Below are 60,948 nucleotides of genomic sequence, written 5' to 3'. Positions count from 1 at the left end.
GCAGAATTTGCCATGCAGCAGAGAAGCTGCCCTGCCCTTTTGCTTTCCACTGTGTGATTTGTGATACAGGTAGATGTTTTGTAACCTCTATAATGATCCCGTATGTTACCTGTGCATTTGACTGGCTGGCTCCAGTCCTTCAAACATAGAAACTTGCATTTAGTCTGTCAAATTCCTGGAGATTAATCTTGCATATAAAAGTTGGCTGGATCAGAAAATAGTTTTCCAGTTCTTTCAAATTCATTTATGGCAACCCATTGCTTTTCGTTGTTTTTCTTTCACTTTTTAAAACCAGAACATTTAGTTCCAGGATCACATACAGTCATTATCTTTAAATACCCTGTACACGTAAATGCTGACAAGATCCTAGGTCAGCAAGCATCTCTCTTTGTGAAAACCACGGAGCATGCAGACATGTGCAGCAGACAGAGTCAATAGGACCTAATAGCAGACTTGAGTTTTTCTTAGGGGGAATCAGTGGTTCTTAATTCGTTTTTCACCTTCTCAAATCAAACCTGCATGAAATAGCAATAAGAAAAAAGCCCCAAGCAAACAGCAGTGCATATCTGTGACTGAGAGAACATGAATAATAATGCAACAGAAAATGTTCTCGTCAGCATTTAAACTTAATTGCTTTGAAAGAAATCTATGACAAAAGAAAAGTCTCCAGTTTTTCAGCCCTTCCCTGAACAGAACTGCTTGTGCATACAGTACTTTGGAGGTTTTGTTACATTTGATTTACACTGTGTTGTAGCATAGCACTGCCAAATAGAGTAATGATCAGTACTTTGAAAACTGAATCAAGAATGGCTTTGTTTCACATAAGTGCTTTGGTTATTGTTAGATTTGAGTCCAGATCTCTTCTCGTTTACACTGGTTTACATTTGGATTGGTGCTGCCAGCATGTGTTGTTTCACTTTGTTGCTACCTTCTAGGGTAAGTTTGCTGTTAGGGGCTACCAGAGCTGTCAGCTCCCCATCAGCACTTCCCTGAGTGACATGTGCTTCTTGTTACGTGATGAGAGAGATTTTGGTTTAGCTGGAAAGGACTAGTCCTTCTCATTGTGGAGGAAAGAGCAAATGCAAATCCCCAAACCCTAAATGCTCACTAATCAGAAATCAAAGCAGTAAATCTCCACAACAGTTATTTTATACTAAATTCATAATTTTTACACAATCCCATGCATTTTCACAGAACCAAGTCATGATTTTTGGACACATTTATAGGTGCAAATACTAGTAAACAAAATACTAGTGTTTTGGGAGTGGCTCCAGGGCTATATTGAGGAACAGCTGGTCTTGGGTTTTGGTGTGTTGCCTAGATTATGTTGTTAAACCTGGGATGAATGAAACTAGATAAAGTGTTTAATGCAGCAGTTCCCAAACTCTGCACGTTTCTGTGTCTCTCTCCCCTCTTTGCCTTTATTTGTGGATCCAGAGGTTGGCTCCATGTTAGAACAAGGGTGAATTGCTTAATTGTTATTCATATAAGTGAGATGAGATTGTCATCTTTATTTAGGTGTTAAAAGGATGCCTCCTAGAACATGATGTAACTACACCTACAGATTGCTCACAGTTTGGTTTATTTGATGTGTACAGATGCTCTGCTCTTACAAATATTTCAAATTATGAATACAAAAGCCTTCTCCAAGGGCTTAAAAATTACTGATATTTTATCTGTCAAAAATCACATTCTGATTAAAATTCAGTGTTATAAACATACTTTTGCTCTTTGTCAGTCAATGCAAAATAATGTAATTGTCACAGGTGGGTGTCTTTTTTGAATGAGCTAACACACACTACTACTGTATTGGTAACTGTATGAACAACTTTTGTTTACTGTATGCCTAATGTGACAGAAGTTTCAATTAATCAAAATTATTAGCATCCTCTGGTATTAAATGCAAATTTAGACAAAGAGGTGCTGTTTTGATGGACATAGAGTTTTTCTCTTTTTTTAACCTGGCTGGTGTTTGCGTAAGCAGAATTCCATATTTTCCATAAAATGGCATATACAAGTTATGAAAATCCTACCCAGTGCAAATTATATGTATCCTCTCTAAATACTGGCAAATTTTAGCCTAAGTTTTCAAAAGATAAGGTGTTAATTAGGTAGATGTGTATAAATATGTGGATTTGGTAAAGACATTTTTCATCATGAGGATGTATGTTCTGTTTCTACATCTGCAGGCACAGTGCATACAAAGATGAGGCAGTGACTGTGCTATTTGGCTTCATTACTAATATAAGGCAAAAGCAATTACTTTGTGTGCAAAACTGTAATGGAAATCTATATCAACAACAGAGGATGAATTTACATTTGAAACAAGTGTATGAAAATGAAAAGAATAAAGCAGGGATACCATCTTCTGTGATACTGAGCAAATAAGAGCTTTGTCTGCAGAAGGGCCTCTCTTGGAATAGAAGTGTGGGACTTCTTATAACAGACCAGTATAATATGCAAAGAATCATCTCCTGAGACTTTTGCCTTTTCTCATATATAATTTTGAGGCAAGGAGAATTCTCTCTCAGGGATCTAGATCAGGTTGTCTTACACTGAGTAATGGTTTACTTACTGCTTGAGTACTTACTAGTTTAGGTTTATCAGATGCTGTATGTGTTAAGTACATATCAGTGGGATTAAGCATATGCCTGAAGTGAAACACGTTTGGTTTTTTTCCAAGAGGATGCAGTGCTGCACTGGCATTTCAGTGACATCTCAGTATAGAGATCCTTTCTCCAGCATTTTGCCATTTATTTTATCTTTGCATTTTTGTGATCCCTTCTTTGTTTGTGCAAGCTGGTTTAGCAGCTTCTTGCAAATTAATTTATGTAGTGAGAGACAGGGGAAAGAGATTACTCGGTCTGTCTAGCATATTAAAAGAAGAGAGTAAGATGCTTTTCTCCTCCAGAATAGAACTTTGAGAGACTGTTATCAGCAATAGTAAAATGAAGGTCGAGTGACCTTAAGAGGTAGGAAGAGCTGTTACATATCTCCTGTATTTTTATAAGGCCTCTAATAGAAGGATCTAATGCAGTTTATAGATAATCAACATTTCAGGCACAGAAAGGATTCCAAACTGTTCCTGAATATACAATGTAAGCATCTGCCCATTTGTTATTTTCAAGGGCACCTGCCTTGGATTGTAGCAGCAAATGCACCAACACTAAGCTAAACATCTTTTTCAAATGAAGGGAGGAGAGTTAAGGAAAGTGTGGCCACAAATTTGCAATGTTATTAGTTAAAAGCCACTGAGATCCTCTATTTGTATGTGGAAAGGGAAAAGACAGGGTAGTTACCTAACTGATTCTGCAGAAATAAGACATGGAAGGTCAGAATTTGCATACCAATATAGATTTCCGGGATGGTTTTCCTTCTTTTCCCTTCTGCCTTTCATGGGGAGGATTCTGATGTGTCAAATGTAGCAATTTCTTGAAAGCTGATAATTCGCATTCCCAGGCCTGAACATGCTGCAGATGTTTGAACTGTATTTCACTGCCACAGAATGCAGCTGTTTAAGGAGACATAAAATATTCCTTCTAAATCAGCCTTGAGGTTGATACAGTGATCCTCACTCAGACAGGGATCCCTGAGCTCAGAGAATGCTTGGCTAAAATGACCCAAAACTGAATCATCCTTATGGCTCTGAAAGAAAAATCTGGCAGGCAGTGGGTAGTAGCTGAGCTCAGGATCAGAATCTTCAAAAGCTCTGTGCAGATCTGTGTGCTAAAATCTAGGCTTTTTAGGAACAGACATGACACTGATGTGAACATCCTAGTATTGAATTATCACCTATTTCTTCTCCATGAAATTGCCTTTTAAAGTTTTACCTTTGAACTCTGTTTTTACCTTGTGAATCAGCTAAGAATCATATGCCCTGGACTGTTAACTTTTAAAAACAAAGGGGATTTCATGACTATGCTCAATAAACATATTCAGACAGAATTATTACGAAATTAATTACTTTTTATCCTGACAGAGACTGGGGGGATTTTTTGTAAAGCTGACGTATCCACTAACAGATTATTCACCTTTCTTTGGCACTTGTTGGCCCTCTACTTAGTCATCGCTTGCATTTCTCCCTGGCTGACCAGTGGATTCCTTGTTCATTTCTATCCAGGTGTTTTAGGAGATGCTACAGTTTCACGAGTGTCATTGATTTTGTCTCATTCCATGTCTGATTTGGCACAATGATGGAATTCTATTTGTGACTTCCATGACAGCAGGAATAGATAGACCCATGAAAATCTTCTTGCCCTAGGAAGAAAAAAACCCTTGCTCTTGGCAAATACTCATTTTTTTCTTTAAACTGAGGAGTTTCACTGATATTTTTTTAAGTCAGCTTCCATGGACAATTATAAACGGAAGCATTCTACTGGTTTTTGGTTTTAGATAGAGGGAGTCATCAGTTTGATTTAAGGGAAACACTCAAGTCAAATCATAGAATCATAGAATCATAGAATAGTTAGGGTTGGAAAGGACCTTAAGATCATCTAGTTCCAACCCCCATGCCATGGGCAGGGACACCTCCCACTTAACCATGCCACCCAAGGCTCTGTCCAACCTGGCCTTTAACACCGCCAAGGATGGAGCATTCACAACCTCCCTGGGCAAACCCATTCCAGTGCCTCACCACCCTCACAGTAAAGAATTTCTTCCTTACATCCAATCTAAACTTCCCCTGTTTAAGTTTGAACCCGTTACCCCTTGTCCTGTCACTACAGTCCCTGATGAAGAGTCCCTCCCCAGCATCCTTGTAGGCCCCCTTCAGATACTGGAAGGCTGCTATGAGGTCTCCACGCAGCCTTCTCTTCTCCAGGCTGAACAGCCCCAACTTTCTCAGCCTATCTTCATACGGGAGGTGCTCCAGTCCCCTGATCATCCTCATGGCCCTCCTCTGGACTTGTTCCAACAGTTCCATGTCCTTTTTATGTTGAGGACACCAGAACTGCACACAATACTCCAAGTGAGGTCTCACGAGAGCAGAGTAGAGGGGCAGGATCACCTCCTTCGACCTGCTGGTCACGCTTCTTTTGATGCAGCCCAGGATACAATTGGCTTTCTGGGCTGTGAGCGCACACTGAAGCCGGCTCATGTTCATTTTCTCATCAACCAACACCCCCAAGTCCTTCTCCGCAGGGCTGCTCTGAATCTCTTCTCTGCCCAAGCTGTAGCTGTGCCTGGGATTGCTCCGACCCAGGTGTAGGACCTTGCACTTGGCATGGTTAAACTTCATAAGGCTGGCATCAGCCCACCTCACAAGCATGTCAAGGTCCCTCTGGATGGCATCCCTTCCCTCCGCCATATCAACCGAACCACACAGCTTGGTGTCATCGGCAAACTTGCTGAGGGTGCACTCAATCCCACTGTCCATGTCACCTACAAAGATGTTGAACAAGACCGGTCCCAACACCGATCCCTGAGGGACGCCACTTGTTACCAATCTCCAGCCAGGCATCGAGCCATTGACCACAACTCTTTGCGTGCGGCCATCCAGCCAGTTCTTTATCCACCGAGTGGTCCACCCATCAAATTGATGTCTCTCCAATTTAGAGACAAGGATGTTGTGTGGGAGAGTGTTGAAGGCTTTGCACAAGTCCAGGTAGATGCCATCAACTGCTCTGCCCCTGTCCATCAGTTTCGTAGCCCCACCATAGAAGGCCACCAGATTGGTCAGTCAGGATTTCCCTTTAGTGAAGCCATGCTGGCTGTCACCAAGCACCTTGTTGTTTTTCATGTGCCTTAGCATGCCTTCCAGGAGAATCTGCTCCAAGATTTTGCCAGGCACAGAGGTGAGACTGACTGGTCTGTAATTTCCTGGGTCATCCATTTTCCCCTTCTTGAAAATGGGGGTTATATTTCCCTTTTTCTGGTCGTCGGGAACTTCACCTGACTGCCATAATTTTTCAAATATGATGGCCAGTGGCTTAGCAACTTCATTCGCCAGCTCCTTCAGGACCCACGGATGGATTTTGTCAGGTCCCATGGACTTGTGTACGTTTAGGTTTTTAAGATGGTCTCGAACCAGATCCTCTACAGTGGGCCTAGGGTCTTCATTCTTACAGTCCCTGTGTCCACCAGGCCGTCAGAGCCTTTACCAGTGAAGACTGAGGCAAGGAAGTCATTAAGAACCTCAGCCTTCTCCAAATCCAGGGTAGCCAGTTCTCCCGATATCTTCTGGAGGGGGCCTACGTTGTCCCTAGTCTGTCTTTTATTTGCTATGTACCTATAGAATACCTTCCTGTTATCCTTAACATCCCTAGCCAAGTTTAATTCTAACTGGGCCTTAGCTTTCCTCACCTGGTCCCTAGCTTCCCAGACAGCATCCCTGTATTCTTCCCAGGCTGCCTGTCCCTGCTTCCACCTTCTATAAGTCTCTTTTTTCCTTTGAATTTTCCTGAGCAGCTCCTTATCCATCCAAGGAGGTCTCCTGGCCTCCTGCTGCACTTCCTTCTAGTTGGGATGCAACACTCCTGAGCTTGGAGCAGGTGATCCTTAAATATCAACCAACAGTCTTGGGCCCCCCTGCCCTTTAGGGCTATATCCCATGGAACCTTACTAAGCAGGTTCCTGAAGAGGCCAAAGTCTGCTCTGTTGAAGTCCAGGGCAGTGAGCTTGCTGCACGCTCTTCTCACTGTCCCAAGGATCTCGAATTCGACCATCTCATGATCGCTGCATCCAAGGCTACCCTGGAGCATCACATTTCCAACCAGCCCTTCCCTGTTGGTGAGCATGAGGTCAAGCATGCTTGTCAAACATCTCCTTGTTGGCTCCTCTGTTACTTGCAGAAGGAAGTTGTCTTCCACACAATCGAGGAACCTCCTGAATTGCTTGTGCTGGGCTGTACCATCGCTCCAGCAAATGTCAGGGTGGTTGAAGTCCTCCATGAGAACAAGGGCCTGCGAGCGTGAGGCTGTTCCTATCTGTCTGTAGAGCGCTTCATCCACAGATTCCTCTTGATCAGGTGGTCTGTAACAGATCCCCACAGTAATGTCTCCCATTGCTGTTCTCCCTTTAACCCTGACCCACAAACTCTCTGTCAACTGCTCACCCGTCCCCAGACAGAGTTCCATACTCTCCAGCCTATCCCTAACATAAACAGCGACTCCCCCTCCCTGACTCCCAGGCCTGTCTTTTCTACAGAGCCTGTAACCTTCCATTCCAACACTCCAGTCGTAGGAGCCATCCCACCATGTTTCTGTGATGCCTACTATATCATACTCCCGTAGACCTGCACACATCTCTAATTCCTCTTGTTTGTTCCCCATGCTACGGGCGTTTGTATAGAGGCATCTGAGAAGATCCCCAAATGAAGCTGGCTCATTGGCTGGAGCAGCTGGAATATCTCTACATTCCTCCAAGCATTTATTGTAGGTGCTGGCAACTGACTGGGTGTGTTGGGATGGAACGAGGCCCCCGCCCCCAACACATCTAGTTTAAAGCATCCTTGACCAGCCTGGCAAGCCTCCTACCAAAACCACTCTTCCCCTTCTTTGTCAGACCAGCTCCACCAGCCCCCAGTAGACCTGGCCTACTAACTTGGGTCCAATGTTCAAGATACCCAAACCCCTGACTATGTGACACCACCCTTTTAACCATTTATTAACCTGGCCAATTCTCCTAGCTTTTTTAAGGTCCTTCTCTGTATCCTGGAGAATTGACAAAAAGACAATCTGACCTCCAGAGCCCCAACCACCTCTCCCAGGGCTCTGTAGTCCTTCTTTATGTTCTCCAGGCTACTGCTATCTGTATCACCAGCACCCACATGGATCACTAGAAGTGGGTAATAGTCCGTGGGACTTACTAGACCTGCAAGGAGAAGGAGAAATTGGTTTTCCTCTTAAGTTCTTGCAGTTTGATTCTTTTCTTCACTGTGTTGATGTGATAGATAATGTTGCATGGATGATTTAAGGCTTGCTGGTAGCTGGCCCATCTGTGGGCTTCTCACTACAGTCATGGGCTCAATGTGAGGCGAGAACAGCTCAGGGCTCAGAGGACTGTGGGGCTGGTGCTGAAAAGCTCCCATGGCAAGTGTTAGGCTCCCAGGCAGCCAGGAAAAAGAAGAGAGTGGGATGGTGTGGAAAGGTTTTTATTGTTCACATTTGCTCACTGCTAACACACACTGCATGGATTACAGTAAGTCTACGATGGGTAAAGAAGTTCGGCTCCCTCCGTACAGGGTCCCTGCACAGCTGCTTTTGTAAGCTTGGTATTACTAGCAGAACTTAGTCTGTAGAATGGGGTTTTTAAGTCCTTTCACATCAAATCTCTTTCAAAGTATTTTAACTACCTGTTGGTACAGCTGCCAGGAAATGACAGCTCACCATCACTGACCCTAACCAAAGATTAAGATAGGGGATGTGGCATATTGATTCTTTGATTCTATGGTGTTTATTCTACTGTGAAAAACAAAAATCATAAACGACATAAAACGGGTGATTGATTCTTTAGTGTTTATCCTGATACAAGGAACAAACCATCAACAGCTGGAAGTTGGCAGGAGCCAGGCTCAAGGCAAACAAAAGGAAGTTCTTCAAATCACACGTGGCTGGGAAGTGGAACACAGGAATGTTTGGGTCCAGGGTCTTACGTGGGTTCAGGGGTGGGTGGGACAGGTTCATAGAAATGTCTGAAGGGTTACTAAGTATATAGCAACCATGTCTGTTTTGGGCAGACTGTGATCTGCAAAGGCTGGAAGATGGGAGAGGTTTGGGGGAGATATACCACATAGGTGTCCTGTGTTCTTTCAGAGCTGTCAGAGACAGGATCCTGAGCAAGCTGAATCTTTGCTTTGACCTGATACAGCTTTTTTTTATTATTATTTATGTTCTTGTTAGGTGCATCCTTTTTTTGAATGGTAATCCTATCCCACTGCTTCCTACTTTGACTTCTCTCTCACCCATCACCCATTTCTTGTCTCTCTGACTGCCAGCAAAGATGAAAATTCATTATATGTCCAGGTGGTACCCTGTACAATTGGAATCAGCCTGGTGTGATCATCAGATGTTATCACAATATGAGTGTTATATTAAGAAATGCAGTAGAAACATATTGGGGAGGTTGTGAGATACAAGCTTTTAGAAGTAAGTCTTTCGTAAGAAAAAAGTCACGAGTGAATAAAGTTTCTGTATCGTTGCTTAGATAAAAAAGGATTTGGGAAAGTATACATTCCTGTACAAATAAGGGCTGTTCTCTAATATCCATAAGTTAACTATGGGATTTAAAAATCCTTCTCCATAGATCTGCATATCAGCTTGACAAGCAGATTGTTTGGATTTCAAACACTCAGACTGGCAAAAATGTCCAAAAAGAGAAAATCACTGGAATTTCAAATTTGGGTAATCCTGTTAGCTAACCTGTTTTCCTAACTGAGTAAATTTTAGGTTGACTTAGGGTAATAATAGCAAAGTCCCTTCTCACTACACCTGAAATAATTGCAGAAGCTCACATCCATGCATCTCCCAATCTTCCTCAGAGGAGATGGAGTACACAGGGTGCATGATGGCAGACACTGAGAGTTTACTGATGCAGGGAACTCACCGCTCCTTTCCTTTAATGTAAAGTATTCATTTAATTAACTTGCTTATGCAACTGTACTTTGCGAATGGTTATTTTCAGTAATAAAGTGAAATGATCACAGGTACAGCAGAAACTGAAGTGTGTCTTCTTATTTGAAAGAAGACGCACCTAAAATGCACCTGCCAAGAGGGAAAGTTCAGTTGGGGCTGCCTCATTACGAGCTGGTATATTGAGGAATATATACAGAAAGGTATACAGAGGAATATATCACATTCTTTTTGTCTTAAGTCCCCTGGAACTGCTACTAGCTTCAGCTTTGGTTGCGTGCTCAGAGGGGCTGGAGCACCTCTCCTGTGAAGAAAGGCTGAGAGAGCTGGGCTTGTTCAGCCTGGAGAAGAGAAGGCTCTGGGGAGATCTGAGAACAGCGTTCTAGTACCTAAAGGGGGCCTTAAAGGAAAGCTGGAGGGGGTCTTTTTACAAGGGCATGTAGTGACAGGACAAGGGGGAATGGGTTCAAACTGAAAGAGGGTAGATTTAGATTAGATATTAGGAAGGAATTCTTGCCTGTGAGAGTGGTGAGACACTGGCACAGGTTGCCCAGAGATGTGGATGCCCCATCAATGGAAGTGTTCAGGGAGAGATTGGATGGGTCTTTGAACAACCTGGTCTAGTGAAACGTGTCACTGCCTATGCAGGGAGGTTGAACTAGATTATCTCTAAGGTCCCTTCCAACCCAAACCATTCTATGATTCTATGATTCAGTGCAGCTTTTAGTTTATACACATAGGGTGCTCAGCTTGTGTACAATACAGTGAACTTTTAAGAGGAGTGTGAGTGTTTAGAAGAAAGCTACAGCATCTTTCTGACATCCTTAATAGTACTGCAGGTTTCTGAACCAGTCGCATATCTTCTCCTTGTGGCCAGAGCAGTGACTCTGTGTGAGGCATCTTCAGGGGATATTTTTGCTTCCCCAGCTGCCTCTTCTAATATGTGAAGAGATGGCTTGGTTTCTGTGCTCACCACAACTGCTTCCTCTAAGATAGATTATATATTAAAACCATGTTCATAGATTATTCCGCAGTGTGCCAAGTCTACAGTCAGCGTGGGTTGCTGGGATTTTTTGTTTGGTTTTGTATTAGAAAACCATATGGGATTTTAAGCAGCAGTGTGTCTTTCAGCCCTGCTCTCAGTGCACTCTTTTAACCTTCTTAACTCTGCCATTAACATTTCCCTTTGGGCTGATGCTTGGCACTTGAAAGCTCAGCCTGAGGATGTATTTTCTATATGCAATTTTCAGAAAATTGGCCATCAGAAAGAGGTGGCTGTAAACCTTTGTGAGATGTTTTTTCTGAAGCAAAACGCACACAACGGTGCCACCTGTCTGCTTGGAGGCTGCTGGTGGTGAAGGAGTTGTGTGGCCGTGCAGATATGCCCATTAGCCCTGCCTAATTGTTATATTGTGAACTGATTGTTCAGGTTCAGGTAGTTTGTCAGGGAGGTGTAGACAAAGACCTGATGACTTCCTACAAATGTCATGGCCAGCCAGAGGAGAGAGATCCTAAAAATGCCCACCCTTTTCTAAGCTGTGCTCAATGGTAGCTGGACGTCAGTGGGCTCATGCAGATGTGCCTCCCTAGGGCAAAGATCCATAGAGGACTGGACATTACTGACTCTGCCGTTTATGGAGCTGCTTGTTTTTAATATGTAAATTGTTTTTAATATGCTTGGGGAAGTCTGTAAAAGAACTGTGGTATCTTTGTTTCCCTCCTCTGAATAGACTGAACAGTCAGGCGGTAGCATTTTTTATCTGGCCTCCTTGTCATAAAGACAATTATCAGTCATATGTATACGTGATGCTTGTACTGGTGTTCATGTGGCACCCCAAAAACTTCTTTCTGAGCCCTTAAACAGATTTATTGTAGCAGCAAAATAGAATCATAGAATAGTTTGGGCTAGAAGGGACCTCTAAAGGTCATCTAGTCCGCCCCCCCTGCACTAAGCAGGGACATATCTATCTATCTACGCTAATGTATTTGTGTTTCCATCTGGCTGTTTGGGGTTTCCACTCCACGGTCATTTGAGAGGACTGAGCAAGAGTCAGTCATCAAAGTTTGGAAGTATTTTACTTCTCTGTGTGGAAGAAAAGTTTGGGTTAGCAGAAAATAAGTCAAACTCAGTTGGAGGAATGATACAAATTTTGAATTAGAAAAAAAATCACTTTGTAAACTCATCTTGCACATTTCTTAGTGCTGTTGATACTAATTTGGAATAGTGAATCTGTAGCTCTTACCACACCAGTGGGTCAGCAGTTTCACCATCATGTTTCTATAAGAAGAGAAATACTGAAAGCGACCAATAAATATTTGCTTAAGATAGTGAACTGGATGTTACTGATAGCAGCAGCCGTAGGCTTGCAGCCTGGACCTGGGGTTCCACGGGTTTCCCCCGCGGGGAACGACGGGTGTCCCGAAGCAGCCCTGAGAGGCAAGGAGCGCCTCTACTGCCAGTGGACGCTCCGAGCATCCCTGTCGGGATCGATCCTTCGGGATCCGGCAGGGTTATCCCTGTGTCGAGCCTCATCTCCGGCTTAGCAGCTCCAGCCTCGGGAAAGCGGAGGAGGCGGGGGTCGACTTTCCTCGGGGACGGACGCGGGGTGCAGTGCGGGGCCGGGCGGCGGCGCTCGGGGCCGCCGGTTCCTCCGGCGATGGGTGGGGAGAAGACGAGGAGGAGGAGGAAGAGGAGGAGGGGTCCCCGCGGCTTTATCTCCCACCCGGCTCCGCCCGCCGTCGGCTGCCTCCCGTCGCCGCTCCGTGCCGTACCGCTCCGCACAGCCGGGCGCAGCGCCGGGCAGGGCAGCGCCCATGGGCTGCGGCAACTCCACGGCCGGCGGCGCGGGCGGGCGAGGTAGGGCGGCGGCGGTACGGTGCGGTGCGGGCGGTGCGGTGCGGGGCCGGGCTGGGCTGGGCTGGGTGAGCGGCGGCGCGAGGACCCCAGCGGGCATCCCTACAACCACCGATCGCCGGTGGGGCTGCATCTCCCTCCGCCGGTTTGGGAATTCCCGTCCGAGCCGCAAGGGTCGCTGCCCGAGACTCACTCTTTTCTTCCCCGAGCATCTTTCTTTCCCGAGGCTGATACACTTGCCCAAAGGATAGAGGGTGATGTGGCCCGCCGGGCGGCACTGAGGCTTCCTGGCACTGAGGTGCCCGGGTTGTCTTTAGGATCACTGTTATGATCGCTGCCTCCAACAGTAGCTGGTCTGGGCATAGCCAGCCCAGGCCGGGAACTGGACATAAGGATCCTGCTGGGGATGTACGTTCCATCCTCTTTGCTTCCGTATAAGGCCACAAATGCCACTTCTGAAATGAATTTGTTCCACTTCTTCTCCTCTACTTGCTGGAGAAGTTGGAGGATATTCCATGGTTGAGGCTTCCTGCATGCTGATGTGTGCCACTGGCTTGTGTGTCCATCTGGCTCCCTTATTTGTTCATTGTTAGTTTCAAAAGAGATAAGATCTGGGAAGATGGTGCTGTTGTGCTCTCCCTCTCCCCAGCCCTTGCAAAAATGGAAAATACATGGAAATAGATAAGTGGACTTTCACCATGTACTTGTAAATATGAGCATTTCTCAATCATTTTTCATCCTAACTGCACTCGGCAAACACTGCCACCTGTTTCAGTACCTGTATTCAGTCTTTCAGATGCACTTGTTAGCTTCAGAACCTCTTAGAAATTGCCAGCAAAATAGTGGCTGGACCAGTTAGAATTGTTTGGTTTCCGTCTCTCACTGTTTTGACTTACTTTATCCAGAGCTTCAGCGGTGCCTCGGGTGCTAGTCCTGCTTTGAAGAACTGGGCATATCTTTGAGTGTGAATAATCATGTGTGTGAATAATCAGAGGCCTCTCTCATCCGTAAAGAATGCACTGTATGAATTTGCTTGTACTTCCAGCACTCTTATTAGAGCTATCCTGTTTGCACACTGTAATTCTCTCCTGTTGGTTGATTTCTGTCTCGCTGCGACTGGAAGTTGTTTCAGTATATGACCAATGTTTATGACCAGCTTCATGCTGCTGGGATGCTGCTTGTTCTCATCCTATTTCTATTTGCTGGGTAAAAGCACCAGAGCTAGCATCAGAGAAGTTCAGAGGAAAATTCTGAGTTCATTATTAGTCCCTTTGTGGTAGCTTCTTGGTTAATGTAGGTCTGGCCACCCTGTGGAACTTGTAACAGGCTACAAATGTGTAAATGTCAGATAGGCTTAACTCTGACAGCAGTTATTATGTAGTGAATTATTTTGAACTAAAGGTGTTTGTTTAAATGTGTCAATGGTTGCATTAAAACCAGTTATCTTCAACAGGTTTTGCCTTGCAGGTTCACAAAATGTTTTCACTGAAGGTACGACCCCTTTGGTAGTTCAGCTTTCATGTACATTTACTCATAAAATATTTCAGTGTGCGTTTTGTGGCAACCTTTCGCATACTCTTTAGAAATAGCCCACAGATCTCCAATGGCTTAGTGCAGGTGAAAAACAGCTTCATGAAAAACATGTAATTAGTATTATTGTACTGATAGACCTTTCCAAAGCAAATACAGCTTTGAAAGGTCCGGTTTTCTTCTCACTTTCACTGCTGTCAGACAGGAATAACTCTATGCAGTCTATCATCTTAGCATAACAAACAACTGGTAATAAAAGTAAGAAGTCAGATATCTACTATTTATTTTTTCCATTTAGCATTCCTTAAAAAGTGTGTCTGATAAAAATAAAGTTGTTTTATGCAAGGGAAGAAGAGGTACCATTTTTAATAAGAATCCTAGAGCTTTTAAGGAAAGTGCAACTTAGCATTTTACCAAAATGCATGAATATTGTGTAAATACAAATTAAGTGTGTGGTTCGCACAGTATGACTAGATCTTTAGTGCTAAAGTTATGACTGTTCTACAGTCAGTAATGTCAAAGCTAAAGGTACGTAACATATAATTAACCTGTAACACTCTGTCATATTGTATGACTAATGATAATATTGTACCATACTTCACAGAAAACATTAAACGTGTTACGCTAGTCCCCATTTTCTTACTCTGGTGAAATTTCTATTGTAGCCTAACTTGTTTTTTGCTAAGCAGACGTATATGCAATGATAGTTCAGCTAATGATATTATCTTCTGTTGCATGGCTAGAATGACATCAGAGGAGCTATCAGCCCTATGGTCTGCGAGATCTAAACTAATAGGCATGATCTAGAATAACATTTCTGTCTGTGGCGCAGTACTCCAGAACACCAATATAAATCACAGTGTTTCAGTCTTCCTTCCAGAACATCAGATAATGCCAAAAACCTCCTCAATTGAGAAATGGCAGCTTGTTATCCAGGTAAACTTGCTGCCCCATCCCTTGAAGTGTTCAAGGCTAGGTTGGATGGGGCTTGGAGCAACCTGGTCTAGTGTGAGGAGTCCTTGCCCATGGCAGGGGGGTTGGGACTAGATGATCTCAAGTTCCTTCCCAACCCAAACCATTCCATGATTCCATGTATATGCATCCTTCTTAAGTCACCTATTTTAAGTGTTAGATGTGGATTATACTTTAAAAATTTCCCATTACCCATAAAGAGTTTCATCAAGAAATTGCTATTTTCCTCATTTTTTTTAACCTTGCTTTACATATCCCTCTTTCTTTATTTCCTGGTGTTTTAGAAGCTCCAAAATAGCTCTTCTTTTTTTGTCTTTTAAAAATATGCCCTTAAAAATTAATTTACTTTTGTTTTTTACTTTTTTTTTTTCCTGAGTTAAGGTATTGCCCTCCATTCTAGTTCTGCTTCACTATCAAGTTTTAACTGCCTTGTCCTTTCTATATGAATTGTAGTAGCAATGACAGCACCTTAAATTATGGTACCCAGTGAAGGCTGGCAGTGTAGTTGAATATACAGAGGAGCTGTTAGTCTGTGGAAAGCTTCAAATACAGCCGCATTATGATGAAGGAGAACTTTCGCACAAAGTTTAAACAGATTCGTTAAGTTTGGTGGAATGCCCAGGAAACCATCCTGCCATTCTATTTAGAATCCAACTAATTTTTAATATTAATGGTTGGTCAGGTCAAATCTATGTACGGGACTGCCACCTCATGAGTTGAAGAAGTAATCAATTTGAAGTAAATCAATGTCATTCTGTCCTTCACTGATGGTAGTACTTGGTTCCATATTGCTGTCTTTTGGAGCAAATCAGAAAGGAGCCTACAATAGAAAACTCACTCTTAATCATAACTGTTGCATGCATGTATGTGTAATTTTGAGCGGTTTATTTGCTTTTCGTAATTGGAAGTAAGTGCAAGAAAATATTGTAGGAAATTGTCCATTAAAAGTTAATGGGAAAATATTTCATAGTCTGCTGTAAGGTCAGATACTGGCATTTTTTGTATCCATGTTATTATGCATGTAGATGATTGCCTCTCATCCATTTTATGTTTTTCTGAAGTTTTTGTCTTCCATGTTAACTCATGTTGTGTTTCTCAGCACAGAGGAATATCATCTGTGGCCAACAATTTCCTTCAACCATCTTTTGTATTTGTCCTGCATTTACTGAAATCCTACAGGGTCGCCAGTAACAAGCTACTGTTGTTTTGAAAGTGCAAATCCCCCTCTCACCGAGTAGAAGATGCTTTGGGATACATTCTCATCCTTCTTCATTTGTAACTGTTTAAATGCCATGGGGATTTTTGAGGGATCACAGCTCCACTCCTTTAGACAGAATGTTTTTCTGTATTTACTTGAGCTCAAAGCGATGTATGGCTGAACAGGCCTTCTTTATTCTGCAGGCTGTACTATTCCTTCTCCTCCTGCAGCTCTAAAATGCTCATGGTCCTACTATATAGATGGTGTGAGCAGAGAGGTTACTGGGGACAATTCACCACTGCCCATTTTTTGTGGATGTTGGTTTTTGGCTACCCCTCAGTCTGTTGCTGAGGTTAGGTAGGTTTTGGAAAACCAAATCAACATAAGCCTATCAAGACAAGGTTTGCAGGGTCAAGTGCGGCCTTTTTTTAGGCCAAGCTGATATAGTGGGAAAAAATGGACAAGCTTTCAAATACGTGAGGCTTTTCGCAAGTCATCTATCTAAAACATCATGGCTATGAAAGCACTAAGCCGTGGTGCTATGGAACGGCTATGCGCTGTTTGTGAGTCAGTAGTAAATAAGATTCCTTGGCTGAACTTCTGGCAGGACAAACTTGAGTGGCTGTAAAATAATGTGTCGCTCACTAAACATGGAAGAGTTAGAGAAATACGTCAGTGAAGTAACAGGGGTGAGAGTGAGTGGATTGGACTTTAAAAACAAACATGTCTGTACAAACTGAGATGTTGCTGGGTTCCTTGTGAAATAAAATCTATGTATAAGGAGTGTTCAGGCTCCCTAATAAAGAAAACCTTATGAGTTTTTACACAGAGATACTTATGGGCCACCTAACTGAAGTGGTATTCATTTGCAAGCCCAGAACTCTTCCGGGAAGAAAACTGCTTTGTGAACTGAAAATACTTTCAGGTACATATTCAGGTACTGTCGTGGTACCAAGTGAATTTTGACCAAAATATTGTTTCAGTTTTGCTAGTCAAAATCAGAAATAACATCACTGAAATCAATGGAATCCCACTGCTGGAAGTGAGGACAACCTGGTCCTTTTTGCTTAGAAAAGCAATAGATAACAAACTATTTGTTTATTCTATATTTTAACTATTATTAATAGTAAAAGTAATCTCTTAAAAGGTGAATTTGTTTTCATCATACTTAGTTCTCAATTTTTTTGTTTGAGGTGCATTTCAAAATGCTGCAGTGATTTTTCAGCAGTGGTACCCTCTTTATTATTCAAAGGAAACAAGTGCTGCCAGGTCTGAATGCTAGTGGCACATCTCTGTTCTCAAATGCAGGTTCATAGCTCTACACAAAGCCCAAGTTGATGGGTCTGAGCGACAGCTGCTGTCCGCAAAGTGCAAATGTACATGTACCGTAATGCATTGAAAACAGGTATGGTATTGCACATGGGCACAGCATTGATTAGAACTTGAGCATCACCACTAGGAAATATAGCAGTACTGTAGGCACATAGTTCTCGCTTGGCTGAAGTTTCATTTTGTGTTAACACTTCTTACTTTCAGTTTTACAAATGAGGATCCAAAGTGCTGAGACCTCAGCTCAGACTCGGAAAAGGCCTCACAAAGGACCATGAATCTTTTTGAAGAAACTGAGTTTGTTTGCAGTGAGCTTAGGTTGAGAAAAATGAGAAAGTTGTTGTTCTGTTATTCAGCACAGGAACAGTTTCTTCTGGGGAAAAAAATAAGAAATCCTACTAGCTACAGCCATGGATCTAGTCTTGTCTGAGGTGTTGCTGCTGCCTAGGCTCTGTCTAGATGCGCAGGGTGATGCCCTGAAGGTACATAGCTGAGCTGACTCTGGATGAAGTAGCCCTGCTAGCAGAAAACATCTCCCTACACCATCTGAGATTGAGCTTGCATGCAGCACTGCAATACCAACCTTCCACCACAATTAATTCGGAGGGTTTATATGTAGTACTATGTAGACGTGCCTGTAAAGCAAAAGTGTTGTTGAAAGCTGTCTGACAGAATAAAGTTTTAAAGCAAGAACCTGAGCTTACTGTGCATAGAGGTGCTCCCTCCAGCTTAACTGAGGGTTTCTGCTCATACATATAGCTGTACTGAGATTTTGCTGACTCTTGAAGCAATACTAGCAAAAGAAATGTCTTCTACAAGTCTACTCTGCACTGTTGCTGGGGAAAGGAGGGACAGTCAAGTCATAGGAATTGGGAGTGATATTATGTGCAAGAGTTAGCTGTAAAGGGAAAAGTTTTCTGCCAACCAAGCCGTCCATTCAGTGCTTGAAGGCCTTGCAGGGCTGTTTCTTCCTCTCTGCATTTAAAATAATGATGGAGAAGGCATATTCTTGCACATCAGAGAGAGACGAAAGATATTTGATATTTATGGATATTTCTTAACAGCAAAAATAAAGTTTTCAGGAAATGAAGTGCCATAACTGAAAAACCCCAACATTCTTCCAAACCCCTAAAATCTTTTGGAATGACAACTGTAGTTTCTTCAGAGTGAGCTTGGATAACTTCTTCCACCTAAGTACTGAGAGGAAGAGAAAAAGAAGTGAACGGTTCTCTAATGTCTACCTTGTGTAATTAATATCAGGGGTAATTTGCTGGTTACTCAGCTGAATGATATACTAGCAATAGCAACATGGCATTAATAACTTGGGAGGAACAGGAAAGAGTTTGTACTTCAGTGAATATTCCTCTCCCAGCAAGAAGCATCTGAGTCACCAAAAACCAAAAATCAATCGTAGATCAGGCAGCCCAGTGGTAGCTGTTGTCTTTTTGCTTTTTGGTTAAATTGCAAGATGAATTAAGGGTTGGTTGATCCCTTTAGAGGTTTGGGGCTTTGGATGGGTCGTGTCCCAGTGTTTATATTAGTTCTGTCTAGTTGTTTTATGAAACTTTGTTTATCTGGCAGGAAGAATGGAGCAGCAGTTTACACATGTAGTGCCAAGTCTACAGCTGAATCAACCCGCAAAATAAGCAGGCATTCAGGAATAACTGCTTGGTTAGTTGTGGTGACTGTGTAGCAGACAAAACCATCAGATGACTGAGTGTATAAAATTCAGAAAGATGAATTTTATCTTATGTTGCTGTCATCCTGAGTGACTGAGCACTGGTCCACAGCAGCATCATTTTCACCCACTGAGAACCTGGCCCAAACCTAAGCCTGATACACTTAAGGGATGATATACCTAGTCATCAAGGATAAACTAGACAATCATGAGAAACCTGTTTTCTGACAACAGAAAATTCCTGTTGCTATTTCTGCATCGTTTAGGACAGAAAGGCAGAAAAATGCTTACTGCACTATTGGTTGATTTAGAGGATTATTGTCTATTGTCTTGTAAACACGCACTTTTTTCTCTTCATTCTAGGTGCCACGGGGACCACTAAAGATGTGTAAGTACTTACTCTGCTCTTTCAAATATGTAACCCTGGACTTAACTTCAGTCCTACAAGCCTTATACTAGATTTAGTCATACATGATTCATCTGGCTCCTAACATATAATCGGCACCACCAGATGTTTATTGTCTTTAGTGACAGCTTCCATCTCCACAAAACAACTTCATGTCTTGTTTATTTTTTTACAGATTCCTTCCCTTATTATTTCTCCAGCAGAAATGTCTTTTTTCTGCTTCTGTTGAGAGAATTGTCTCCCAGAGGGGGTCATGTTGCTTCAGACTACTCTTCCCTGTCACACACCAGTATACCTTTTCCCAAAGGCTGTGTAATTGTATGAAGTGACCACATAAATTTCCACCAAGGCCTGTGAGAGGTTTAAAGAGTCATTGAGGCAAATTTCCCTTCTTTGCAGGAGACCCATTAACCCATCCAGACTTCCTTTTCAAAGCACTCATCTTTTCTAGATATTCTCTGACTTGAAGATAGTATCTATTGGCTCCTCTTTCTCTCCCTTATCTTTGACACTGGGTAGCAGAGGGCAGCCCTACCCATCCTGTTTTTGTCTAAATGTGGAAGGTCTTAACCTCTGTTGTCCTGTTGCCTCTTGCCAGCTTCTGGTTTTCAGAAAAGCAGCAGCAAAAGATCAGCCTTTCTCAGCCCATTTTTCATTTGCTGATGCAGAAATATGCAGGAACAGCTTTATTCAGCCATAAATTTGTTTTCCTATCAAAAGAAACATTAAAGAGGTCCTCCTGAGGTCTTGCTTCTTCTATTTCATGTAATTGGTATTTGCCACCAGAGTTTAAGACTGGGGGATCTGGGAGAGATTTTCATGTTATGCAATAGGAACGTTCTTGTGTTTACTTCATTTAGAATAACTGCTCTAATTAGACAGAGGAATCCTGGTGTAGAAATGAGGGCTGTCAAGTCATAAACAAGTGGGGAGAAGAGCTTAACAACAGGCTTGTCCTGGCTATTACAGAGCACAGCTGAGAACTAGCGACAGGTCTCACTTGGCAGATAAACACTGTTGTCACAGATACTCTGGAGGTCTGTGTTACTCGTGTAGTCTGTTTTCTGGGTTTGCGGTGTCAGTCGATAAATAAATGACAGAAGGCAAGCTGATGGGGAACCTTGCCTTTATACAGCCTGCAGCATCCATGCCCTCAGCACTTCTGTGTATACAAACCCACTGCTTTTAATTTATATTAGGGCTTCTTTTGTTGCTCAATTTAGATAACCTAAGTGCCTGGCATAGAACAAGATGTCTCTCTTTGATCTTCAGTAGTTACTGCAAGAACTGTTAAACTCTGAATTTAGTAGGCATGTTTCTGAGCTTAAAGCTATGAGCACGTGTAGGACTACTTATATGTGTGTAAGCATTTGTAGAGGCAGGGTTTAGGAGTTGAGAACTTCTTACTTATTAGTGTTAGATCATCTGTCTTGTTTCAAAAAAGTATTGGGATAACTTAGAAAAAACTAATTACTAAAGCAGACTTAAACAAAGTGAAAAGGTCAATCCTGGAACTCTTACTCATTCAGATAGGTATAGTGGAGCCAGCCAAACAACCTGTGTGAGTAATAGCATGGTTGAGCCTTCTTGTCAGACATTAGAAGCATAAATCTGTTAATGTGGAACAGCACTGATGACCTGAAAAGTTCTAAATCAATCATCCTACTATTTAACAGCAGATTTTTATGACAGAGGTAAAATACCAGAAAAAACTGTGTTTGTTTCATGGAAATGAACAAAGCAAACTTATAGTAACTAACAATATGGATCCATACAAGCTTTTATTTTATACCACTTCACTTTTACCAGCTAAAGGTTAAAAAATTCTCTTCAGAAAACCCACATTCTTTTTAGCTGTCAGATTTCAGTCATATCAATTCTGGTCCAGAATAGCGTTTAGGTGTGTCCTTACTTACAGCATACTGTTTGATACAGAATCTGGTTATTCTAACTCGAGATTTCTCATTTCTTGACTGTGACTCATTGCCAAGGCACCATTGTCTCCTGGAGTGAGCAGCTCTGTAGAGGGAGGGAGTGCCGGATCCTGCTCTGAGCCCTCCCAGGTGACTGCAGGGAAGCTGCTTTGCCCTCTGGGCCTGGAGTGTTTCCTATCAGTTAGATAGGGATGATGATATGATCTTCCTATGCAAAGTGCTCTGAGACAGAGGGCCGTGTGGTCATAAGAAGGCTGTGTGGTCATAAGAAGGCTGTATGATCTGGAAAAGTGATGTCTCCCTCTGTACTCCAATCCTCACATCAGTGGTGAATCTGTTGGCCACCCTCTGCCCCACTAATATAGAGAAGTACGTCACTGCTAACTGGAAAAACTTAGATGTAAGAGGGCTAAAGCATATGCTAGAAAAAAATGCAATGCCTGTGATATTGAGAATGTGGCTAAGTTCAGAGGAAGACTAGTAACAGTAGGAAAGAAAGGACAAAGCAGTTCAAGCCTGTTTCAAAATATTGTGAAGAAATCTATCAAATACGAATGACAAGCCGTTGTTCCTGAGAAATGCTGAGAAATTGAGGCAAAGTAGTCTGTCACTTGTGCAAAGTTTAGTGAACCATTTCTGATGGGACTGCTGAGCATGGCTAGAAAGAGTCTCTATAATGCTTGGCACGAACAGGGTCATAAAAGTCAAGGTAAGAAAAATGTGGGTGGAATGAATTAATGTGAATGCCTGTCATTTGATATTTAAAATATGTGAAAAATGGCAGCTTCTTTTACCATCAAATGGACATAGGACATTCTGGCGAGAGGGGTCAAGGACAGCAGAAAGAGCTTTTTCAGATACATGGCAGATAAAACTAACACCAGAGGCAATGCAGGCCCACTGGTGAACGGGATGGGTGCCCTGGTGACAGAAGATACAGAGATGGCAGAGTTATTGAATGCCTTCTTTGTCTCTGTCTACTCTGCCGGAGGCAGTCCTGAAGAGCCCTGTACTCCTGAGACCTCAGATGAAGTCAGGTCAATGGAGCAGTTGGCCTTAGTCGATGAGGAATGGGTTAGAGACCAGTTGAGCAATCTGGACATCCATAAATCCATGGGTCCAGATGGGATGCACCCACGGGTGCTGAGGGAACTGGCGGAAGTCATTGCTAGACCACTCTCCATCATCTTGGAAAAAAGACTTGATGATGATCAAGTGGGAAACGGGAGAGGTGCCTGAGAACTGGAAGAAAGCAAATGTCACTCCAGTCTTCAAAAAGGGCAAGAAGGAGGACCCGGGTAACTATAGACTGGTCAGCCTCACCTCCATCCCTGGGAAAGTGATGGAGCACCTTATCCTTGATGCCATCTTAAGGCATGTCAAGGATAAGAGGGTTATGAGGGGCAGTTAACATGGCTTTTCCAAGGGGAAGTCATGCTTGACCAACCTCATAGCCTTTTATGAGGAAATAACATTGTGGATGGATGATGGCAGAGCGGTGGATGTGGTCTACCTTGACTTCAGCAAAGCATTTGACACAGTCTCCCACAGCATCCTCATAGCTAAATTGAGGAAGTGTGGCCTGGATGATCAGGTAGTGAGGTGGACTGCGAACTGGCTGAAGGAGAGAAGCCAGAGAGTTGTAGTCTATGGGGCGGAGTCTAGTTGGAGGCCTGTATCTAGTGGAGTGCCTCAAGGGTCAGTATTGGGACCAGTATTATTTAATATATTCATCAGTGATTTAGATGAGGGCATTGAGTGTACTGTCAGCAAGTTTGCTGATGACACTAAGCTGGGAGGAGTGGTTGACACACCAGAAGGCTGTGCTGCCATCCAGCGGGACCTGGACAGGCTGGAGAGTTGGGCAGGGAGAAACTTGATGAAATATAACAAGGGAAAGTGTAGAGTCCTGCATCTGGGCAGGAACAACCCCAGGTTCCAGTACAGGTTGGGGAATAACCTATTAGAGAGCAGCGTAGGGGAGAGGGACCTGGGGTCCTAGTGGACGGCAGGATGACCATGAGCCAACACTGTGCCCTTGTGGCCAAGAAGGCCAATGGCATCCTGGGGTGTATTAGAAGGGGGGTGGTCAGTAGGTCGAGAGAGGTCCTCCTTCCCCTCTACTCTGCCCTGGTGAGACCGCATCTGGAATATTGTGTCCAGTTCTGGGCCCCTCAGTTCAAGAAGGACAGGGACCTGCTGGAGAGAGTCCAGCACAGGGCAGCTAAGATGGTGAAGGGAGTGAAGCATCTCCCTTATGAGGAAAGGCTGAGGGAACTGGGTCTCTATAGTTTGGAGAAGAGGAGACTGAGGGGTGACCTTATTAGTGTATATAAATATATAAAGGGGGAGTGTCACGAGGATGGAGCCAGGCTCTTCTCAGTGGCAAACAATGATAGGACAAGGGGTAATGGGTATAAACTGGAACACAAGAGGTTCCACTTAAACTTGAGAAGAAACTTCTTCTCAGTGAGGGTGACAGAACACTGGAACAGGCTGCCCAGGGGGGTTGTGGAGTCTCCTTCTCTGGAGACATTCAAAACCCGCCTGGACACATTCCTGTGTAACCTCATCTAGGTGTTCCTGCTCCGGCAGGGGGATTGGACTAGATGATCTTTTGAGGTCCCTTCCAATCTCTAGCATACTGTGATACTGTGATAGGACTGATGGATGTAAGAACTGACAGCTGAACCAAGTATGTTTTCCAGACTTAGGAGGGTGATAGGAAGCCTCTAGGGATGGACAAATCCTTACCAAAGAAACATTTATTCTACCCGAAACCAGAATGTTGTTATGTGGATTTGCTGTTAAATCTGGCTACAGATCTCCACACTACCTGCTGAAAATGTGCTCTCAGTTCCTCTGCAGTAGATGTCAACAACATCTGAGGGAAGATGCAGCAACACAGCAGCAGATTAGTACAAAACACATCGAAGTGCTAAGTTCCTTTTGCTGTCTATTCCTGGTGTAGAAAAACTTATCCTGGCTTCTTCTTCCTGGAGGACTGTGTAAATGGAGGTATTTAAAGATATTTTTCATGCTAGATTCTTCCTTTATCCCTGTCATGAGAAGAAGCTAGAGACACATTGGAGTTAGAGAGAAAGGATGTGCTGGACTCCCCTATCTCCATACCCCCTCTGTGAGTCTGGAAGATGTGGCAATGGGAGTACTGCCAAAACCAAAAGAACTTCTTTCCATTCTTGTTTCCATGCAATTGAGTGTTGCTGTTGTAGCTCTGCTCCCTGGAGTCATCCGTGTTCACCCAGCACCTGCACATTTCACCATGTGAAATTAGTAGCACCTTCCAAAATGGGGCCTTAAGCTACTGTGTGTAAAGAGAAGAGGTGTGTGAATATGCAAAGTGCATAAATATATCCCATGCTGCATAGAAAGGAGTCCCCAGAAAGGGGTGGAATGTGTGTACCAGCCACTACATGCTTCTGTGTGCCTCCTGTTTCTGCTTACCTCCCCTTTTTTAGCCAAAGTACAACAGATTGCACCCAGTCATCACCCAGCCCAAAAGCTGTGCCTTGTACAATCCCAGATTATATTTGCTGTTGCACATATAAGGGAAAAGGTATTGCAAAACTGGGCTTTGATTTGTAGCTATTCAGAGGAAAGGAAGAAAGCAGAATGTTTAAAAAAACCCTCTAGTCTGCTTAATCATAGACGTAGATAATTTGTTTTGGTGAGAGAATGACAGTAATAGTCCAGTGATGCCCCATTACAAAACATTTCTAGAACAGAAGAAAATAGCCCTGTTGCCTAGTAGAGTCTTTTTTAACAAAACATTGACATTAATTTCTTGTTGGACAATATTGATTATTATTCTTACAACTCCTTTTTAGAAGCTTTGTGCTGTGTATGCAGTTGCCAGTGCTTTTAAAGGATTCTTTTATCTGGATAATGGTTAATCTGGGTTATAGAAAATGTTTCCAGTTGTATGAGAAAATCAATCCTGTGACACATTCAGTTGATTCAGCAGAAATTATTGTTTGTGATCTTTTGGCACCCAAAATCCTATCCTTAAGGTGTGGTCATTTTTTTCTGCTAAAAATACAGGCTTTTTTCTACCCACTGAAACACACAGGTTTTCCACTTTCTTCAGCTGGAATTGGCCCACGTTAGAACAGAGCAGCTTCACAGTCCTCAAGGAAAGCTGCTTCTACATTTTTCTGGCTGCACGCATGAGGATTGAAAGGAGGCTTAGGCTACCTGGGGTCAGAAGAGGTGGGAAATGCCTTCTGGAATGGCACCAGCTCCTCCAGGGAGGACCAGAGATTGAGGAGTTTATACTCAGTCTCTCTTGAGTGGCAACACTTAGGCAAAAGCAGCAGACCAGGAGGTGCCCCACTCAGTGCTATGCCATGCTTGAATACCATTTAGCAGAACAGCAGCATACTCAAATTTACCCTAATCCTCCACTATCACAAGGACCTGAATACCCCTGTTCACTATGATGACATAGAAAGGATAGTTGGTAATGTTTGCCACTTAGAAAGTTGGTAAGTGTAAGAAAGATAAATTTCTAGCATGTAGCAGTATTTTAAGGCATTTGCTACCCTCCCGGGAGAGTGCTGACTGCTGCTTAAAGGGTATTTTCTTGCATTTGAGGCTGCATCTTGCTATGAGGTCTCTGCACTTCAGGCCAAAATCCCATTGACTTTGGGGATCAGTAATAACATACAGCCCTTATGATTAAACATGAGGCACATCTACCTTTTAGAATAAATTAATTATGGTAAGAAATGTCATATATTATTGTTTAAGATCATAGTTCAGAAATGCCTTTCAAGGCTACAGTATGGATTTAGCTTTAATGCTGTGTGAAGTCTATCTCTCGGTTTTATTGCCTGGGGAGCAGATCAGAAATTCATGAATCAGCTCCTGATGGGGAACATCTTTGCATTGCCCCCATAGTCCATGCAGTTGGTTCTTCAGTGGGAATATTCAGGTGAGGATATCTATGTGAACAGCCTGTGCATTAGCATTTCCACAGCAGAGACCTCCTCTGTCATGGTGCCTCCTTTGCTGTTTGCAGCCATCCCCGGGCACCCGTCTCTCATGGCTCTCTTTGCAGCTGCAGTGTGGGACCCTTGCTTGGGCAGCTGTAGGGAAGGAATAAAGGATGTCTGTGGATTTAACAGCAATCAAATTATCTTGCCTCTGTTAATATTGCTAGGTTTGTAGGCTGCAGACCAAGCTAAAGTTCGTCTGCTGCCCCAATCCATACCCAGCCAAAGCGGAGCTCAAAGTCCAAATATTTAATCAAAGGTGGGTGAGAGATTTATGTGAAGACTGATGTTGGGGAACAGAGACTGCACCACAGGCACCATATGTTCTGGGAGTAAGAATAAATTTTCTATCTTTTCCATACTACATTTGCCTTCACATTGACACTGATTATTTTCCCCCCTGCTCTGGTTCAGCCACACTGGACAGTAGTAGGGGGGAGTCAAACCTCAGTGATTGCCCATTTGTAAAGGATTAGTAACAGTTATTTGGTTTGCAAATGACTCTGGCTTCAGGAATTGCAGTACCTCATTCTATGGAAAGGCTCTGTAGTATCTTCTGGCATGGCTGCTGTGAAGGTTTATTTTTCTTCATCCTTAATCCCATGCCAGCATGGATGCCCAGTCCCTTCCAGTCCTCTTTTGGTGGAAGAGCAGCTCAGATTCATTCCTGCCATGTGCAGAATCTTTGTGTTCCTGTCATGTGTGAGGCAGTGTGGGGACTCACTTAGGAAAAGCGTCAATTCAGCTGTTTCAGCTCCCAAATCTCCTTTCAGGCATCACTGGCAGGGGCCATGAAAAGTAAGCTGCATCTGGTTTCAATTCTTTTCTTTCTTCTGCACATTAGATTAGAAAATTGTCACTCTTTTTGCGCCTGTTGTGAGCACTTTATTGAATGGTGGATGGCCTGAACTCAACTGGGATCAGTGATAATCCGCTTGTTCCCTTGTTCCTGAATGTACCCACATGGTCGTGGAGTACCTGAGAGAAACAATCTGCTAACGTGCTTTATATCTTTTGATGTTACAGAGCAGAAGAATCTGTATCAGATGATGACAAAAGGAGGTAGGTGCTGTATCGAGGCTGGCTTTATTTACAATTGGCTGCAGTGAGTTCTTTCTCCTTCTTTGCTTCCTCCTAATTCTCACCAATACCACCAAAGCAGAGAAAAAGAAGAGAGAGGAAGTGATCTCACACAGAGCCCAGTATTGATGAGTGCCACCACCCTGTTAGTGAGTTGGGGACGGTGGAACTTTCCAGCAAGAAGAGCACATTATCTCACAGTTGTAGGTGATGTGCTCAGTGAGGGCCAGTGATTTCTGCCTTCACACCAGCCCTGCCACAGAGGATGGCATTAGCACTTGGGGGAGATCTCCGCTGGGCTGGAAATTGAAGGAAGTATGGAAGTATATAATCAAACAAACCAGAAACAAACAAACAACTCTGAGCCACAGGGGCTGGAGGAGGTGTAAATAACGTGGCACCTAATGGAGCAGAGCAGTGTAGTGGAAGTCTCTGCAAGTAGCTCCAGGCGTGGCAGAGGCTCTTAAGGACCCAGTTTTTCACCTGCCTGCTTTTCATACAGGCCTTGGAGCCAGAAAGCATGCTCTGCAAGGCCATGAAGGACTTTAAACACGGGGATGCAAGTCCTATTTATTAATGAGGAGAGGTCAAAGCTGCTTAACTGGTGTGCATTGTTTGAAGTGAGGTGCTTCAGTGGTTGTGGCGTCAAACATTGCTATCAGATTGGCTCTCATCAGTTAGATATATTCAGTGCCTAGAAGAAGCTGGGCAGATGGGGTTTGTTGTCACAAGATAGTTTTAATGGGATTTAATGAAAACTATGAAGAAATTGAGTGAAAAATAGCTCCTTTCACAGACTTCGGTCCTCCCTTAAGAGTAACATCTAGCCTCAAGGTTGTTTTGCCTGGCACCATATTAGCAAGCACATGGACCTTAGTGGCACTTTCCCCATAGTGATGGGAAAGGAGGGCTCCTCTGTGGATACTCATACGTCTTTGTAATGCTGCTGTGGGATGCTGACATTGTACAATTAAGCTCTGATGTCTCTATGTTTCCTTAAATCAGGAACTATGGTGGCGTGTATGTTGGCCTGCCATCGGATGCGGCTGCCATGGTTTCCAGTCAGACAAAAGCTGCATCGAAAGGTATTGGAAGGATGGGTATTGCATTTCTCCTGCTTTTTCAGTTTAATTTTAATCGAATAGGATGCATTTCCTTTAAAAATCAATTATTATTTCAGACAGACTGGCTAGCCTTGGAGCCTCTTTAGGCAGTGGGGCTATTTATAACCGTTAAAGTGATTGTGCCCGTTTATTTAAAATCTAACACACTTTTGCAGAAGCATCTGAGAACAGATGCTGACAATGTGGTACATTGTCTTCTGAACAACTTCTCCATGCTCTGAGTGCTTTGTGAATTCAAAGAAAACAAAATCCTGTTAGGACTAAGAGGCTGTGCTAGATGCACTTGCAGAGCCATCGTGCTATTTTTAGTTTTGAAGGTGTTTACTTGCATTGTGGTGAATTCCAGTAATAACAGTTAGTAAGTGCTTGCTTTCAGTTTTATTTCTGTTCTTATAAGAAACCCAGTGGAAACTGTTTATTTTCCATGTGATATTTTCAAACAGTGAGAAAAATCATTAGGATTATAGGTACTTAATACACAAGTCATAAACATGTAATTATGAAGTCATGTAATATTGTTTAGATTTAATACAGCAAAATGCTGTTGTCAGATACATACAGCACAGAGATGAGTGCTTCCAAAATTTGCTGCAAAACAAAAAAATGAAGAGCAATAATAGTATTCACCAAAATAACAGTGGCTGCTTTTGGAACAGTAGTACCTTTGTTGCATGGGTTTCTTTGAAATGGTGCTCTAAATTAGTGATACGTTACAATGTTTTAACCACCTTTATCTTTTGTATTTTAATTAAGATTAGAAGGAAATAAACACATCAAGATGCAGACAGCTGGAGGTACAGTATATCTTCATTAATGTTATGTGCTTGGCATGCATTTGTTGAATGGAAATAAGGTGGCAGTGCTCCCTGTGCTGCTCTTAGATGGTTTGGAATCATCCAGTTGCTTCTCCAGCTGCAGTGTAGCTCTTCTAAGGGCTGGACCAGGGGCCAGTTCTCAGTTGTACAGACATAAACTGGAAAGTAGGTAAAGTTGCCTTGTTGTTGAGAAGTAAGAAGCAAGGGAACTCTGTATTACTCTGTTTGGGAATGATTAAAAATCAAATGTCCTTGTATTCACCTTCAACCACACCACAGCTAATCCTGCAGCAGCACTTAGACCTCCCATGAGAGATGAGGTGCATCAGCAGTGCGTAGACCAGCATCTGTAGACAGAAAGCTTTTCCCAGGAATGAGTAGCTTACAGTTAAAGAACGTCTCCATTTTGTGGAGGACCTTAAGGACCAAAGGGAGGCATCCAGTAAGTAATGTACTGGAGCTTTCCTCTTGCTATGGGAGAATCTGTGGGGCTTTGTTCTCCTGTCTTTCACTGGTCAGAATAAGGCAATGAAAATTTATAGGCTCTATTCCTGACTTAAGAGCGTCAACTAATTGACTAAAAAAAAAAGTCCTTTACAAGTTTGTGTCTGAAGAAAAATGAAACAATCTAAGCTTCCATTCAGAGTTTGAGCTAAATAAACACTGACAAATTTCTGAAGGGAACTGTTCCGATGCCCAGCTAGTGGGGAGAGGGAAATTATGAAACTGCCAACAATTTCCATAGAAAGCAGAATGCTTTCCTAATTTGTTGGTGACATGGACAGTGGAATTGAGTGTGTCCTCAGCAAGTTTGCCAATGACACCAAGCTGTGTGGTTCAGTTGATAACGCTGGAGGGAAGGGATGCCATCCAGAGGGACCTCGACACGCTTGTGAGGTGGGCTGATGCCAACCTTATGAAGTTTAACCATGCCAAGTGCAAGGTCCTACACCTGGGTCGGAGCAATCCCAGGCACAGCTACAGCTTGGGCAGAGAAGAGATTCAGAGCAGCCCTGCAGAGAAGGACTTGGGGGTGTTGGTCGATGAAAAAATGAACATGAGCCGGCTTCAGTGTGCGCTCACAGCCCAGAAAGCCAACCGCATCCTGGGCTGCATCAAAAGGAGCGTGACCAGCAGGTCGAAGGAGGTGATCCTGCCCCTCTACTTTGCTCTCATGAGACCTCACTTGGAGTATTGTGTGCAGTTCTGGTGTCCTCAACATAAAAAGGGCGTGGAACTGTTGGAACAAGTCCAGAGGAGGGCCACAAGGATGATCAGGGGAGTGGAGCACCTCCCGTATGAAGATAGGCTGAGAAAGTTGGGTCTGTTCAGCTTGGAGAAGAGAAGGCTGTGTGGAGACCTCATAGCAGCCTTCCAGTATCTGAAGGGGGCCTACAAGGATGCTGGGGAGGGACTCTTCACTAGGAACTGTAGTGATAGGACAAGGGGTAATAGGTTAAAACTGAAACAGGGGAAGTTTAGATTGGATGTAAGGAAGAAATTCTTTACTGAGAGGGTGGTGAGGCACTGGAAAGTGTTGCCCAGGGAAGCTGTGAATGCTCCATCCCTGGCAGTGTTCAAGGCCAGGTTGGACAGGGCCTTGGGTGGCATGGTTTAGTGTGAGGTGTCCCTGCAGCAGGGTTGGAACTAGATGATCTTAAGGTCCTTTCCAACCCTAACTATTCTATGATTCTAATTTAGGTGAAGAGCCAGAAACAGTTCTGGCCGGTCCCAGTGCTGGAAACAGGCCTACTAGAGCAGAACACACATATATTGATTATCTTTAATAACGTGAATGGTTAAAGCTCTATGGACTTTGCTAGGAGCACTCTTCTACAGGGAGACCGTCAGCTGTTCATCACCCCTAATTTCAGTAACCTGGCTGAAATATCTGAGCTAGGAACACCATCACCCTTTACCTGGGCAAGAGTGAAGCACCTTCTTGAAGCTGCAGCTTTCCATCTGTGGTTGATGAACAGAGCCCAGGTTAATTAGGTCCTTGTCTAGGTGCTTTAGCTGAATGCCTGAGGTTGGGTAGAATCAGTTTCTTGATAGTTTTTGCTATTCAGCGTAGTTGACAGTGCACTTTGCCTTCACTGGTGCAAGAGTTTGGCTACTGGCTCAGGCTAAAAAAGACTTACACAGATGAACACCTTTAGATCTGCAAAGGGTCCTCCGAGCTCCACAAGTTTATGTGCATGTGTGTCTGCAAGTCATAGGCTACAAATATCTCAGCTTCTAATGACAACCAAGTTCTCTGTTTTGTGTAGTGTTACTGTATTGCTTTACCAATGCGGTTTTAGCAGACTATCTAAATTTGTCCCTTTCTTTTGTTTTGAACAGCCTTCTACTAAGACAAGTTGCCAGTGCTTTAGGGAGAGCTGTCTTTGTGGTGAAGATTTTTATATTTACGTAGCCTTCTGGAGAGCAAGAGAGACCACAGCACCAAAAAATCTAAACTCTTGCAAGTTCCAACTACGGGTAAAGCTTAAAGTACAGCGTTGAATCAGTTTCCTATGATGGTTGCATTATGGAAACATCCTGCTCTTCTCCAGTGAAAAATGAAATTAGTGAACTCATGGTGGATGTTTCTGCACAAGAGCTAACTTTGATGATCTGCAACTTACTTCTCTGTGGCCATATTGCAGATTGCATCAGCTGTCAGCTACGCTTCGTATATTTTCTCCAACAATTTTTGATAGATTTTGTATAGAAAACCATTACTACTGTCCACTTATAAGAACCTACCATAAGAGCTAAATTAATTGTTAATTTACTTCAGAGTAATATATTTGACAAGTTTGCATCTTTTTGGTAATATTGCAAATTTTAATATTTTTGCTGTGAAAACTTAAGAATAGGAGAAAATAGTCATAGGACCATCAGGTTCTTTATAATTACTACTGTCACTTTTATACAGTGAGACAAATACTAGTGGTTAATTTTCACATCTTAAGAAGATATTCCTCAAGGAAATTTATTTAAATAAGAACAATGTACTTCATCATAATATATACATGTCTGGGTTGGTTTTTTTTTTCACTTTATCTCTTTTTTAAAGCATTACATGGAAAAAAAATACTAATGAACTGAGCTATTATGTTATGTCTTTTGTTCTGTGTAATATTTTAATGCCATTTCCTCACATAAGGATGAAGTGATTGTATTTTTAGAGACAGCAGCACTAAATTCCAGTGTCACATCCTCCTCAACTGTAGAGGAATTTTGATCACTATTAGAGTTTTGTATCCCTGACTCATCTCTAAGCATCTCAAGTATGACAAAGTGTAACAGAATGAGTGTATTACTTTAGCAAATTGTTGTATTTAATAACGTATGTAAGGTTTCAAAATTCATCAAGTTTATAGCAACTGTTGCCTTCCCACAGAACATAAATCAGGTTGCACATTTCCATATGGCTGAACAAGTATTTAAATTATTCAAGCCTTTTCCATAATTCTTTAGTCAAACTTTTGTTGATAGGATATGCTATGCCATACACTTTAAACAAATGAATAAACAAAAAAAGCCAATCCACACTACATTAATTCATTACTGTAGGTTAATAAACACTTTTAAATTTAAGGGAAAAAAGCAAAGCAGAAAAACTGGACACGAAGAGTGAAACACTGTGAACTGTGAAATTCCTGCCCATTTAACTGACATCTATTAAGACCAATGAACAACCATTGACTATGGTTTCCAGTAACTTGCAGCTCTGGCTTTAAACTAAGTGGTAGTTTGTTTGGTGTGAGGCCTGTAAAAAGAAGTATTTAAAAATATTTCTTGTTTGTCCTCTTTTAAGTATTTGTGACATTTACTGCTATTCTCTAGAAATACGCTGCTTGGGTTATCAGCTCTTTCAGGCTTCCAGCTCCTGAAGACAAATATGCATTTCTTTCTTGCCCCTTCAGAAGTGAACCAAGATAAAATCAGATTGAAGATTAAGAGGTGTTGTTAAAATGTCTCAGTGTGAATTAGTTTCTGTTGATTACATCTGTTGAGTCTTGTTCTTGCAAGACAAGCTGATGAGAACTCAAATAATGTGGAGTAATAAACATGGAGGTTTGTTTCCCACCTGCTTACGATAGCATAACAGTATAGCTTCCACATCTCATGTTCTACGTCTGGTCTAAATGGTTTGCACAGTGCAAGTTTATTTAGTACAAAGCAATTAGGGCCATGCCTGACCTGATCACGATTGCCTTTCCAAAGCAGAAAAACCACCTAGGATACATCGTAGTTCAGCTAGCCAACAGCAAAACAAAGAGCCAACAACAAAACAAAGAGCCAACAACAAAACAAAACAAACAGCCAACAACAAGATGCCAGTAATCTTCCCAGTTATTTGTGCCCTTGTATCCTTCAGTTGCTGAGAAGAATAATCAAAAAGGTGGGCAGGATTAAATTTGAACATCACTTGTTCTGCTGCTGACATCTGAACCCTCATGTGTGGGCTGAGGAAAGAAAGAGAAATAGCTCCTAGCAGTTGGTGGTGGGACAGTTGCAAAGGGTACTTCTTCTTGGTTTACGTCGCTACTTCATTTTTCCTGTGCAGAGCTGCAGAGAAGTGTGGAGCACTTTGCAGAATTGGCCTCTTAATGACTCATCCTCTGAATGTGTGGGAGGTATGGTGGTTTCTTAATATTTTTGTTCCTCTGCATCTTTTCATCTCAAAAGCTTACTGATCAACTGACAAATGTTTCAGTATTATGGACTGGAGTCTCTGCAGTAGATAATGCATTCATTTATGCCACTTGGGCCTGTACCCATCAAACTGAAGAGCTAAGATCTAAGGCCATGCCTTTGTCTTGGATTAGCAGACTCTTGTCTGTTGTATTCCCAAGGACCCACAGATCTAGAAAGAGCATGACAGGACTCTATATTCTGTCCTGGCCAAATTCTACTTAAGGAACTGATTTTCTGCTCATCAAAATTCCTCTATGCTGAGCAGAATTTCTTAAGCCTTTGTTAATAAAAGCACATGTCATTTCATGGAGAAGTAAGTATATCTGCTCTTTCAGAGCTTGCAATCTATGGATGTTTCTGTTAGGAGGAGGAACACAAAAGAAACCCTATATGCCAGCTGCCAGCTGTGCATTTGATGGCATCCTTGGAGAATATTTAGGCACTCAAATGATGGTTCAGTGTGAGAACTGAGAATAGAACACAAGGAGCCATCGAATGGGAGAATTATTTTTAAGTAATATAGTTTGTTTTTGTCAAAATATCTTGAATTACCATTTGTAAAGAAACATTTAAATGTTTGGGCTGTAATACCAGTTCCTTTGCAGTTGTCACTCTTTCTCCAGCCAGAGCTGTTGAGCCAGTGGAAATAATTTAGCAAAGACGGTGGATTCAGGATTTACAATCTCAGACTCTCCAATTCGAGATCCCTTGACAGCCCTGAAATATTATGCTTGAATTCATGTAACTTGGACAACTGAATCTTGAAGAATTCTGGAGTATCAAAGCATAGGATTGAAACTACAGTTTGTGATTAGCTGAAAAACAATCCAATTATATTGTTGGATTGCAAATTTTTGTCTAGTAGTACAAACTATTTCACCTTGAAGACAACTGATTATTTGCTTACACTGATGAGGCAATGCATTTATTTTGCTTTCTTCTTAATGTAGAACCTGAAGCTTAAGGACTCAACTTCTCAGTATCTGGGTAGTCCAGACAAAGATACTGCTCATCTTGTTTGTACCATCCACATCACAGTGTAGCTCAGAGGAAGTGACATAGCTTTAAATGTCTGTGTCACTTGGGGGTTAAATCTGTCACTAAGAGGGTTACAGAAGAGCTGGTAAAGCCCAGTTTAAGCCCAGTTATGACTTTATTCACTAAAAGTGAAATCCTTTTATAGCAAAGAGTCTACACAAGACTGAAGCTGCAGAAAAAAACTAAAGGTGAAATTTGTCTCTAACGAACACAAAGGCAAAGTACTAATTTACTTCATTTCATCCTGCATGTCTAACAGAGGAGTCTGCTGTGTTGGACTATAGTTGAAATGGCATCACTAGCATATTGTTCCTTGTCACCCACACAAGTCTAGTGATTCTCAATAATCATGCTTCCCAAGCAGTCAGTGAGTCACTGCTGATCTGTTTTCTGCAAAGTAGACCTCTGTTTGGTTCCCATGGTGATCAGAAGTGACAGTTATTACAGACTGCTACTACAGTAGTTGCGCCTACCCACTAAAAGAAGTTCTTATCTGGTTATAGTTGCTGATTGTAGTTCCTTCAAGTTTTGCAGTTCACCGTCATCACTTCCTATTGACAGCAATTTGAACACTCCAGGTGAATTGGCTTTGTGAAGAACATGCTGGAAGAGGGCAATTTGTGGAGTATTTTTGTTTTGCGATGTATTTAGAAAGAGACCAAGAAAATAATGGCTCTGTAAACTTTCCATAGAGCAATAGTGTGCCATTATTGCAGGAAATCTTTTGAGGCTGGGCTAAATAATTCAACCCTTGTTTTAACAACAAACGTGCACAGAATTTGCATTTAATTTTGCTTGATCTGGCAATTTTTACTGTAACCCTAGGGTTTTCAAACATAGGAGTATTTCCCAGACAGCAAAAACCTGCTTGTAGGTGCTTAGAACATCTGTCACCGACGTTGTGGAACTTCTGTTTCCTGGACACTTGCGTGGTCATTATTGAAATACCCATAGCTGAAGACAGAACACTACTTGTGAAACAGATCATTCCATAAGGTGCAGTTAAACTCTCATTAGCTTAACTGTATTGAGGAAAGAATTAGAAAGATACCATGGAATGGAGGGATGGAGCCTGGATAAAAGGAACTTCATGTGCCAGAAAGGAGGAAGTATGTAGGAGAATGAAGATTAAAATATTATGCAGTGAAGACAGATACAGAAGGAGGTTAGGAACAGAAAATGACATAAAAAAGGAAATAGTTTAATTAAATATCTGCTCCATTTCCCTGTGATTCTAATCTCTTGAAAGCAGAGCAAAAAGTAGATACAGCCAAATTGTTTTAAGACTGAAGAGAAATGGGGATAGGCTTATTGGTTCATTCCAAACCTCAGATATCTGAGATTACAAACCTTTTGGGAAGTAGTTTATCTCATTTTCATTTGCTTAATGTCCAGTGTAATGAGCCCATTGAACCTTATATGACTTTTTTGGGTGTTACCAGGATATATGAATATGCTGCCTTCTCTTTCAACTGTGTGTTGGTGTTCCCTTTGTTTATGTCTCTCTGTGCAGACTGAAATGTTTAATGACTTTGGAAGTTTGCATCGTGCTTGAAAAACAATTTAGTAGACAAAAAATATACAAGATGTATAAATACTTAACAGGCATAGTACAAGGAAAGATACTGGAACGTGTGAAAAGGAAGCAAGAGCTTAATCTGAAAAACAGGGTAGAGTTAGAAATAGAACTTTGGTTTAGCTACGCCATGTGCTTTATATTTCTCATATAACTAGTGAATCCTGGTGCGAGTGCTCAGTTTGGATCACAGGACCCTTATCAATATTCTGGGAATTAGCAGTCCACTCACAGAGTTTTGTTTTTGGTCGTTGGTTCTTGTGTTATAGAAGATGGCAGTAATGTGAAATAATAAATTCCACCCTTAGCCTTCCTTGACCACTTTTACTTTTTGTGTTGGCCAGACCTCAGTGTTGTCTGTGGGATGGCTTCAGCTCCATAAAACCTGAGCTTATTGGCTTCATACTGTGAGGCTGTGATTCAGTGACATGTTAATTTGTGGCAGGTCATGTTCAATAAGTGTTTTATGGGGGATACCAGACCGTAGGAAAATGTAAGCCGGTTTATTGGTGTTAGGAAGGTGTTCAGGCTTTGGAGAGAGTCCACATTGCGTCACTACCAAACTCCACTGGACAGAATGCAAACATAACACCATGTGCATAAATAAATAAAAGTAGGGAGGTAATGCACACCTTTCAGCTTGTATCTAATACCATATTTATGGTTATATATTACTGGACACTGACTGTAACTTTGAGCTGTGAATATTTTCCTACAGCTAGGTTTGTATTCCCCAGATGATACTGTTGTAAGGAAAAAATCTTGGAAGGATTCCCACTACCTGGTTTGTCCATAGCAGCCTTACATACTTTTGGGAAAACAGCCAACAGATTTTCTTTCAAATTAAAATATTTAATTAGATCTTAATGTTTAAATAGTATCAACTTGAGCAAATTCCAAGTATCTGGTTATTATAACAACATACTTCATCTTTGAAATATCTCAAGGATGCCTACTTCTTTTTCCTCTTCCAAATTGTGGATTACTTTAATAAATAAATGATTAAATTCTTTTACCGTTCTATCAAAGGCACTGCTTTGGATCATCAGATAAAAACAAAACCATTTTTGGCAGGGAATTAATTTGTAATAAGAAAACTGTGCCAGCCAGGGGAGATGGAGCTTCTATAAATTCAAAATTCTTTCTAATAGAATAAATAATAGTTAGAGAACTTACATAGCACTGTTAAAGAGTCTTTGTTCAAGACATCATTGCTTGTATAAGCATTGCTTTTTGAGAAACCCAGGATTTCCAGTGAAAAGAACTCTGAAAATCACTGCTTGGAAAATGATTTTTGATTTCTGATAATAATTTGCCAAGAGCAGCATTATATTTTTCCTTTTGAATGTCAAGAGGAAGCCAAATCCTCATCTGAACCAGTGAGGAAAACAATCAATCTCTTCTTGCCTGCAAACAATTGCGGACAATTCCCATTCAAAGGTATAAGAAAAAAGATAGATAGTATTGACTAGCTCTATCATAGGGACATATATATTTGTGCACTTGAAATTAGTCCCAGTCTTTAACAAATTAGGCTAGATTAGACTAGGATTCATGTTTCCTTCTTTCAGGTATTTTCATTAAAACATTATATTATTTCTTCATTTTTTTGCTGTTGGCTGAAATAATCCCTGGCAAAAATATTTCTTCTATATTTGTTGTAAGAATGTGTAATTCATTATAACTTTCACAACTGCTTGCACTATTTCCTGTTTTTGTCTTGAATACACCCTCTGGCATCAAAGTCATCTTGGTTTTTCCCAAAAGGCTAGGCTCTCACCTTTGCTCAGGTGAGCATTCCAAGTAGGTGCCATTGATGAACATTTTATCCTGAACATTTCAGTACTCAGCTGTTTTTAAAACTTCATTTGAAAACACGTATAATGTTGCATGATTGTTCGCTGCAAGGAGCATTTATTGCACATATTACCATATCATCTTGGATTTGGATTGGCATGGTTTCAGGAGTCTTTCATTCCTCAGTGAAAGGTCTTGAAACCTTGTCCTTCTTCTGCCAGCTTTATATGCTGAGCACAATGTCATATGGTGTGGAGTATCTCTTTGGTCAGCTAGGGTCAGGCGTGCCCACTGTGTCCTCTCCCAAGTTCTTGTGCACCCCCAGCCTGCTCAGTGGTGGGGTGTTGTGAGAAGCAGAAAAGGCCTTGATCTGTGTAAGCACTGCCCAGCAGTAACTAAAACATCCCTATGCTATCAACACTGTTTCCAGCACAAATCCCAGACATAACCCCACGCTAGCTACTGTGAAGAAAATTAACTCTTATCTCAGCTGAACCCAGCACACTCTTTCAGATATGTCTGTGGACAAGCAGCCTTGTGCTACAAAGTTGGATGGCACAAAGTTGTGGCAAAGTGTCTCCATCGCGTTCCAGTTTGAGCAATGATGTGCAAAACAAGAGTAAACATTACTCCAAATTAGTTTGAGAGATGACTGCACCATTGCACTCTCTTTGGAGCAGCTTGAAATAATGACAAAAGGAGCAAGATACTATGGAATCAGGTCCTGTGGTGCAATATCTTAGATGTCTGTATTAGCCATTTCAAATTATAGCAATATCCCTTGTACTGTCATTGTGATTGGCACGAAGTAGTCGCAGTCTTGTAATAATTTCACCTGCATGCCTCTGTAGATAGCAAAGGAAATTACTCCCAGTTGACAGTGGCTGACCATTTTACCCACAGGATTTCTTGCCTAGGCCATGGGGTCTGACTGATGTGAACAGAGGATAGCTCATCATCATCTGAAGAGTCCCACTTTGCAAGCTGCTGGTTTTGCCGTGTGGCTCTTCATGGTGTCTACCAGTGTAAATAGTCAAAGTGGTTTGAAGAACCAGCTGGTTGACTGGTGGGGCAGAAGGACACCTCCATGATACATTCCTGCTGTTGATCCCACTGTCTTTTAGGTGGTCTGGGTGAGATATGGTGGCTTCACATCCGCTGAAGGACCAACTATGTATTATCATTGATCCTTCCCAGGCCAGTTGTACCATGCCACGCTCACCCAGTGACAACACATCAATATAAACAACACTGCTGTGCTGGAGGGGCTCGGCTAGCTGAAGTCTTAAATAGTGCTGGGGTTTGTTTTTCTGCTTCCCTTGCTCTCTTAGCAGCAAAGCCCAAGTGACTGCACGGAGTTTCCTTTTATGTGCCTCCTGAGCAAGCCTGATGTTCTGATCTGTGCTAGTGACAATCAAATTAATCACTGTCCCATCAACAGCTGCATGCTGGGCTCTCCTGGCAGTCTCACAGGGGCAGGCTGTAGCCTGGGATGTCAGAATAAATCCCCGTCCAAAGTAGGTCAGCAAACCGTGCCTGGCCTCAAGAAACAGCTTTGATCAGAGACAGCAAATTTCTCGCTATTGCTGGCAATCATTTCCTTCAAATGTCTTTCGTGGGAAAGAATCCTGCAGACCCAGATGGCAACGCCGGTTCTCTGAAGCCTGAACCCTCTGGCAGAACTTAACAGAAAAGATGATCTGAAGAGAGAGAATCCCAAAGGATTGTTAAAAACCCCCTAAGAATGTGTAAGGAATCCTTCATAAGGAGGCTTGATATACCTCTGCTGCTGTTACTTCTGTAGCAGTCTACTTATTGCTCCTTACAAGCTGCAAATGTCTCAAGCTTTGATTTCATAGTATCTATACATATGATTTTAGCAGTTAAAAATTTACCTTTTTAGAATTTAGAATTTTAGAATACTTATTTCAGATTTGGAAAACAGTTACTCTACAGCCATTATCCTGATTTCCAGGAAATGGCCTGAATTAATAAATCAATCACTTCAAAGCTGGTGGTTATTTATTTTTCATTCTAGGGTTTAGTTGTAACAGATGCACTGAAGTGCTGGTATTAAAATGAAGAGCTATCTCATTTTACAAAATATTTAGCAATAAGAGTGCTAACAGTATGACTTGTCACTTTGCCACTGCTTATGACGAAGTTATAGTTTATAGACATAACTTAAAAATCAAATTCTTTCAAATAACTTTGCTTCTTATGGAGCTTTTAGGTCAAGTCTGGAGGATAATAGAGTCTGTATAAATGTTGACTCTGGGCTACTTCAGATTGTCCTCTAAGCCATAAAAATATGTCTCTGAGCTTTTTTCTAAAATGAAATCCATGCTGTTGTCCAATTTCAAGATGATTCATTGTAGTTCTGTTCTAGCCTCTCTACAGATGCTCCTATTATTCCATAATGAAAAAAGACAACCCACCATTTCTATGTGCTCTGTAAAGTCCTAAAAGCAAGATAGATTAAAATAAATGTTTGCATCCTGCTGTGTTTTTGTGACCTCCAATGCACTTTGGGCACTACTAAACTATAAATAAAATCAAAAGGTTCACTCTCTCATGCTCAAAACCCTAAACTAATTGAACATTGAAAAAAAAAAAGAGAATGCTCAAATTAAGCTTCTGGACACATTTGTATTACAACACATTTTTTGGCAATGTGATCAAATACTATTTTTTCACATGACACATGCTGAAATTGACCAACCAAATTAAGCTCTCGTGAGACCTCACTTGGAGTATTGTGTGCAGTTCTGGTGTCCTCAACATAAAAAGGACATGGAACTGTTGGAACAAGTCCAGAGGAGGGCCACGAGGATGATCAGGGGACTGGAGCACCTCCCGTATGAAGATAGGCTGAGAATGTTGGGTCTGTTCAGCCTGGAGAAGAGAAGGCTGCGTGGAGACCTCATAGCAGCCTTCCAGTATCTGAAGGGGGTCTACAAGGATGCTGAGGAGGGACTCTTCATCAGGGACTGTAGTGAGAGGACAAGGGGTAACGGGTTCAAACTGAAACAGGTAAGTTTAGATTGGATATAAGGAAGAAATTCTTTACTGTGAGGGTGGTGAGGCACTGCAATGGGTTGCCCAGGGAAGCTGTGAATGCTCCATCCCTGGCGGTGTTCAAGGCCAGGTTGGACAGGGCCTTGGGTGACATGGTTTAGTGTGGGGTGTCCCTGCCCATGGCATGGGGGTTGGAACTAGATGATCTCAAGGTCCTTTCCAACCCTAACTATTCTATGATTCTATGATTCTATGATTCTATGAAAAAGTGTATTTTCCCTTGAAATTTTGTGCATATGCATTTATTCATTTTATTATTGTTTTACTGTTGCTTTGGGCCAATTTGATGCCTGGGAATATGCTTTCTTTTGCTGCCTGTGCAAGTTCAACAATAAAAATGTATTCTTTTCTCTCTTTCTCTTATTTTTGAAGAACTGAAAGCTGGTTCTTGGTTACCCAAAGATGGTCTTTCCACTGAGGGCAGCATCTACTAAGGTTTGTAAGACGCTGTCTAAAATTCAGAACAAAAATATCTGCTTGATGAATCTCAAATTATTTTGTTTTGCCTTTACTGCAATTTACTTGGAACTCAAGAGTTTTCATCATGCTGCTGAATGGGTTAAAATAAACTGAAAACAAACAAGGAGGCTGGTACCCTTACTGCTTCATGAAAACTGGTGTAGGTACATCAAGGGATGAGAGGCATCTGATAAGAAAACCCAACACCTGCCTTTGGATGAACAGTCTTTCTTTGGGACCGTGATGTGAAAATATGAAGTTTTCCTAATGTTCCAGATGACAAGCCTGTAAAAACAGTTCATCACTCACTTATTGTGTCTGTGTCTTTTGATTTTGTTTGTGCTGTTATTACTTAAAGCTAGCTACCTGTGGAAGAAAGCTGAAATTACACAACTGCTATTATTCAGCAGGTTCTGTGTTTGCCTGACTGGTTTTGATTTTTGTTTATCTGAATTCAGAGCTAAAAATAGACACGAGGGGCTGGGAATCAGAAACTCCAGCTTTCCTTATGCCACATGCTTATTAGTCTTGGCTGAATCACTTAGGTGGAATCCTTCAAAACCAGTTTTTTAGACTGGAACGCTCAAGAAAAGGGCTGTTGTTCTAATGATGTCGGTACTCCATCTCCAGGGAAAGCCAAGAAGAGTTTGCAGTGGCAAAGCATGTTTCTGAGGCTCCTGGGTGATACAATGAGGAGCCTGCATGTTGCCAGCAGGCAGTCTATCAAGGGGCTGGATCTCCCTCTCTGCCCTCTTCCTCCTTCCTGCCGCCTGCACAAGAGTTTCTCTGCCCTAGAAACGCAGCCCCAATGTCTTTTACACCAGCTGGAGAATAAGGTTTTTCACCTTTGATGTGTTTGATGAAGGTGAAGGAAGAGTGTCAGAGATGAGCAGAAAAGCAAGAGCGTGTTATTGATGTTGATGAATTGCTGGTTGTCGAAATGCTGCTCCCTGCACTTCTTCAGTGGAAATTACTCTTTTCTAGATGGAGAAACAATCAGTAGCTTCACTCCACTACAAATGCTGAAAAACATCACTCATGTTAGCAAACCAGCTTTTTGTTGTGTCTTTTTTTATTCTTTTTAAAAGCCTCTTTTAAAAGCCTCAGCTTTTTGTTGTGTCTTTTTTTATTCTTTTTAAAAGCCTCCAGTAATAACTTGGAAATGAGATTTTATATATATATATATATTTAAATAGCAAAACCAAATAATTCCTGATTTCATTCGCTGTTCAAACACAGCAGTATGGATCCTCTTGTGAATTCCCCTGTCACATTCACAGCTGTGTTGGGAGCAGCAGGCCCAACTCACGGCTCTGGGGATGCAGAAGTGCTGAGTTGTGGTCAGTGCTTTTTTTGGCTTGGAGGGGGGTGTCTGTTGTCTGTGTTTCTTTTCATTTGACACCATTAATTTTAATGGTGCTCAATCTCTGGGTTGAAGAGCCCTCAGTGCACTTGTACAGAAAGCCCTGGCAGCAACACACTTGCATGTTTTTTTCTGGGCTTTTAGCAAAAAGCCAAACACTACAAGGACTCAGAGACAGTTTTTCACACATGGTGATCTGATTGAATAAACAGCCATATTTTATCTTGCTTTAGAGTGTCATTTTTCCCTCATATCGGACGTACTTCCCAGTGATATCTGTGTTTGAGCACATCAGTTCTTTCTGACTGTAAGGGCAAATGTTAAACTTGATGCTGCTCCCAAACTGGACAGCTCAGGGGAGGTCCAGCCTGAGAAAAAAACTCCAGTGTCACTGCTGCAAGGCAATCATCAGCTCTTGCTTGTCCTGGGGACCTGAAGAGGCTTGACGAGGTGGTATTGGGGCTGGGCTTTCCCCAGCACCAGGAGCAGTCCTCTCCCCAGTGCCTTACCTCCTCGATTGCATGCAGCTGCAGCCTTGGGCAGGAGAAGCCCTTGCACCGAGGTGGCAAATATATCCCAGCATGTTCCCACACTGTGTTACAGGATACACTGGACTCCAGCAGGGGACCATGAGCTGCTGGACACCAGCCGAGCAGTGGGAGCCAAGATGTTTTTATGAAGTCGCCATAGTGACCAGACCTGGTGATGCCATCACTGCCTGGAAAGATTTCCTTTCCTGAGGCACTTTGAAGGGGAGGATCTTGTGGCATTCCCCAGAGACTGGAGAGTTTGGGTCAGCAGGTGGCACAGCATGAAGATGGGAGAGATGCTTTCCTGAGGAGCTCCAGTGAGAAAGCTGGTGTGGTGTGGGTAAAAAGCACCAGATGAGGAGCCAGTGAGCACACGGAGGTAGAAGGGTGTCAAACAAACACCAGAGAGCGTCAAGTCTGAAAGCATGTGGCTAAGTTCATGCTCTGTGAAGGAAAATGAAGGGCATGCTATAGTAATCCGAGCTAATAAAAGGGGAGCAGAGACCTGCAGCAGGGTATCAGGGGCAGATGCAAAGGAAGGGACATGGGACAGACATTGCAGGTATATGGAGCAGGGGATTTCAGGGCTGACAGCTTGACTGAGGATGCAGTGGCAGTGTGGCTTTCTAGCCAGGGAAAGGGGAACCACACACAGGGAAGTGGGGGCTTTGTGCTGCACAACCCATCCCTGCACAGGTACTGGCTGTAGGCAGGTTTCAGAGGCAGTGAAAGCAGAGGTGAGGGTAAGAGCAAGAGTCACAGGACTCTTTCTGTAAAGACACGGGCATCTTATCTTTTCCTGGACTTGGCCTGTGTGGTACCTCACCCAGGGAATGGCTGGGAAATATGGGAAACACTCAGGTCTGCAGGGGTGTCTTCTGAAACCAACAATTAGGGAAAACCGAAGAGCTTTGCTGGGCTTGTAGAAATTGGGAAAGACCTGAAGTACTTGAAAGAGAAACATCTTTTTCAGCAAGCAACTGACTATAATCACATAACTGCAAATAATTGTGGGCACCTGTAAAGTTGACTTTCTGCCTGGTGAAAACTCCTTTTGAGTTCTCCTGCGGAGCATGCAGCGATTGGAAGGTGATTGTACCTGTACGTGTGTTTGCATGAATGCCCTGTGCCCGGCTGCCTCGTAAACCCAGGCACTACATTACCTACTATTGTGACCCAAAACGCCAATTGAAGCAAAGCAGCCGCAGCTGCAGAGGCACCAGCTGCACACACGTGTGCTGCCCACCAGAGGGCAGCGTTGCTCCAGCACTGAGAGCTCCAGGCTCTGCACTTGCCTCCCTCAGCTCTGCTCGGGTCCTGAGGCCGCGCGGCTGCTGCTGCTGGAGCACAAGGGTCTAAGGCGAGGCGCTGGGGCCTGACCACGCGAGGTGCAGGTCACTGCCGATGTGATGGAGCCCCGCTGGGGTCCGGGCCACTGATGCTGCAGCACGTGTGTGTGATGTGCTGGGCACATCATCTGCTGTCTCCACTTAGGGCTCTTAATGGAGGTAACAAAAGGGAGCCCTGTTGAAAAGGCTGGACAGCAAAAGTACTGCAGATCATGTGGTTAGCCAGGGCTGAGTCTGAACTGGACCTGATCTAAGCCAGCTGCTGATCCCACATGCTATGAACTGGCCAAGTTACTTTCCCCCAGGGGCCAGTGAAGTATGTTCAGTGTACAGTCAGTGTTTCCTGCACAGCCCTTGTTTGCCTCTCCTCTGCCGACTGAAATGTTGGGCAAAGTCAATTTTTGCTGCAGAGAGCAAAGCAAGAACAGTGTCCCAGGGCAGGGCCAGTCCCTTTGAAGCAGCCCAGCTACCGTCAGAGGGTGGTCAGCCTGCAGAGCTGTGCAGCTGCTTGTCTGCTGCGTGGCCCACGGGTGAAACATGCACCAAAGCCCGGCTATCCACCAGTCAGAAACAGCAACAGAAAAGACCTGAGGGGGACCCTGAGGGCACTAATAGTTCTTAATGGTCCTGCCTGACTTCACCTGGGTACTCGCCCACACCGTGGGCTTCGAAGCCTATTTCAGGGCAGCCCTGGGTCTCAGTCTGTTTCTGCACTAGGTTCTTGATGAGCCTGTCTTCAGTTTTACCCTTTGGCTCAGACCTTTGGTGCTGTGTTGCAGCCCTGCTTTGGCCCTGTCTAGGTACCCTGGTTCTGGCTCATCCCTTGTGGTGCCATCTATGGACCTGCTTTCCAGCCCTGCATTCCACTGTCAGCCCTTTGGAGCTGAGGGACTCACCTGCACGGGGTCACACTTGATGTCGAGTTTGTCCTTGTTCCTGTGCATCCCTGCATGGCTCCCTGGCAGGGTGGTGTTCCTGGCCAGTCTGTATCCCAGTGGTGTCTGCAGGTATGTCTCCCTGCTGGCTTGTTGGGGCTTCTCTAAAGACATTTCCCCGGTGTTTTTTTCAGCTCTGAAATCTCTGCACCATTTGTACCTGCTGAAAGATACCCGCTGCCTTCTGCCAGTGGGGAAGGGATAGAAATAACGTTATCCTTGTCTTGTTCACGGACCTGAGAACTTTTTAGGAATTGGCGCTGTTCCAAACTGTCACTTTCAGTTCTGGGCTCTGCAGTCCGGGTACAACCCAGTGATGGGTCAGGCTGTGGTGTCCTGGATGGGAGCGAGTGCTTCTCTTGCTGTGTCTTGCCTTGGAGTAGCAATTTCATTGGAAATGTCCTGGCACGCCGGAACCAATGGGTTCATCCATCAGGCCAGCAGCAAGGTAGCAGAGCACTGGGAAAATGGATGTGCTCCTGGACATGGTGTTTTAGTGGCAGAGCTGGTTTTGCTTGCTGGAAGACAGAGAAGTTACAAATGCAAGTAAGCTGGCATGTGCGTGGTGCTGCAGGCACCTCCCCACCGCTGGCTAGCACATGTTACTCAAGGTTTGTTCTTCATTTTAGTTAGCTTTGAAATGCCATCATCAAAAAGGAAAACAACAGCCTTGGCTCTCTCTGACCCACTCAGCTCTCCTTGGTAGCCTGAGAAGCATTCTTCCTTCTGACACTTTCCATCACCTCTGACATCGAGTCTCTTAAAGAGCTGGGTTATTCAAGTCTGGTTTTCCATATATTTTTAGTGGTATTAGGAAAAATAAATAAGCCAGCAGGAGGATTCCATGCTCTGAAACAGAAAAGAATGAACCTAAATATTTGGGGTGATGCTTTGCAGTAATACAAAAAGAATTCCAGAAAATTATTCTTTCTGCATCAGCAGAGGCTAAGTGCAAGGCATGTCATTTGTCTTGGCCTGTTCTAAAGTTGTTGAGGGGAATGGATGACTAGGCTTACAGAGCTTTGCTGAGTGGGTTTCAGTGCAGGGAGAGCTGTGTCACTGCAAAGCCTCCCTGAGCACTTTAGATGCATCATCTCAGGATCCTGCGCTGCCAGTCACAGGCTTGATTCCAGTTGCTCTTAGGAGTCCTCCTGCTGACAGGCTGTTCACTGGAGCTGTAGCTCAATTTAAGTAATGGAATTAGGGATTCCTGCTGAGATGCACTGCTCACATCCCAGGCTGCGACCCTACATCTTCCTGCCATTTGGCTGATGTGCTGTCCTGCTCCTGCCAGTGCTGTGACTGTAGGATTGGAGCACTTGTGCTCTTGAAATAGCTGAGAACTTTTGCAAAGCCCATTAAAACTTATGCAGCTTTATGTTATGGGTTTCACTAGCTTTGGCTCAAGCCCTCAGCAGCATTGCTGTTGCTCAACATGAGTCCTGGAAGTAACCTTGAGTAAGGAAGCCAGGCTAATATTCTACAAGCTAATCGTAGGTGCTTGAAGAAGAAGATGACGTGAGTAAAACAAAGTAACAATTGTTATTTCTGAAAACTTTACCCAAAAATATCCAAGCTACCTCACACTTGGTTTGATTTTGGTGAAATAGATATCTCATTTTATATGTGTATGTGGGCTTTAAAATAAAATGAAATGAAGCAATGAGTGCCAAATTTCATCTCTGAGAGACAGACTTTCAACTTGCAGCAAAGCAGAGCTCAGCTTGGTGCACCGTCAAGGTAGCTGCAAGAGTACAAGTTGCCCTACGGCCACATTTGCTAATTCCGGATGCCTGAAGAGCTGAGCCTGATGCTGAGGCAGAGATGGAAGAGACTGTAGAGCAGTGCTGCTTGGACAGGATACAAGTGATATTTCACAGCAGCACATCTTGCCCTCGGTCCTTCCAGTGCATCTAACTTTCCATCTCGCTGTTCCTTTCCCCCTTGCTGTGCTCCTTGCTGCTGGGTAAAGGTTGCTGGCCCCATTCTTGAGGTGGTGGAATCTGATGTTGCCTTTGCTTCTGAGAGGTCTGGTGCTGCTGCTGCTGGAAACAGACACTCTCCAAACCCTCCTGGTGTAGCTTTAGCGGCTCTGTTTTGGTGTGCTTTTCTCAGGAGACACTGACAAGGAGTCTTCTAAAGTACTTTGCAACTAGTTCTAAATGCACTTAAAATAAAGCAAAGCCATCAGAAGCTGCGTGCAATTTCCTGAAAGCAGCTGGCCCTTGTCTCTCTGGGAGATGGGGTGCCGAAGCAGCAGTGTGACTTTGCATGAGCCAGTCCTGTGTTGGTGTTGATCTGCCAAATACTGTGAGCACACTGGACTGGAGCTAAAATGCCAAAACTCTGGTGAAGAGAGACCACCCTGAATTTCAATAACAGTGTTCAGTAAACCCTTGGCTTTGGGAAAGCTCCTTGGCTGCTGTCTAGTGTTGTGCTGTTCTTTCAGTAAAGTGCTCCCACTGTCCTGCAGTCACCAAGTGTGAGTTGTATTTTATGAGGAGGTCTTTAGAAACCTGCAGTGTGCTGAATGTGAGAGATTCAGTGTAGTGAAAGAGTGTGTAGGATAAAACCCTGGGAAATGGATTCATTAGCGTGCCAGGGAGTGACGTATTATTGATGATATTACATTAAGCTTTTTTCTGAAACGTTGTTTTGTGTGTTTCTTGGTTTCTTTTGGTTGCTTGATTGGTTTTATGGGGTTTTTTTGGTGTGTATCTGTGTTTGCAGAGGTGCAATCCTGATCCTGCTTACTGCTTTTGCTGCCTGTTTTCCTAGTTGGATTGGTCTTCTCCATGACTTTTTGCAACTCACTGCAGCATTTTCCAGTCTACAGACCAGAATCAGCCCTCGTGAGATGAACTGCTACTGTGCAGAGGCAGCAAAGCAGTGCTGAGCGTGATATTGCTTCTCTGTCTGTAGAGCCAGTAGCTTTTGATGCTGCTGTGCTAATGAGCCAGAGGAACATAGAGAAACCTTCCTTTTCTTGCAGAGGTGGGAAGTGTTGCCACTGAGATCTCTTAGGGAGCAGATCTCTCAGTATTTAACCTTGGAAGGGTAAAATGTTCTGCAAGGTCAATAAGGTAAAATGAGGATCACAGTTCCTCCCCTTGTTCTTGCAGCCACCTGTAAGAAATTGAACAGGGGGAAGCAGTTTTATAAAAGATGGAAGGAAGAGAGATAAGTAGATGGTAACAAAGCATGAAACAGTGACACCCGTGTGGTCTGACTGGCTGCAGCTATAGGGAACATGTCCTCATTACAAGCTACTTCTCTCCTCCTGGACTCTTGTTTAGACACTGCTGACTTTGGTATGCAGCCTGTGTACAAAAGAGAACTTGCTTGTGAGAACCATTTCAGTTAATGGGACCAAGCTGTTTTGTGCAAGAAAGGGCTGGAGAATTGCTCTCCATGCACATTAAATTAGAGTGGACATGAAATAGCTGAGCAAATGCTCCAAAAGGCTGAAACTGCAGCAAAAATTTGTTCCTCAGGAGCCTGATCCAAAGCCCATGGAAGACAGAGCAGTGATTTCACTGACTTCCGTGACCTTTGGATCACACTTCAGGTTCTGTGTGGAAGCTGGTGTATTTGTAATTCTATTTACTTGTGGGTTTGTCCTACCCACGTTTCTATCCAAAACCAACTGTAAGGTTTCTGGTAAGGAAAACTAGAGCAGTTGGAGTGAGAGAACCTTTGCTGTGAATAAATTGCCAGTGGAAGCATGCTAATGGAAGCCGGGAATTGTATCTTAATAGAGACCAATTACTGGGCCTAATTTGGTGCCATAAAGGGAACATTGCAACTCATTGTGCTGTGACACAAGTTAAATGTTAATGAGTCCCCCGAGGTGTTTGCATTTAGCTTCCAATTAATGTAACCACACAAATGCTTTACCCATATGCATATACCTGAGCCATATTCAAGGTTTATGAATCTTGCTACCTTTACTTGTCTATCATGACAAGATACTGGTGCTCTGAAATGTCAACACTGGTATTTTACTGTTTGAGGCCTGTACCATGCAGGAAGAAGAGTCCTGTCATATCCCTTCAAATGTGTTGTTTATCATGAACTATCCTCATGGTGATCCTGAGATTTTCTATGCTCCTGAGGTGCTTCATATGCAGAACAACAGAACTGTTCAAAGTGGTTGGGTGTGAACTATTGCCAGAGCTGAGGAGTGCAATGCCAATTCTTCTGGATGAGGTTTACACAAGTTAATCCCACATCGGCTGTGATGACTGGTGTGACACAGAGATTTCCGTTCCACAAATACAGCATTGTGGGCCTAAGCTGGCATTCCTGGATAACTATGTGTTGCATGGTATAGATTTACCCAGCCTATGCAAGTAAACGCACCTACTCCATCTTGTGGTTCCCTGAAGTGACAGATCCGTCCTCATGTCAAGGAATGCAAATCTGTGATCTACTTTGTTCAGGCTATGTGGTACCCACAATGAAGTGGAAGAGCACTGTGGCTCTGTTTTCCTTCTGCATTGTTCAGGCTCCTAGTGCACAAGGTATTCTTAGAGCATATTTGTATGTCCCATTGCTGGCAAGGGCTGAGAGGCAAAAGAGCTCACAAATCCTGTGACCCATTGGTCGATGCATGGTTTTTATTTCAAAGCCTTTAATTCCCATCACATCGTCCCTTTGTTGTTTGTTTTGAAGTGGATCCTCTCAAGCTTTCAGACTGAAAGGCTGCCTGAGAGGCTGTGCCATACGGGGGATTGAGCTTTTAACAGCTGGTCCCCAGAGCTGTGGTGATGTGTCCACGATGACTTTGTCTTTCCTGAAGCTGGGCATTGGTCAAGCAGATGCATGTCAGTACATTCAAATTGTTCACGTCTCCAGACCAGTCTTTTTGGAAAGAAAGTGCAAGCGGGAGTTATTGTGATGCTGGTCATCAGCAACCACAAGAGTTATGGAAGCAAAGCTGACAAATGGGGAGAGAATGCAGAGGAGAGCAATAAAAATAATAAAAGCTTCCATAATTAAAACCAGGAGATTTGAGGTAAAGAGAGCTGGGAGTTTCCCCTACGGTTTAGAAGCCAGAAGCAAGGCATACGTGTCTGTAACTTTATAACTTTCCCTTATGTATATAAAATGTAAAGACTGGTTCAATATAATGCTAATTTTACAATGCTTGATTGGACTTTGTATCTTGAGGTTGTTAAGAGAAGAGCACACATGGCCTGTCTTTAAACACGAAGTGAGCAATGAAGATCCATCTGGTCTCTTCAGATGTCAGGAGCAAAGGGGTCCCAAGACAGGGAGAGCTGAAGCTTCCCTGCAGGAGCTCAGAGCTTCACCACTTTTGGGAAACAATGGAGATGATGAGCTTTGCTCTCCATGAGGGCTCAGTTGCTACCGATGCCTCTACACACCCGGGGTTCTTCTCTTTTGCCTGGTGCAGACATTGTGATGTCAGCCATGCTTCTAAGCTTCTGAGGAGTTTTCTTACTCCACTGGATGAATCTTCTAGGCCTGAGCAACCTGGAAGTCAGCTGGACCTGTCTGAACTGCCTGCTGCCCTTTCAGAGGCATCATTCGCATAGGTAGTGTTTCCTATTCCTATGTTTTTAATACGTATCTGCAGGATCACAGAGAAGGCCAACAAGCTTAGAGATTTTTGAAAATGGTGTCCCGCAGGAGCTTGAATTTATGAATTGCCTTCATTTAGCTTTCCATTTTGGTGAGAAGTGGTGAGTGCAGCGCCCTGGCTGGAGCAGGAAAAAGGCGGCTTCTACACGTCTCTTTGTGCGTGCCTGTTTCTGTGATTGCATAACTCAAAATGCCCCAAACCCAATAGTGCACCCAGGGACAGACTGCTGAGTCAGGTGATGATGTCACTGTCATCGGAGCTACTGATCTGTAAGGTTCGGTCTGGCTTTAGCATGGTCAACACGCTTGTTCTGCAGCGGTGTGAAGTAAAGCACTGCAGAGAGGGTTCCTTCTAGCTCCAACCCTTATGTGGAGAGGCATGCTTACTATGTCACTGATAATAGCGCTAGGTATTTGGTTTCACTGATAACCTCTGTGGAAATCTGTGCGTGCTGGATTGGCAGGGTTATGGATGACAGCAGTCACTCATTCTCATGTGTCTTGATGCATCCCTGTGTTGAATAAAAGTTCCTTACTGCCCTAGTCTCTAGGCTATCTACTCTCTAGGTGTCTCTCCTATCAGAAGACAGAGCTGTTTGTTCATAAATGCTTTCCAACAAAGGAAAGAGAATCTGAGCTGCCTGATTTACATCACTCTCCTCAGATGACAAATCAGAGTGCAGAGCAAATCCTGTGCAACTGATGAAACTTTGACAGGCTTTGTACAGAAAAAGGAATTTAACATCTACTTAGCTATTCTAAATACTGATCCATAAAAATGAGTTATTCAAATTGAGTTGTTGTAGTAGTTGTTGTTGTTCAAATGGCGTAGGTGTTCAAATAAAATCAGCGTTCTTCAAATGATGTTGTTAGTGATTTTTTTGAAGAGGACTAAGATGTGTTGTGACTTCTCTTGGGAATGCCCTTGTCTGGTTTGACAAGGTAACTGCTGTGGAAAGGAGAAAGGAAATCCCCTCCTGTCTCATGTACCCTGCTTGGCAGAGAGAGACAGTATTTAGAGTAATAGCCTGATAGAGGCTTCAGTTTCCAGTGTCACCCTTCATTCCAGGGAAGGCTGACCTTTTTATGATGATGCTCCCATGCCCAAATCTTCAGATGTATCTAGTACGCAAAACATTGCAAAATGTGCCACCAAATACCACATATTTGCAACTTCCCTGCAGAATACACAGCTGCACCTTAAGAAAAAGCGATATGTAGTGGTAAGGCATGCTAAATCTGATGTAACAAGGGGAAATTCTTCTCTGACTGCCAGCAGCATGTAAATGGCCCGCTCTGAGGAACAGACTGAAACACACCAAAATCCGGGAATACCTCTGCTAATAGCCAAAATAGATTCTTCTCCAAAACATCCCTCTGCTTTGTGAATGTTTCCTCTTTCATCAGGGGTGTGATCCAGACTGCAGCGTAACAGATGGAAAAGTCAGTAGATCTTGCTCTATATCCAGGAGCCAGTAGAAGCTACTTCCCAGCCAATGTCTGAGGGATTGCCTGAAAAGAAGAGTTCTAGGAAACTATGAGATACCCTTTCTCATAGAATCTGGGGCCACACATGATTCCTCCTCTTATCTGCCAAGCTGGTGCATCCACCTTTTCACAGTTGTTTGGCATAGCTCCCCTGAAACATCACGAGATGTCCAAGGTACAGATAAAAAGTGCCAATTAGAGCAGAAAAAATCTTGATCATATGGACAGAAAAAGTTTTGGATAGATCCCTCAAATCTGTTGTAGGCCTGGAGGTACACCAACAGCTTGGGGACACTGAGGCTGTGGGTGTCTTCATCAGCTACTGGGCACCCAGACTCCTCAGCTTGCGTGGTGTTGGCTGTGACATTTGAATGGCAATCAAGAATACGGGAACATGGCAATATAACTTTTAAAAGGCACTGGGGAGCATTGGCAACTGGATGATTGTCAATTGCTTTTGGACACTCTTGGAAACCTATAAAGACATGGAATTTTGGCTTTGATCTCAAAGAATTAAATGTGTTTAGAAAAGTTGCTTTAGTCAGAGAGTGCAATCCTACAAAATAAAAGAATTGGCTGGATAATGGGTGAAATCACAGTGGTGCCAACTTGAAGGATTAAGGAAATAGTCTCCTGTTTTGGTTGACTGAAGTAGACGACAACTATTGGTGGTTCTTCTTTTAGCCTGGGAATAGAGGTTTGAATTGCTTTGTCTTGTTGGAATGTGCCGTGCATCCTTACGGGTAAAACAGAAGTGAGTAGACATAAGGGAACTGCACTGAGTAAATGCTACAGTATGGCATGTTGTATGGTGTACATAGTCAGAGGTTTCTATGTAATGTACAGACTTGGGCTATTCAAAAGTGCTGTTGCAGTGTTATGCTTGCTCGACTTGCATCGATGGCATGTTTATCTTTAATGCACAGTGTTTTCTAAGTCATTTTCGCATCCATTCATAGATTCATACTATCATAGAATGGTTAGAGTTGGGAAAGACTTTAACATCATCACTAGTGCCAACCACCCTGCCATGGGCAGGGATGCCTCACATTAGACCAAGTTGCTCAAAGCCCTATCGAACCTGGCCTTGGACATTGCCAGGAATGGAGCATTCGCCACTTCTTTTGGCAACCTGTTCCAGTGACTCAGCACCCCAAAAGGGAGCTCTGCGTTGGCCGGGAATCGAACCCGGGTCAACTGCTTGGAAGGCAGCTATGCTAACCACTATACCACCAACGCCTGGCAGTTCTTTTCCAATCCACTTGGATGAGAGAAGCTGTTCCGGTTGGATGAGAGAATTGGTAGAGCACTGAGAAACAAAACACAGCAGAGAAAATGCCAGCCAGAGAACACAGTGGGGATAATGTTCAGCCCAATATATTGTAGCTTCAAGGTTAACACTATGAGTAGGGATAATGGATCCCCGGTGCTACTCATTTTGAATGTCTGTCTCCTCTGTGCAACAAAGGGCTTGGATCGCAGTCACAAAGCATAGGCAATAACTCTTAAAAACAGAAGGGGCTTGAAACAGAATATCCTGAACTGGCCCTTTCGTGTCTACGTAGAAGAATGACATAGTACACATGTAGTTGTTGGAACCATTTGCATACTGTATGAAGGGCTTTATTGAGCATTTCCAGGAGAGACTTGTTGGATGCTAACCTGAAGAGCTGGCAAGGGGTGGAGCACTTTGGCTCTAGTTCAGGAAAGCATAACATTCAGCATTCAACAAGATTTACTGGTGTTCTTGAAGTTAAGCACATGTTCAAGTGTTCTGCTGGCCTGCAGCCCGCCTGTTCAGCACCTTGTAGAACCAACTTTAGAATGGTGGAGTGGGCAGAGAAGTGTTAGCTAACGTTATCAGAACCAGTGCCTGGAAATCGATGTGGTGTATTGGACTTAAGGTCCCTTCCCTTCTTTATAAAGAACTAATCTGGAAATGTTTCAAACTGGTTTGGGAAGAATTCTTGTAGGACTGACCCCTGTATCTTGTAGGCTCTTGGCAAAATTCTTGTTGCCTTTACTGAGGCAGGGTTTGGTCTTCAGAGTCTATGCGGAGAGGGAGATGCTGTGGTGGCTGTAACTCTGTCAGCAGCTCAGCAAAGGTATCTTTGTTCTAGTGGTAGATGATCAGCTGCTTTGTGTGCTCTGGGATGAAGTGCTGTTACACAGCTGGTTCTTGTGGGCTGTGGGGAGCAGCCAGGCGCAGGGCACTGCTCACATGTTGAAACCAGGAGCTTGGAGGAAGGTACAGCCACAGATGGTGTCTTCATCAGTCCCTGCCTTCCCCATGCAGTGCCACACCTCCCATCCACAGGCAGACATGACAGGGCTTGGCCTTGGGCTTGCTATGGCAGATCTCTTATTATGAATTTAAAGAGCACTGAAAACTTTCCCAGGGACAGGCACTGGTGTGCTGGGTCCTGTGATCTTGGGAACTGATTCGGAGAAAATTCCAGGAACAAACTCGCCAACAGAGTTTCAAGTTCACAAGCAGGTATTCTTTACTGCGGCGCCGGGAGGCATGGGGGATAGCTCCTCCTAACGTGTCTCCCCCTATTGCTACACAGGCCATCCTTATATAGTCACTGGGCATACCTAGATATTCATGAGGCTACACATGAATTACATCATTTTCCAGAAAGTTTCCCGCATGCATACAAAAATGTGATGGTGGTCTTTGAGGGTCATTTACTTCTCCCAACAATCTTCATAGCTTCTGGCAGTCTTTGAAGCACCAGCTTAATTAACATTACAGATATAGCAGCCATCCTGTCCTTCTACTTATCAGTTAGTTTACCTGCTCCCACCCCGGACATCTGCTAGTCCAGGATACTCCCCAGTAGATGTTTACACCAGCTTAATGAGTTCATTAACACCACAAACGTAGCAATTATCCTGTCCTCCTATTTATCAGTTAGTTTAACTGTGCCCACCATGGACATCTGCTAGTCCCAGATACTCCCCATCCCCATCTCCTGTTTCTCTATTCTTCTTTTCTTATGCTTCTTGTAGTAAGTTCCTAAGGACATAAAACTACGTCAACTACCTTCAAGCACCGCAGTTATTTTCCATTACAAAGCCATCAAACTTAACATTACTTAGAACTGATTACATTTTGTGCTTTTGTGCCTCCTTGTCTCAGAATCCAAAGGAAAACTTCACCATTCCTCTTCTGGCTACACAAGCATGAGCTGCAGTGGCATTTTTGTTCTTGTTCTGTTGGGAGTGTAGCGTGAGTTTGCTTTCTTTGGTAAAACACCACTGCTGTCTTCTCTGTGGTATGTTATGCCTGGCAACAGCGAACGATGGAACTGAGGCTTGGAGCACCTTCTATCTTCACAGCAGGGAGGCTGCTAAAGGGAAAGCCTTTATTCTTTTAGGAATGTTTTTTTTGTCGGCTATAGCAACCCACAACTTGTTTTCTTAGACACGTACACGTGGAAATATTCTGTGTTCTGAATAAGCTTTCACATATCAAGGGCACAAACCTCACTGGAAATTCATAAGGACTGTGATTCCTGGTTATTTTTCAAATTATAGACAAAGGAGGACAAAAAGATGTATTTGGAAGACTCTGTCTTCCTTTTGATGCTCATATTTGTCAAGAGACGAAATGATTAAGTGCCTTGAATCTCTCTTAATGGTGCAGGTAACAAGAAATTCCCCAAACAGCGTAACTGCATTTGTCGAATTCCTCTGATCTTTGGCTAATGACTACTGATGAGGCTGTACAGCCTGGTAACTTCCTGAACTCAGAGGACTGGAGCACCTCTGCTACAAAGACAGGCTAAAGGATTTGGGCTTGTTCAGCCTGGAGAAGAGAAAGCTCCAGTGAGACCTGAGAGCAGCCTTCCTGTACCTAAAGGGGGCACAAGAAAGCTGGAGAGGGACTTTTTACAAGGGCATGCAGGGACAGAACAAGGGGGAATGGCTTCAAACTGGCAGAGGGGACATTTAGATTAGATATTAGGAAAAAATTCTTCCCTGTGAGGGTGGTGAGGCGCTGGCACAGGTTGCCCAGAGAAGCTGTAGCGGCCCCATCTCTGAGAGTGTTCAAGGCCAGGTTGAGTGGGGCTTTGAGCAACCTGGTGTAGTAGAAAGTGCCTCTGCCCATTTCTGGGGGTTGGAACTAGATCATCTTCCAAACTAATCCATTCCGTGATTGTGTGAATCTTGCTGGCTATTTCCCAGTCCTTAATGTTTGGCTGCTTTCAAATGGCGAGGTGAGAATGGACTTGGTTAAACATCCCGTCTTGTAGTTAAATTTACATTGGTCCTCTTTTTCCTTTCACTTTGAATTTACTATGCCATAGGACCACTGTCTTTTGCTGGTTTTCTTCCTCGCTGTGTTGGGAATTTATCTAAAGGCAAACAACCAATGTTTTATTGTTTCCTCCATGTGACAAGGACATAGAAAGAGAGAGTCCAGTTGTTTCTCTGCAGGAACATACTTAATGGCTACAAACTCCTCCACAGGAAGAGGCGAGCTGTCTTGAAACCAAACGTGGTAGTGTCTAGCAACTGAATAAGGAGCTTGTGCTGAAAACTCCATGCTGGAGAATGAGGCTGGTCTGGATACCATGTGCAGGTGGCAAGCAATACTAAGGAGGATTGTGTTTTAACTGTTTTTATTGCTGGGAAAGTTGTAAAGGACGTGTCTCTCTTCAGTAAACCATGATGAAATAAGGCAGATATTGGACTGTTCCCTGTAGAAATTCAAAAGAAGAATGAAGAATGTATCTATTTCTGAATACTTACAGTCCTTCTTGCACAAAAATCATAGAATAATAAAGTTTTATTGAAATTCAGCAGTAGGAAGGCATTTTTCCCTCACCCGTTTCTTCTCTAAGTGAGTCTAATCCTCCTAACATCCATCTGAGCTGACTCATAGAGCAGTCAGTGTGTGCACAGAGCTGCACAGAAGGGGAAAGCCTAACACAAAGAAACTGAGTGACTTGCTCAACCAGAAACGCACTTGGTGTCAGCTGAGAGACTGGAGCCCAAGAGGTCTTGGCTGCCAGCTTCTCTGCTGAGACCGCTAGACAGAACTTTTGATTATTCATTCACTTGCACAACAAAATTGGAAACCCTACAAAAGGCCACTAAAATGAGCTGATGAGCAGTGGAGGACAGCTATCTACCTCCTCTGCCAGGTGACTAGCACTAAGCTGATGATTTCCTAAATTCTCAGATGAGATGGGACTTGGAGCTGTTGGAACAAGTCCAGAGGAGGGCCACGAGGATGATCAGGGGACTGGAGCACCTCCCGTATGAAGATAGGCTGAGAAAATTGGGGCTGTTCAGCCTGGAGAAGAGAAGGCTGCGTGGAGACCTCATAGCAGCCTTCCAGTATCTGAAGGGGGTCTATAAGGATGCTGGGGATGGACTAATCTTTAGGGACTGTAGTGACAGGACAAGGAGTAATGGGTTAGAACTTAAACAGGGGAAGTTTCGATTGGATATAAAGAAGAAATTCTTCACTGTTAGGGGGGTGAGGCGCTGGAAAGTGTTGCCCAGGGAAGCTGTGAATGCTCCATCCCTGGCAGTGTTCAAGGCCAGGTTGGACGAAGCCATGGGTGGCATGGTTTAGTGTGAGGTGTCCCTGCCCATGGCAGGGGTGTTGGAACTAGATGATCTTAATGTCCTTTCCAACCCTAACTATTCTATGATTCTACAATTCTATGACTTGTGAATATGCATTTATTGCATGGGCAGCCTGTTCCACCAGGAGGCTGTAAGAATTATGGTGTGGGATCAGATGAGCATCACTTCAGCCCAGCAGATCCAGGCTGCTCTGGGGGCTGCTAATGTCCATTGCAGCTGCCTCTCCTGGCCCTGGAGATGGAGATGCTCATCCTAAACTTTGCAGCCATCCTGACTTTAACCTCCCTTATTCAGGGTTATGTAAACTTGGTGCAAAGAAGGAAACGTGGGAGAATGGGTGAGGCAGAAATGAAAATACCTGGGTATGCGAATGCTCTGCTTCATCTTCAATGGTCAGGTTTTTCCTTCAACTCTGCACTATGCAGTGAAGTCCTAGGCTGTTCTTCTCCCCTCACAACCATGTGAGCTCTGGCATGAGGACACAATGACAGCCCTGATATATGGCAAGACTGAATCCCTGTCTCTGGGAAAGGAAGAGGGGATATCCCTTGAATCTGAATGAATGCGATTTTTCTACACACTAGTACATGCCGGTGGAATCAATACCCCTCACATGTGCTGTACGATTATGTTGTTTGAAGTGATCTGGATTCCCCATGCCAAAGCGGCAAGAGCAGCGACAGTTTTCTTTACAGTGCCACTGTATCAGCTTTTCTACTTTCCTCATTCTTATGGTTATATAAACTCTTGAAAAATACAAATTAACATCTTTGCAGCAAGTGACGGCCACTCAGGTCTTGACAGAAATGGGGAATCACAGTTAGAAAAATTAAATCCTGCCTTTTCTTTCCCAGACTTTAAACTACAGATTAATTTAACAGATATGTCCTGAAGTCAAAGAGTGCAACTCTGTGTTCAAATCTTTTCAGTCTATGGGGTACCCACAATGAAGTGGAAGAGTGCTGTGGCTCTGTTTTCCTTCTGCGTTGTTAAGGCTCCTAGTGCACAAGGTATTGTTGGAGCACTTGGACACTTCTTTACTATGAGCTACCCTCATGGTGATGGAGGCATCCAGAGATTTAGTATGCTCTGGGATGCTTTGGATGCAGAAAGGCAGAACTGTTCTAAGTGGTCTGGTGTGAGCTATCAACAGGGCAATGCTGAGTCCACTGGGCCAGGTCTACACAAGCTAATACCAGATCAGATGTGATGACCAGCGTGGCAAAGAGTTTTCAACTCCACAAGTACAGCGCTGTGGGCCTAGGCTGGCATTCCTGGATACCTCTATGTTCCATGCTATAGATCTACCCAGCCTGTGCAAGCAAAGGCATCTACTCCATCTTGTGGGTCCCTGCAGGTGGCAGGTATGTCTTCGAGTCAAGGAGTGCAACTCTGTGTTCTACCCTGCTCAGGTGCAGACCTCACTCAGGAGTGCTTACAGTCAGTGCTGCCATCAGCTTGAATCTAGGGGTAGCTGAACACTGCTGCTGTGTCAGATGAGGTTTTGTGACGCTCTTTCTCATAACTGGTTCAGAAGGAACTTGGGATGCTTTGCAAGTGGTTGCTATGTCTAGAGCATATTTGTATGTCCCATTGCTGGCAAGGGCTGAGAGGCAAAGTAGCTCACAAATCCTGTGACCCATTGGTCGATGCATGGTTTTTATTTCAAAGCCTTTAATTCCCATCACATCGTCCCTTTGTTGTTTGTTTTGAAATGGATCCTCTCAAGCTTTCAGACTGAAAGGCTGCCTGAGAGGCTGTGCCATACGGGGGATTGAGCTTTTAACAGCTGGTCCACAGAGCTGTGGTGATGAGTCCACGATGACTTTGTCTTTCCTGAAGCTGGGCATTGGTCAAGCAGATGCGTGTCAGTACATTCAAATTGTTCACGTCTCCAGACCAGTCTTTTTGGAAAGAAAGTGCAAGCGGGA

The 60,948-nt window shown here is 43.3% G+C and overlaps 1 protein-coding gene across 1 annotated transcript; it reads left to right on the top strand.

The window, feature by feature from the left end:
- Positions 1 to 12,380: 12,380 nt before the first annotated feature.
- Positions 12,381 to 32,354, top strand: LOC308219595 (overexpressed in colon carcinoma 1 protein homolog; the record flags this gene model as incomplete). Its single annotated transcript, XM_080614815.1, has 6 exons — positions 12,381 to 12,423; positions 19,491 to 19,515; positions 27,509 to 27,544; positions 28,568 to 28,647; positions 29,440 to 29,480; positions 31,845 to 32,354. 5 exons carry the CDS (start codon positions 12,381 to 12,383, stop codon positions 29,442 to 29,444), a joined length of 189 nt encoding a protein of 62 aa, XP_080470941.1. The 3' UTR covers positions 29,445 to 29,480; positions 31,845 to 32,354.
- Positions 32,355 to 60,948: the final 28,594 nt, after the last annotated feature.

This window comes from Psittacula echo (assembly GCF_963264785.1).
Source record: "Psittacula echo genome assembly, chromosome: 1".
NCBI classification, from domain to species: Eukaryota; Metazoa; Chordata; class Aves; order Psittaciformes; family Psittacidae; genus Psittacula; species Psittacula echo.
Note: the sequence above shows the minus strand (reverse complement) of the source record. Positions and strands in the feature narration are given on the sequence as shown.